General features: G+C 43.7%; 2 protein-coding genes across 2 annotated transcripts; both read right to left on the reverse strand.

The window, feature by feature from the left end:
- Positions 1-16,901: 16,901 nt before the first annotated feature.
- Positions 16,902-19,152, reverse strand: LOC141985739 (interleukin-8-like). Its single transcript, XM_074949928.1, has 4 exons — positions 19,089-19,152; positions 18,260-18,395; positions 17,457-17,540; positions 16,902-16,932 (listed from the first exon to the last, which is right to left on the reverse strand). Exons 1-4 carry the CDS (start codon positions 19,150-19,152, stop codon positions 16,902-16,904), a joined length of 315 nt encoding a protein of 104 aa, XP_074806029.1.
- Positions 19,153-28,757: 9,605 nt separating this feature from the next.
- On the reverse strand, positions 28,758-31,166 carry LOC141985740 (interleukin-8-like). The gene is made up of 4 exons (XM_074949929.1): positions 31,079-31,166; positions 30,139-30,274; positions 29,326-29,409; positions 28,758-28,798 (listed from the first exon to the last, which is right to left on the reverse strand). The coding sequence occupies exons 1-4, from the start codon at positions 31,140-31,142 to the stop codon at positions 28,768-28,770; spliced, it is 315 nt and encodes a 104-aa protein (XP_074806030.1). The 5' UTR covers positions 31,143-31,166; the 3' UTR covers positions 28,758-28,767.
- Between the last annotated feature and the right edge of the window lie 40,923 nt (positions 31,167-72,089).

The following is a 72,089-nucleotide window of genomic DNA, read 5'->3' on the forward strand; positions in this document are numbered from 1 at the left end:
GGGGAAACAACCTGACACCCAGACTCCAGAGTCTGGGATAAGATAGGCCTGCCTAAGTCCCCAGCTCAGATATGCATAAGGACTGTTCATTGTTTTAAAAATCCTTTTCTCTTGTTATGCTGTGTTCCTACTGTTAAGATTAAACAATACTTAAGAAGGCTGCTTGGAATCTTTCTATTCACCACTGGTCACAGCTCCTGCGGGGAAGCACCAGACAGCCAAACCCAGTAGGACTTTGTGATGTTTTGGGGGAATCTGTCTGTACAATTTATGAATTCAAGTATAAAGGTACACAGGACTATAAAGGTCTGGGATTCAGATCTTTAGCTGAAGCAAATTCTCATTGCTCCATTGATAATCCCTAGCTCTTATTAGCGCTTTTCATTGGTAGAGCTCAAAGCAGATAAACATCACTACTCTCGTTTTACATATGGGGAGCCTGAGTTACTGAGTGTGACACTGTGCCCCCATATTCTTCATAGAAATAGTGTTATGAAATGACAATGGCATAACTATGATATTTTTATACCAGATAGGTCATGTGAGGTGTCATTTAAAAGGTTATGATGTACTGAATATGATTATCCTATTTGCATGCATGTATCATTTTTGTATCTGAAGTTAGGAATATTGTCTATGGACCTATTACAAATGTGTTTACGTCTAGAGAACGCCCACTAGACAGAATGCAATCAGTCTGGAGGGCTGGTTGGGAAGGGTCATTAGGGAAAACAGTAGGTCTTTGAAGATGCTAATCACCCACTGAGAAGTCTTCCTGGGGAGGCTACAAACAGCCTCTGAGTTATGGCTGCAAGGTCAGGTGACCATGTCACCTGGTATTGGACTCCAGGATAATACTAGTATTTTTCCACTGACTGAGGGTGGGAATCACACTGGGAGACAAAGGATTCCCGCCATATGGAAAAACTATTTAAGGCAGGGGAGTGACATCATCGTGGTTCATTCTTCATTAACTCCCCACCCACGAAAGAAGGCTGCTGGAAACACCTGAGCAACAAAGAGATTGAGCTGGGGCAGGGGGAGGGGAAGGGCTGAACCCAGGCTAGAAGATTGGCTAGCCTGTGCATGGATTATCTGAAGTTTTAAACTGCAACCAAGTCTCTGCAGTCTGCCTAAAACACCATTTAGGGTGAGAATTTGCTACTTGGAACCAGTTTCTTTAGTATATTAAGCTTAGATTGTGTTTTGCTTTATTTGCTGGGTAATCTGCTTTGATCTGTTTGCTATACCTTATAATCACTTAACAGCTATTATTCTGTAGTTAATAAACTTGGTTTTATTTTGTCTAAAACCCAGTGTGTAGAATTCATAGCTGGGGTGGGGGTGGGCAAAAAGCTGTTGCATATCTCTCTCCAAATTGAGGAAGGGGACAAATTTCATGAGCTTACACTGTACAAGTCTCCGAGCAGTGCAAGACGGTACAATTTTGGGTTTGCACTCTAGAGGGGGGGTGGGCATTTGAGTACTGGGCAGTTCCTTAGCTGAGCCGATCTCAGCATCTGTGTGTAAAGCTGCAGCTGGGTGTGTCCCTACCTCTTTGTGTGCTGGTTAAGTCTGAAGCCTGCGGGAGGGCTTGGCTCAGCCATACAGTGTAAAGGGAGCCCAGGCTGGGGGTCAGGCGGGCTCAGTGGCATCCCAGTCAGCACCCCAAAGAAGTGGGGGGAAACTCATCACATTGAGAGGGAAGGTGACTTATTCAAAGCCACCCAGGAAGCCAAGCTGGAAATAGATCCCAAGTCTTTGGGGTCCCAGTCCAGTACACCTTCCATTAAGCTGCACTGCCTTCACTTTATGAATGTTTCTGAAAGTTTGTAATATCATTGGATTAAAGGTATCTGAACTAGAGCTAAATAAGTCTGGATACTCAACCCCAAAAGAAAGGTTTGATTTTTAATATGAACTAATATAACTGGAAGATTTACAATTCTCATGACTGTATTGTGAATCTCGAGATATTTGGTAGTTTTTCTTAAAGCCCCCAGTGTTGGGAGCAAAAGCATATTTAGGCCTGACAGAAGCCTACTGTAGATGTTAAGACTCTCTTCTGATAACCTTTAACAGTGTAAGCATAAGTAGAGCTGAGTATGTGTAAGAAATTGCAAAGTAATTATGTTTCCTGTTGTGTGTGGGTAAGAAACTGTAGAGTCATCATCGTTGTGAAAGCAAAATAAAGTAACTAAACAGCTAGAAAGGACTGGTTTGGACTAACACTAAACCTGTACTGTCTGGTGGAGGAAAGTTAACATAGCGATGAAAGACTAATAAATATGTATAAGAAAAGACAACAAAAAGTTATTAACAAGTTTGTGTAACAAAGGGAAGTTGAAGCTATATTGCCCGGTGGGGAGGCAACTGTGGTGAATTGTCCTGATGAGCTTTCCACTTGTGAGTAATTTAACAGTAGCCCTCCATATTAATATTTCTGGAACCTGAGGAAGAGGTATGGGCTCATTCTGTTTAAGTGCCATCTGTCCCTAGTAAGGCAGAATTCTTTCACCCATCTAGAGAAGGGGTTTACTTTTTTTTCCAAGATTTAAATTTTTTTCCAGCACCCTGTCCTAGCTTCCCTTATGGTTTCAAGGGCTTTAGGGAGTTTGAATCCATTCTAGAACCAAGTGAGACCTTTGCCCATCCCTTAATCTTTGTCATGCATCATTCCACATCTTGACAATGAAAAGACATAGGAAGTTCATCAGGGTCACGTCTGGAAGAGACCATTTTCAGTACAAGGTGCTGTCTTCTGGGTTGGTGAACTCCCCAGAGAGGTTCACCACATGTCTGCTAGTGCAGTCTGCACACCCTCTTTGTCAGACTTTACAGGTGTACCTCCTACCAAAACACTGGCCTAAAGAATATGATCTGATCAAATGGTGCCTCACACCGGGACACCAAAATGAGAGCCTCGCTGACAGTGGAGAAATGAGTGGTGATCACACTGTGGAAATTTGCAGCACCATATTGCTACCGGTCAGCTCGGAATCAATTTGGAGCCAGGAAACCGACCACAGAGGCTCTTGTCATGCATCTATGATGCTGGCAGACCAGGTGCCAGCTCATGTCAAGGTCCCAGGCTGCACTGAACTCTTACAAATGCATAGCTTGGAACAAGTTTTTTTTACCCGTGTGTTAGCATCATCAAGATAGATATTATAGATGAAGTTGATAAGAACATGTTTAATTTTAGACATTATAAAATGTCTATAGGATCCCGCAAGTATTGATCTCACTTATAATCTCTGTAGCCCAGATGGTATAAAGTTATACTGCGTGCTTGCATTGTAAACCTCTGTGACTGTGTAACTAGTGCAAACAGAAAAAGAAGTTCTGATTACAGGTAAAGTGCTTGCCCTGCATACAAGAATGGCCAGTTGAAGACAATTGACATATTGTGTAACATCAAAGGACAGAGATTTTGTTGATTGCATTCCTAACTCCCTCTAGGAAGGAGAGACCTACATAAGAATTCATCCCACCATTTTTGAACACTGCAAAGGAAGGGATAAAAATCCCTGACAAGGAGAAACTGAATCTCTTTTATGCTGTTTGGACTCTGATACAAGGATTCCTAAACATAAGCATAGAGATTCCCATGCTACTTGGCATGGGTTAGCCCTGAAGAAAGACATTTTGCAGTCACAGATCACAACTCTGTCACTCTTAGGATTTAGACTACAACTCATTTGTATTATATGCTTGCTTGCTTTAACGTGTAAATAACTCATTTATTTTTCTTAGTTAATACACCTCCAGTTAGTTATTATAGAATTGGCTACAAGCGTTGTCTCTGGTGTGAGATCTAAGATACCAACTGATGTGGGGTAAGTGACTGGTCTCTTGGGACTGGAAGCAACCTGAATTTTGGTGTAAGTGACCTTTTATCACTAAGTCCAGCTTGTCTGGGTGGCAAAGTAGACTGGAGACCCTAAGGGGTCTGTCTGTGATAAAACTGATATAGTGAACCAGGAGTTACTGGGTTGGTGAGGTCTAATGATAGAACATACCACCAGTTTGGGGTACATGTCGTACCCCTTCTCCTGCATCCCCCAAGCAATGTGCTCATAGATGGCGATGTTTCTACAGCTGGTTTAGGCAGTGTCTGCATAGCCTCCTCTCCCCACAGGCCCAGGAGATCCAATACCTCCTGTCTACTCCAGGCAGGAGTGCATCTGGAGCGTGTAACCGGCCTGGTCAGCTGGGCAGTGGCACTGAACAATGGAGAGCTGCTGGATGTGCTCAACAAGCCGGCAACCAGGAAAAGGAATTTCAAAAATTGGTGGGGCTTTAAAGGGCAGGGTGGGCTTCTGGTCTCTGTGACCCCTGGGCAGCAGAGTTCACAATGGTGACCAGAACGGTCAGTTTGGGGCATTGTGGGGCAGCTGCTGCAGGACAGTTAAGACTGACATAAGTTATGCAGTGTCTACATTCACACTGCATCAACTTAAGTACATTGACTGTGGCTATATGCTGCTCGGCATGGTGGTGTTATTAACTTGGCGTAACGGGACACTTATGTCAGCAGGAGCCAAATTTGAGTGTAGACACAAGCACAAGTAAGTCAGTGTAAGCTGCCTTGCCTGGGCCTGACTGTGTAGCAAAGACCAGGCCTAAGCAACTCGCAGGGAGAAGTTAAGCTCCCCAGGTCCTTGTGCAGTTGCTAGCATCTTGGTCTGAGGTGTGCGTGGCATCTTCAATCACCGGGAGAGGCTTGGGGCTGCTACAAGGGGAGGAGGGAGATTGCCTTTGACACTTTCCAAATGGCTTCTACAGGTTTCAGTCAAATACCAGGTTTGGAAGTGGAGGAAGCTCTTAGGTGGGGCTACTTGTTTCTGAGGCTGCAGAACACGCCAGCAAGAGGGAAAGAGGAATGTTAAACAGATGCAGGCCAATTATAGGAGCTAGTGGCACCAGCTTCAATTTACACTAAGGATGTGAAAGCTTGTGAAGTTTCATTCTCTCTCCTTGTGCAGCTGAGCGGCTGTGTGGGAGAATGCTCTAAAAGGTTTGTGATTCCCTCCGCTTTGTGGATGTCAGCACCGGTGCAGGAAGTGAATGGGGTAAGAAAGTGGCATGATCGGCCATTGTTTCTCAGTGGGTGGAAGGAAGAGAGACAAAGAATAACCAGGAGATATTAACAAGAAGAAGAAAAAATAAGGAAAGAGAAACTGATGATTACTGGAAAAAATAAGCATTTAAAAATACAAAATGATAGAGTATAAAAGACATAGTTACCATATGGAGCTTTTCAATAATCCCTCTCTTTTCTAGGAATCACTTTATCGAATGAGATGCAGCTTTCCTGTGCAGGTTGGTGCTGTATTACTGAAGCCTTTGCCAGAATATTTCTAATATTATTGAGGATATCCTTTTGGTTCTTTGGAGAGCGACCTTGGAGTCAGCTTAGGCCTTACACATGATGTCTCCGTGCATTTTGGGTGGAGTTTTGTCAGGGCGGTAATGAGGCCAGTATGACTATCCTGCAGGGGGAGATGTTCTGGCTCACCTGTAGCTCTTGAGGCTTGGGCTGGCTAGAAAGCGAGACTTGTTGCCATCGTCTCTCCGTGAACATAAAAGGAAAGAAAAAATTGTACAAGGAAAGGCACGAGGAACAGGTAGGAAAGAGAGCGAGAAAGAGAAACAGACAGTTAAAGAAAAAAAGACCGTTTTAGTTTATTTTAAAATAAATATTCTTCCCCGCATTTGGAAACTCCCGCATTAGCCTTCCTGCTTTTGAACTTTACTTTGTTTGAATCCCTTCACGCTGCCAGAGGAAAATCACACACACTGTCCAAGTCAGCCCACACGAATTGGTGTTGACAAGGGACTACCATTCTACTTCAACCTTATTTCCATCTTCAGAATAAAACCACAGAAAGTAAATATTGTCTGGGTTACTCACCCTTGTCAGCAGAACATGAAACTTGGCCAATGCAATTCTCAGAATGACATTCAGAGTTTAAAAAAACAAACAATGGCTGTATTCTGACTACCCATGACCTTGGATAAATCAATTAAAGCTCGTTGTGCCATTTAGCCACAGGCTGGAGCAGCTCCTAGGGGACAGTTCCTGGGGGATGGCGATTGTCCACAATCTCAGTGTCCCAGGCTGTACAGCGGGAGCATGCATGCTGCAGCAACACGCAGGATGGAGCAACCTGTTCCCCTCTCTGCTCCCAGCCAGCTCTGCAGGCTGTTATAGGGAAGGGACCGCTATGGTCCCACTTCTTCCCTGCCAGGGGCTTTGCATAGAAGAGGCAGGGGAGGGAAGTTCTTTGTACCTTCTCTCAAACTCTAGGGCAAGGGAGACGCTGGCCTTCAGCGACAGATAGAGCCAAAAAAGACCAGGCAGATGACGTCACCTGGTTGGTTGGTTAATTTTTAATTAACTCCCTTTTTACGGGCATCGTGTAAGAAGTGAATCTTTCAGAGGGACTTGACGAAGGATAGGATGATGGCTAGTGAAGCTGGATGGGGACGGCTTTCCAGACGTAAGGTGGTCACATGACTAATTTGCAACATCTCTATTGCAGAGGGGGGACGCTCTAGAAGACCCAGAAGAGACCAGTAATAAGTGTATCCCTGAGGAAAAGCCACACGATTAAGAGGCACCACTGCGTTGCATCTGCTTTCAGTTCTCTCCCTTCCCATATGGGACCAGGCCAATGAGCTTACTCTCTGGAGAAAGGTCCACCAGGTCAATTATTAAGGAGGCTTTGGCAAAATCACCTGGGCCATCGAAAACCCACACAGATCTCAGGAAGGACAAACATTAAATATCATTGATATACAATCCTTGAAGATGAATTCAGAGAGAGATTGTTCATGGTGATGAGACTGGGTACATAGCAGGGGAACAGAGTGCTTATTTTTGGACACACTGGATTTATCAAAGGTTTCATGCTCTGGGGGTGGAGCAGGCTCTGAAAATACCAGCTCTGTAAGTTACCCACCCTGGCTGGGGCTGTGTTTCTCAGTTTGCTCATGTTTCTTTCATGGTCTGGGCAATGGGAGGTTGTCACTAGGTGACTAGCCCCCTTTAAGGGAAGATGGGGGCAGCCCCACCTGTGTCATAATTAATTAGCTGCTTCACAGCCTGAGGGGTTGGCAGTAAGGAGAGACAGGTGGTAATGGATACCTGGGCCTCATAAAAGGTTTGAGAGGGGCTACAGAACCACAAGAAGTAGGCAGGCTCCTGTGGAAGGCCCTGAGCCAAATTTTGCAAGAGATGAGGTATTCCAGGGGAACCAACCTAGAAGCCAGAGCAAGGAAGGATACAAGTGACAGTGCCAAGCAAGGGGCCTGGGGGCCAAAGACACTGAGAATGGTACACCAGCCTGGGGGCCAACCGGGGGCCAAGTACTCTACAGAGCAACAGAGGAAAGAGTCAAAGGACGCCCAGAAAGGGGCTGAGAAGCCCATGAAGAGTGGGAGAAGCTTTTGTGTGTTGGGCCTTACTTTTGCTGTAAGTTTGTTTGTGCCTTAGGGCACGCCCTACACTTGCAGTGCTGCAGTGGCATAGCTGTACCAGTACCAGTACAGCCAGGCCGCTGCAGTGCGTGTGGTGACGACGCTCTATGCCGACGGGCGAGAGCTCCCCCGTCAGCATTTAAAAAAAAAACACACCCCGCAAGCGGCAGCAGCTATGTCAGCAGGAGAAGCTCTCCTGCCGGCATAGTGCTGTGCATGCTAGCACTTATGCTGGCGAAACTTATGTCGCCTGGGGGGGTGGAATATTCACACCCTTGAGTGACAGAAGTTTTGCCAACATAAGTGGTAGTGTAGACACAGCCTTAGCCAGAGGGTTAAGCCACATCTCCAGCACTGACCTGTATGTGGAACGCTGACGAGACCCATCCTGGGGAAGGAAAGTGAGGCAGGGAATGCTGGCAGTGCCACGCTTAAGCAGAAGGGGGAGCTATGGGATAGTCATGCCCTATGACAGAGTAATAAGCCAATATCTAAGACATGCATTGCAGAGGAGCTCTCCAACTGTTCCTGGGCAGTCCTGGCTGTAACCTTATGTATCTAAGCTACCAACAGATAGGATAAAGGGTTCGAGAATGTGGCTGGCATGGGTATGCAGCTCCTCTCAGTGATAGCTGCAGCACTGATTGTCCAGACAGGCTTTGCCCTGGATGCAATGGGAACTGTAAGGCGCTGAAGCCCATGGAGGAGGTTGCTAGGATGATGGGGGTGCTAGGATTTCAGCACCATTGGAAACACTCAGCATTACACAGTGATAGGGGAAAACTGTCCAAAGAGAAGAAGAAAATGACTGAGAAGCACATCCCTGTACATCCTCACCTACCTGAATCTCATTATCATATGCAAATCACTCATCACTCTATTCTAATGAGATCTGTGCACTCAGGGAAGTTCTTGGAAAAGGTGAGACACTTTTAGGAAGGCACTTAGCATCCCAAAATACATACACCGCATGGATGATGCATCAGGCGCAGGATGTTAAAGATGACTCTGCTCATGGCAATGGAGCTGACAACCACAAGAAGGCCAAAAGATGGTCAGTCTCAGTAAGTGTAAAGTCAGTCTTGACCCAGCCAGAATGCATACATGTTTTACACTGATATTTGTAATAAAACTGCTGCTTTCTATTAGCCATTTGCCCGGCATGGCTGCTTGGTGCTAAAGGAAAGGTTGAGCCAAGACACCATATGTCCTGCTTCCTGTACTTGTGCAGCAGTCCTGACAGAGGAGAGGGCCTGGTGGTTAACTATCACAAGGAATCATCTTGTGACTCCTCAGGTAGTTGTGCATTAGGTATAATTATCTCAAAGGGTCCTTGGAGTGCGTATGCGGGCCAATGGGCACTTAACCACACACTAGCCCTGCCCTCAGACAGAGTGCACAATACTCAGGGGCTTGACAAGGACTTACACACTGTTGAAAATGCCTTGAGCATCTAAAGGAGGTGAGAGTGGGGATGCTATAGGCCACCCAAACCACCAGTTTGGACAATGCAAGCTTCTGCAAATGTCAGCCAGCGCTTTAAGCACAAAACTGGCTGCTTGGCACTAACTTTTATGGCCTGGATGCCTCTACTGTGATTTCCTTCTCTGTGCCAATAAGTTTAAGTTCAAAGCTCAAACGAGACCATTGGCTTGCATGCGGTTATTGTGCTCTTGTCACTATTTCTGACATAAAAGATAGGTAGCTAACTGGAAATGGTTATTTGTTTGGCTGGTTACAATTGGGTGTTTCTCTGAACTCTGTTGGTCCCTGGCTTTCATTCAGCAAAAAAAAAAATTATCAGGCTTAGGTTATTTAACCTGAAACTTGGGTAGAGTCCAACTGTAAATTATAATAGAGCAGGAGGCCATTTCCTTTACATGCAAATTAGTTTCTTGTGGAGGGCATCATGATCAAATTTCCCTTGTTTCCAAAGCCAATTACAATAAGCTTGTAAGTGAAGGAAATTCTTTGCTCCGGAGGAAGCACATAATATACTATGTAAATAACCCTGCCCAAGGCAAGGCTCGTTCTTCTTTAGATCCAAATCGTGCCCTGGAAGATTTTTTTTAAAAAAAGAAATGAAGCTGTTTCCAAGGACTCCATGTCACCTGTCACCCTGACTAACAACGGTTGAAGCCCTCATAAGCTCAGCACCACTTCCCAAACTGAAGCAATTTAAAGTTTAGGGTCAAATCCTGTCTCCACTCCTTTGTGGTCATGGAGGTCCCTGGCTGCAGTAGAACTGGTGTGTTTCTGGTGTCTGAGGAAAGGAAGAAGGCAGTGATCCTGGTCAAAGGTCTGGAATGCCCCCATCTTGCTATGGAACTAGTCAGGAGCTTCCTGAACTCCAGCTTGCAAGAGGGTTGGGGCTGACCAAGTGGAGGATCAGGGACGAGGCTTGGGAGATCCACATAGCTTCAGATACACTAGTGTAAGTGCAATCCTGGGACTGGGGATGGTGGAGGAGCTGTGGCAGCTATGCCAGTCTTCAGGCTGATGTGACAGCAAAGCAGTTCTCTTGCTACTCTGAGGCCAGGAGGAGGATTCTTCCCTCCACCCCCATTCCTTGTAGCTCCTTCCCTGTGCTTTCTGCCTATTCTGCCAGGGAAGCAGTAACCTCCTCCAGGGAAGATCTCATTTATCCTCCTCAAAGACTCTCCTAAAAAGAGCCCTTTGAAGAGAGAGCATCCAGAAGGTGTTAATAGTAAGCAGGATGGATTTCATTGTGGGTTATGATGCAAACAAAGTGTTTGTGAGCAAAAGAATTCTTTAAAATGGGCAAATGTCTTTTGGTGTATTCAATGGGCCTTAATCCACATTACAACCTCATGCATTCTAAGTGGAGTCGGGCCCCCAGAATCATGAGATTGGCTTTAAAAAGCATGAGATTTAAAAGTAATAAATTCAGGGGGTTGTTATTTGCCTCAAGTGTTTCAGCCTTTAGGGGTCACATTTTCAAGTTTTTCCTCTGCAATCATGAGGGCAAGAAACTTTTTTTAAAATGAAAGTTGAAAGTTTCATGTCATCACATGACTCCAGGAGCTGGGGCTTTGAGGAAAACACCAAAATACTGGGAGACTTGTAATAAAATCATGAGAGTTGGTAACATTTCATTTCTCATGAAATTAGGGGCAAAATGACAACAGGTTTTGGATCAGAAACTTAATTTAATATATTGCAATTTAAAGATATTAACTGGTGGCTTTATGCCATCTCCGTCTGGCCAAGCTGGGGGACACTTAAGTGGCTTAAAACGATTTCCCTCCTTCTGGTTCTGTGCCAAGCACAGCTCAGCCGGAGCAGAGGAGATGGCCTCCTGTTTCCTGACCTGAAGGAGGGCAGAAACAGAAGAAAAATCACAGACCTATACTAGTACAAGTGGAATTCCTTACTACAGACATAGCTTAAGCTAATAGAAGGAGTTTTTCTGGTGGTATAATAACACCACCTTCCTAATGACATTAGCGATGCTGACAAAAGCACTCTTATAGCTGCATAGCTATCTACACTGAGGGTTTTGCTGGCATAGTTATATCAGTTTAGGGGGGCCGTTGGTTCCCCCCCACACACATATCTGACCAACATAGTTATTCTAGCAAAACTTTGTCGTGTACAGGCTACAGTCCAGACAATAAATCAAAGGCGTACGAACTGTATTACTGCCAGCAAAGGGTGCTACAGGGAAACTGATTGCCATCAGGGGAGAAGGGGGACAGTCTAGAAAACAAGAAGACTGCTCGAACGGGGGACATTATTTCCAAGAGGTTTTTGAGCAAGGGTGCATGCAAAATCAAGAGGGCAAAGAACGGAGAGTCAAGAAATGTGAGCTATTTTTCCACAGACTAATTGTGTAACCTAGGGCAAGTTATTTCACTTTCGTATGATTCCGTTTCCCCATGTGTAAAATGGAGATAGTTATGCTCGCCCTCTTTCATAAAGGGCTTTGAGACGTAAGTTTTAGGCTTTATAACTTATCGCTATTTTGGTTTGTATAATTGTAAATTAGAGCACAAATTGAACAATAGAACACTTGTTTCCTGCTTCAATATTTATTTATGCAACCAATCTCTTAATGTGTACTATGAACTAGCCTTGGAGACATGCCAGAGTCAACACTGCAATACTTTCTGTACTCCCTGCTTTGGGTATCTGGTGTTGGATTTTCCCATGCTGAGGATTTAACTGTGTCTCTTCCTTTATGGAGGTGGATGTTATTGTTTTTTGGAGAAAACCAAAAAGAATCCATTGTTTTGGAACCTCAGACCTGGCATAACGAGGGAACACATTCTTCTCTCAAAGAGGATTCCTTGTCCATGAGGTACAGCTCATCACAAGGGGCAAAAAACTTCCCAGAGCTTCCATCACTCAGAGGTTATGTATGCTTTATAAAACCCGTTCATAAGGTGCTGCTGTGGCCTACCAGTTCTGCAGGCTGCTGCATTGTGATGGGCTGGAGCCATAGCCTCCTGCCTGCCCCTTCTCACCCCCTTTGAGGTGCCATTCATCCTCAGGGAGGTGGGGAAGGAGCAGTCCCTGTAAAGCTCCTTATGGACCCACGTAAACACCAGGTGGAATCTGGCCTGCAGACTGTAATTCCCAAAGTAATTCCTTTTCTGGGTGTTCAAGTGACTTTTCGGATGGGGATGCTCCCAGGAGCTGTTGCTATGTAGTGTCCTCAATGTCTGTTGGATCTCCTCATGCATATTAAGGTACATTCCGGGTTTGGTCAAAAGCAAAACCCTATTACGTTTTTGTGTAAACTTTGTCTAAAAGTTACTGGTATGGTGGACGGTTATCAGATGCACAGACTTGTTCCCTGCCACCCTGGGGCCAAGTTCTGAGGAGTGTGAGGAGTAATGGAGAGAATGAGACAGCAGTGGTCAAGTGGAAAGCATCTGCCCGTGGATGACTCTGCATGGCCTGTGGCAAGGTGTTCTACAGGGACACGCCACCCCGGCTTCCCTCCATTTCTATCATCTCACTGCTAGTGCTCTGACAGGAGTATGCTCAGGCCTCCAAGCTTAGGCCTAGGCTGCCCGAGAAAAGATTTGTCAACAGAGCCGAACTGGCAGAGCTCCTCTGCCAAACAGTCCTAGGCCTTGTCTACACTACCAAGTTTTGTTGCCAAAAACTGCCTTTTGGTGACAAAACAGCAAGAGCGTACACACTACCATGGGACTTTTGTCACGAAAAACGCCCAGTTTTGGCGACCAAAAACTTCCACCCATAGGAGAGACTTTTGTCTTTTCCCTTCCCTTTATTGTCAGCAAAGAGCCAGTGTAGACACTGCTGATTGTTTTGTCAACAGAACTGGCTTCCGCCAGTATCCCACAATGCCTGCCCTGATTGCTCTGCTCCCTGTTGTGATCTCTGCTGCCCTGCAGGCACGCGCCCCTCCCCTTTCAAAGCTCAGGGAAGTATCTGTGTGCTGCTGTGGGGGAGGGGGACAGACTGCTGGGCTGCTTTGCCATTCCTCAGCAGGGAGAGCTCCCAGAGCTACTCCAGATGCTGCTCTCAGCAGCTGAGGGGGCTGTGGGAGAACTCGGGAGAGAATCCCAAGATGCGCAGCGATCAGCTCTTCCTTCCCACAACGCTGCACTGGGGGACACCTACCCACTGTGCATTGCTCACCCTGTCGATGATGGTGCCCCCAATGTGGACATGTTCTGTCGGCAGAGGGAGCAAGTGCGAACGCCCTTTGGCAATTTTTGTTTTGTCGAGTTTAGGGTGTCGACATAAGTTTTGTCAACAAAACTTGGAAGTGTAGACAAGCCCTACGTCATTCCATCACTGGGGAGTTGTTAAGTGGCCCATGTAAAGCCTCCTAGCAGCTCTAGGGGGGGTTTCTGCCACTGCCTTTGAATTTTAGGCTGCTTTTACTTGCGGTGGGACACCAGCTCAGTTCAGAGCTGCTTCCAGATTGGGAGGGGTGTGTGTGTGTGTGTCTGATGACATAAAAGTGAGTGAAGCCAACTTTTCAACTCTCCCTACACAGCAGCACTCAGGGCCAGCTTTTTAAAGGCATCTAAGCACCTAACGTGGCAGTTAGGTGCCTAATAGAATTTTCAAAAGCTCACCCAGATGCCTACATCCCCGGGGAGAGGCACAACACAAAGGTCTTTAGGGGCCTAAAGATGAAGATAGGTGCCTAGTTGGATTTTCTAAATGCCTAACTCTCATTGAAACCAACAGAATTAGGCACCTAATCTGCTTAGGTACATGTGAAAATCCCATTAGAAGCCTCAATACCCCTGTACATCTTGCCTTGAGTGTTCCTGATGCCAGTGGAGGTATGCTTCTGATTGATCTCAGTATAGTTGAGATCTGAATCAGTTTCCTCTTCTTGAGCTACTGAACTCTTTAAAAAGCAAACAAAAAATAACTGGAAAGAACATAACACTTTACAAGCATGGTCCACAGATAAGTGGCTGCAGATATCCACGGATATAAAATGAATATCCACATTTTTCAAGGTTCTACAGATGGGGAGTAGCTTCTCAAGTGGAGGTGGCAGAAGCTGGAGCAGGGACATATTGGGTTTGTGCACCATTAAGGCAGCACAGCTGTACAATTCTCCGTGGGGGTTGGGGGGGGTGGGAAGGGGGTAGAGTTTGATGGAACAGCGTCTGTGGGAGGGAAGGAGACAGAAGCAGAGGATCAGGCGTTACATGGATCTTCCAGTTTTCCCTCCACAGCAGCAGCAGCATACTAAAGCCAGGGAGGCTATTCCAGCTGTGGTTGTAGCAATCACATCTGGCTTTTTGAATTTTCTGAAGTTCAGAGGTGTTTGAGTCTGAGGTTTTGGTTTGTCTCACTTTAGAAGTAAGGTCAGCCACTAAATTTGGATCTACACCTAAGTTTGGATGCAAGGCATTTGTGTGAGCTGGCTCATTTCTGCACAGTTATTGTTGCAAAGCTTGGTCATATCACCAGCATGATGTTTAACTGAAACTCTTTCTGAGCATTGGTTGAAACTGCCTTGTAATTACTGTGACTAAATATTATTTGTTCACTCCTTTGTATCTCTTCCTACTTAATACTTCTTTGGGAGGGAAGTACAAAAATGATCATAGACCCTCTGAATACATTGAATTCGGTCAGTTGAGGAGGCACAGAGTCAGAAACAGTAGCGAGGTTGACCGTAAATGGAGTTTACCCACTTCTCTTTTGGAAAATATTGGGTTATTTTAGGTATTTAACCCCTTTCTTGCCACTACACCACTGATCAGAAATAATTCTAGTCATGTTCCCTCAAAAACCAGTATTAGAAAGCATCTGTTACTAATTCACGATAGTCCTTTTGTTCCTATGACTCCAGCAATGCTGAGCAAGTTTCTTGGATATGCGGACTACGGTTTTCTAAAGTCCAAAGCTAAAATATTTCCAACTACTAACAATATGCCTGTCTGAAAACAAATGCTCCATTGAACCACATCAGAACCATGATGCCAGGAATGCATCCTCTACTTACTGACTCATGGAGCTCATCTGTTCTCAGCAGGTTTGCCCATGAGTTCAGTAAGCAGAAATGATGCTATAAAGCAGTGGTTTTCAACCGGGGGTATGCATACCACTGGGGGTATGCAGAGGTCTTCCAGGGGGTACATTAACTCATCTGTATGTTTGCCTAGTTTTACAACAGGCTACATAAAAAGCACTAATGAAGTCAGTACAAACTAAAATTTCATACAGACAATGGCTTGTTTATTCTGCTCTGTATGCTATACTGAAATGTAAGTACAATATTTATATTCCAGTTGATCTATTTTATAATTATATGGTAAAATGAGAAAATAAGCAATGTGTCCGTAATAGTGTGCTGTGACACTCTGGGATTTTTATGTCTGATTTTGTAAACAAGTCGTTTTTAAGTGAGGGGAAACTTGGGGTACACAAGACAAATCGGACTCCTGAAAGGGGAGCAGTAGTCTGGCAAGGTTGAGATCCACTGCTATAAAGAGTAGCCGTCCCCACAGCCCCAACATGAATTCATCCCTTTCAGAACTGTGGAGACCAAACCCCATGGAGCACCCAGAGAAGAAGGTTAGGGGTGTGCATGGCACTGAGCCAACAGAGTACCCCATGTGCCTAAGACCAGACCCAGTGGGTTCTGCTGCCCTCTGCTCATTGAGCTTGCATTTGGCCATCATTTTGAGAAATGCCAACTTCACCCTAACTGGGTTACTTCCACCTGCTGCAGATCTGCAGTTGAGCTCTACTCGACTCCGGAAACTGGGTAGAGATACATAAGAGTGGCCATACTGGGTCAGAACAAAGGTCCATCTAGCCCAGTGTCCTGTCTTCCGACAGTGGCCAATGCCAGATGCCCCAGAGGGAATGAACACAACAGGTAATCGTCAAGTGATCCATCCCCTGTCGCCCATTCCCAGCTTCTGGCAAACAGAGGCGAGGGACACCAACCCTGCCCATCCTGGTTAATAGCCATTGATGGACCTATCCTCCATGAATTGATCTAGTTCTTTTTTTAAACCTTGATTTTTTTTAAACCCTGACTTTTTTTGTGACAAAGATTGTGCCAAGTGCCAACCAGTAAGAGAGAGAACACACCTATTTTTTTAAGCATATAGTTTAATGTAAAAATGATGGAATTCCAAAATGCACAGGAATAAGAAAACTGGAACATGAGCCTCAACATTTTCCCATTCATTGAACAAAACAATTAACAACCCACACAACAGCAGGAACATGAAATATTCTATTTTCATAAGGAATTAGCAGATTAGAAAAAAATCCAGATGAATCAAAATAACTTAAATAAATAAAGTTTGAGTTTTTTTTCTACTCAAAGATTAACTTGTTAAATTATACATATATATATAAACATTGATGTGCTATAGCACAATAAATAATGCCCCCCAAATAACAGCACTGTGGCTGCTTAATTTCTGAAAGCCACAAAATCCCAGCCAGTAGCTAGCCTCAGGCTGGCTAGGACTCACTGTGCTGTTGATACAACATACTCGTGCAAGGGAGGGGTAACTGTTACCAGTTTACTGCTCTACTAGAGAAAGAGCAAGGCTTAGACTAAATACAACTGTGCTGCGAGTGCATTGCACTCATACAACCCTGTTCAGCTTAAGGGGTTTCCAAAGGGTCTTCATTTCCCTCAGGAAATCCCTTTTCTCTACCCAGGGTTTTCAGCTTCAGAAAGTGGCATATCCCATAGACAACTGAGCCTTTTTTAAAAAAAAAAAAGTCTCTTAACATGATGCTCCTCAATAAATAAATAAATAAATACATAAATAGAAAATAGATACTGCTAGCTGGAATCTGCCTGAAAACATGTTAACAGAAGGAGGTGGGCTGCTTGCAGACTGACTGGCACTTTCACAGAGAGGTTTCCTTCAAGGGGAAACTGGAGAACATCAGGGATTTTTCTTCTTTGGCTTCTCTTAGCGTTTTGCCTCACCATTGGCTTCAGCTCTGGAAAGAAGGTGAGAAAAGGAATCGTTTAAAAACCTCTTTATGGAACAATTATCATTAGTTAGAACATGAGAACTCTTGGGGCTCTGAGCCTGCTCTCAACCATATCAACTGAAACTTCGTTAACTTTGACATAGTTCCTCTTGGTTCACACCAAAGGAAAGTCAGTTGGGGGGGTGTGATGGGGGGGGGGGTTTCAGAAGCACTGAGCACCTGTGAGTCCAATAGTCTCCAGAAGGACTTGCAGCTGCCCAGCATATGTGGCCATTATCAACGACTTGCCCAAGCTCACACAGGAAGTCTGGATCAGAGTAGGGAACAGGAAGAACCTAGTTCCATAATCTAACCACTAGGCCACCTTTAAGATAGGATTTGGTTATTTACTGGATTGAGAGAGACAAGTTTTGGGAGAGATTACTGTGCCCTGAGGAGAGGTAACTTTTAAGCAGTTTGTGCTAAGGAACCACCTAGTTCTGCCTTTAAAGTAACTTTTCAGAAAATCGTTCTGAGAATGAATGACTCACTTGTCCAAAATTGCTTTAATGATGATCTTCACCCACGGAGCAGTGGGTTCCAAACACACTTCTCTGCCGTCCTTAAGAGTAGCGCTGCAAAGAAGGAAAAACAAAGGTCAGGCATCTATCTACTTGGTGGACTCTCATCAGGGTATCTTTCAACCTTTTAAAATACAGGCAAGGCTGGGGTCAGTTGACAGTTCCATTGACTTCACTAGAGAGCCACACCAATTTACACTAGCTAAGGATCTGGCCCAACATCATTTGTTTGGTTAAAAATGTTCCAGGTGTGGGGAAAAAAAATCTCCTTCCTCTTATATGTCTGCTTTCCTGTTTTTTTACTATTACCTGGTATCTCTCTCTCTCTACATGTGTATATATAAAATGTCTTTATCTGCATTGGTATTGCTTCTTATGTAAAGGGCTGAATCCTGCATTCCTCTGGCAGGGAAACCACCTATGTACTCAGTCGGGAATTTACAGTGGGAGTTTTGCGTGCAGAAGGACTGGAGGAATTGGGTTGAAAGGTTGTATTGGGTATTAATAATTTCTCCTGCCCTTCTAATGCGGGTTCTAGCACTCGATAGATTATTCCCCATGGGGATTTGTATTTCCAACCCAGAGATGCTGGACACTAAGTGCATTACCTAAAATAATGTCTTCAGAAAGAATAAAAATCACTCTTAGGGAGTCTCCCTGAGTGGTGTGGGCCTGCAAGTGCTCCTCACCCCTTTGAAAACTCCTGGCCCACCACAATGCAAAGCAGTCTCCTCCTAGTTTAGCAGCAGGTAGAATTTTGCAAAACTACTTACATGATTTCAACGTTCTGGCAGTGAGGTCCGCTCGGGGTCAGCTTCACGTCCCGAAGGTACCTGGGAGGGATGAACTTGGAATGCGTGCTGATGCACTGGCATCGGAGCTCATTCCCCATTCTTGCCAGACTTATCCCTGGAAAAGAACAAGAGTTGTGTGGGGTTAGCTGGGTATCTCGCCATGTATATATGTGAAGCAGAGCATTTGGTTTTGCTTGTTGCTTGATCAGACATGCTTGGTCTCTGTTTCTTCACAAGGGTCCAGGTTTTTTGTTGGTTTTTTGTTTTAAACTTGGCCACATTCTTATCTAGTTACAATGATGATGAGTCCAGATTTAAAATCATGTCACTGAGATTAAGATCTGGCCCCTTGCTTTTCATCAGTTTTGAAGACTACCTCTGATCATGTTCTGTGCTCCTATTGCTTATTCCCCACTCCAGATTGCATCCTCCTGTGTTTGAGACAACGTGGTGTCACAAACAGGATGATGGACTCATGCAGGGAAGGAGCAAGAGGCACAGATGAACATTGTAATCAGACGAGCCTGCCTTCAGTCAAATGTCTTTAGAACCAGGGGAAAAGCAGATAGTGAAAATGATGCAGAAGCCTAACTTTCTAGAGCAAGGAGACTATTTCTCAAAACTTCCCACCCGGTGTCAGCAGCTCTTCAGAGCAGTGACTGATTTATAGCACTCTCCAAGGATGATCGTTTGAAAAAGTTTTAACAAGACATCAACTTTTTAAAAATCAGCCTAAAAGTGTCTCTCCAGGAATAATATGCACATAACTAAGCAAAGTCCTTTAAGCCCGAGGAAGGATTTTGCTTACCTTCTGACACCGTTGCGTAGATTAGGAAAAGAGCCAGGACAGCAACAACCAATTTACAGCTCATGATGAGAGGCGAGGCGAGGTTTCCTTCTTGATTCTTCAGTCTCTGCTTGCAAGGAAGGAGCAGTGAGCTTCTCTTGTTATCTCGGAAGGTTTCTGATGTCTGAGCTGTGTAACCCAACCCTCTTATATACTGTCTTGGGGTGCGCAAGATAGCGCTGTGTTTGGATTGTGTCAGAGGAAATTCCCAAAGTGTGCAAGCCGCTATTGCAAAATGAGTCACATGGCTGTGGGTAAACCCCCTTCCTAGATGACCGTGAAATTAGTTATCCTTCAAATATAGCTCCTTAAAATGAATTAAATATAAAAGCTGTACATCATCATTATGTCGTTAGGTCAGTGTAACTGGTGCGTTTCTATTACTTATTATTATTCTTTTATTATTAATTTGACTATCCCTTTATATTCTTTTGTCTTATTATGTGGCTGGTTAAGGAGACATTCAACTCTTGACTTTCCCTGAGCATTTCTTTGATTGGGTATGCTGGGCGGGGTTCGTAGAAATGAATTATTCTTTAAATCCAGTGGCCTACCTCACAAGCAGCTCTCTCTATATATATTTTCTCTTTCTGAAAGTGGAGTTAGCTCCTACTTTTCTATTTACGTTGATTTTAAATACCTGAAGTTGTGGCCCCACTAAAATCAAGGTCAAAACTCCACACCGACTTCAACGGGGTCGGGAGTTTTGACCCTCTGTTTGTAGGATATAGTCTTATTCTCCTACAACCGGCATTTTTTCCTCTCCGCCCTAACCAGGAGTCTTCCTCGAACACAATGGTTGCTATGTAGTGTCCTCAATGTCTGTTGGATCTCCTCATGCATACTAAGGTATGTCCAGTGCTTGGTCAAAAGCAAAATCCTATTACTCTTTTTTCTAAACATTGTCTAAAAGTTACTGGTACGGTGGATGGTTATCAGATGGACAGACTTGTTCCCGGCCACCGGGGGGCCAAGTTCTGAGGAGTGTAAGGAATAATAGAGAGAATGAGACAGTAGTGGGCAAGTGGAAAGCATTCTTGGAATGTGGCTGGTGAACCATATTAATGATCTGAACCCACAGTGCTTAATTAAATGAAGAAGGTGCATGATGGAAAGAATAGCGGGACTAAGGGCAAGCGCATCCCAGTGAATCTGATTCCTACACCAGTTTGTGGCCTTCATCTTCTCCTGTGCCGGGGCAGCTGTGTGCCACTCCAGTGGTGTGCACCTGCCCTAAAAGACTGACTTCCCAGCACGATCATTCCATCACTGGGGAGTTGTTAAGTGGCCAACGTAAGCCTCCTAGCAGCTCTAGGGAGGGTTTCTGCTACTGCCTGTGAATTTTAGGCTGCTTTTAGGGGCGACACTAGCTCAGTTCAGAGCTGTTTCTAGATTGGGGCTGAAGAGCTGAACTAATCCAATTTCAAATATCAGAGTCAGGGCCGGATTAAAGTTATGAGGGGCCTAAGGCTAATGGGAGGGTAGGGCCTAAGTATCAATGACATATTGCAAAAAAATTATGAAGTCATCAAACATTTCTCTATGTACATATTTACATATGACTTATTTATGTAAAATTAACAAGTTTATTCTACTCTCACGACACTCAGTTCTTCAAACAGATACTTCTGAGTAAGAGGTAGCCTGAGGAATGGTATGCTGTCCTTCTCTTAGGCCTCCTTCCTCCTAGATAGTGGAGTGCTCGTCTATATGAGGATGGACACTGCAACATTCCCCATCCTGTTCACCTCTTTCCACCCTCTGCTTCTACCCTCAGCTCTCCACATGGCACAGTGCAAAGCCAAGCCCTGCAGATGTTTTCCCCAAGCTACGGACTCTACACCACACACCCTATCTCACTCTGACTGCAGTCTGGGAGGCAGCCAGCTCTTATTATGGAAAAGAAAACCACTCAGGTGTAAAATCCACTGGAGTAAGGAAGTAGTAGTGGGGAAATTACATGGGGTGGCATTGTATTGTAGGCTGTCTTGTTCTGAAAGCTGCCTCCCAGTGTTGCACTGGCAGAGGACAATGAATTACTGTTTTCACATTGAACACAAATATTATTTGTGGGATGATACCCAGTTTGTGTAGTTAATCTCCAGTGATTCACCACATCAGGCCATTCTGTCACCAAGCTCTTCCACAATTAAAATCAGAGAATAGAATCATAGGACTGGAAGGGACCTCGAGAGGTCATCTAGTCTAGTCCCCTGCACTCATGGCAGGACTAAGTATTATCTATTCTAGAATGTGTGATCAGCAGCTCTGACAGGCGGATTTTTAAGCATGAGTTCTATGTGCACCAGCCCCTTACGGTTTGCATTTGTTTGTTTTAAGCTTTCTGTAAGAAAAAGATAACAGCTAGAAGGGACGCAGATCTTTAGATGGTTTCCCAGTCATAATATTTAGCACTTCTGTACTATATTAGCTCTTCAAAATCAGGGTACAAACATTTAAAAAACTTAATCTAAAGCCTGTCAGCTTTGAATGACTAGGAACTGACAAAACAGAGCTATTCCCTGTTGCGTTCTCTGCCCCCCTGAACAAAAAGACTTCATTGAAAATCACCATCTTAAAAGAACCATTAAGGATATTTCAAAAGAACAGTCTAACCAAGGCTGATGTAGTGACACCCTTGTTACATCAGGTCTGGGATTTCTTTAAAAGGCTGGTGTAGAATGAAGGGAGAGCTTCCTGTTTCCTTTGCATGTGTAAATCAAGCAGACCTTGCTTTTTTTTTTTTTTTCCTTAAAGTGCTCAGAGATTAGGGGAGGAAAGTGAATGAGATTCTTCTTAGACCAGGTATGAAAAAGCAGAAGGGACCAAAATCTATTCTTGTGCAAAAATCTGTTCTCCCTGAAGTCAATAAGACTACACAGGTGTAGCCGTCAGCAGGAATAGGCCTGTGATCTCATTCCCTTCTCGAATCACATACATTCCATGCTTGCTCAACATTTTCCACTTGGGGAAGAAGTTAGTTTGAGTTGGGGGCAAAAAAATGAGGACTAACTTCAGGTTTATTTAGCTTTACGTTTTTGGAATGAAACTCAAAAGAAATCAAATGTGAGGTACTTTTATGATGGATTGAATGGCTAGAGAACCAGCAGCACCGGCCTTTAGCCTATTCAGCCAGTCTTTCTATCCTAGCCTGCTAAGAAGGGGATTTAAAATCCTTGAGGGAGAAACCTACAACATTGTGTGTAGAGCTTCCTCCAGTGCAACCCCTTAGAAGTACAAAGATGCATTGGCCTGTGGAACTAGGCTGAGCACAAGGAAAGAACCTGGTGGCCTGTACATCCCAGTACAAAAAAATAAACCAAATCAAAAAATTGGATTTCTTTGATTTTTTTTTAGTACAGTTCAATACAGTATTGAACACAGTGCATCATAAATCTGAAGCACCTCGATGGAAAGTTCTCTAAAAGTTAAAGGACTGGTATCCAGAATGGGCTGTTTTGTTTTGTTTTTCCTACAAATGTGTGGGAATTCGTTCCTTATACATGGAAGGGGCAATTGTTCTGGCTGGAGCTGAACAGAGTGTGTGCAGGTTCTGTGCAAGTTTCCCACCCTACCGCTGTGGTACTGCCTCTTCCCCCACGACCCCCTTGCCCTGCCCCTCCACAGGCACTCACCAGTTGTCCAGAAACGGGACCCAGCACACATAGAAGATCACAGTGATGGGCTCTAGGACCCAGGAGGCAGCGCCCTGCCAGCATCAGCCCAGGAGAGGGACAGAGGGAGCTTCTTCCCTCCCTGACAGCTAAGCAGAGCTCTGGAGAAATCGGGGGTGGGAGGAGTAGAAAGGGGACAGTGCCTGCTCAAACTACACCCATGGCTGGCATAGGTTTCCGTGGTAACCGGATTTTTAGTGTCCGGTCACCAGTGTTAACCGGATCCCTGGCAGTGCAGTCCTGAAGCACGGGGAGATGCAGCAGGCTGCCGGCTGAGCTCCTTCCAAGCCACAGGGGGCTGCTTTGCCTTTCCTGCTGACAGGAGCGCTCCAGCAGGGCTGTGTGAGCAAGCTCACTTGCCCTCACGCAGCTCTGGCCGTGCCCCCTGCCTGACCAGTAGGGCCTAAAAAATAGGAGGGCCTAAGCTATGGCCTTATTAGCCTATGGGTTAATCCGGCCCTGAGCAGAGTTGGGGGCTGAACCAAAAATCCCAGATCTCAATATCCCCAAATGCACAGACGTTCAGATCCTAATTTTTCAATTCATACCTCTCTAGTAAAAGCCTCATTGTTATTGCTAATGGATGAAAATGTTATGTGATTCCATATTTAATAACTTGCATGCTACGCTGTCCAGGGCTTCCTTATATAGGAAAAGCAAGCAGAGCTTGTAGGCGGGAGGTGGGGGGCAAGAAATGGGAGATAAAACAGGAAGAGGAAGTAAAACCATAAAATACGAATATAATCTCTTATTTAATTTTAAAAATGGTTTTAAATCAACAAGTATTACAAATCAGGACATTCAAATCACTCTGTTAGGTTTACTAAAACAGCAGTCTAATCTGATTCCAGAGGGATCTATTCAGCAGCCCCCTCCTCAGCTCAGTCACCGGACTTTAAAACATAAGTGCCATGTAGAAAGTTTGTTGCAACAATGTATAATCGCTTCAACTAGTCCAGACCCTTTTAGCAGATAAAAGAACAGCGGCCTACCATGCCTCCAGTTTATTTATATGGCTGTACCTCAGAACTGATTAATACCTGAGATGCTGCATTAAAAACTGTGACAATTTACTTTGACCAAGAAATAAGCCAAGTTGCAAATATTTGAGTCACTCTAACATTGACACTATGTAAATCCCTTACTCTCAAGCAGTAGGACAAATGTATTACATGTATACATTTGTCAAAGTCATAAAATTAATATTTGCCAAAAGAAATGTAATGCAGGTGAGCATTTGGTTAAAGATTTAATGAATTAAGAACAAAACCCTGTCACCGCCTCCCAAGCATTGTGCAGGTGAAGACACACATTTCCTTTCATCTAACTCATGTGAATCAGGAGGCGTGTTCCTTTAGGGCCAGCTACTGTCACCATTACTCACATTGAATAGTATCTTACTCCACAGGTGGTTGCATTGATTTCAGTGGGATTATTTGCAGAGTGTGATACTACTCCAGAGGAGTAAACTTCAGATGAGGTGTATCCGTTGGGTAACAGAGCATTTTTTCACTAGCTTCAAATCCCCTTTTAATACATCGGAAAGGTTGATCGTATGTGACTTTTTCTGCAATGTATTGTGGAGGCGCTCGAAAAGAGAGAGACTGCTTGTGGTAATAGCTCTTGTGTTCCCAGATGGGCGAAACCTGTGGTTTACCAACCACAGTTACAGTGCCTGAAATAGTCAAGCGGTGGAACAACAATAGATTTCCCCATCAGTCACTCATATAGGGCACTTTTAATTTTTGTTAGTTGGCCACCCACAGACTTAAATCCAAATCATTACCAAAAAAGAATCATAAAGGACACACTTTCTAGTTAGATTTGATCAAGTCATGTCAGTTAAGGTCAACTCTGTTGAAGCCAGGCCCTCAGCTGGTGGGAATCCGTTTTCTCCATTGATTTGATTGGTGCTACACCAATTTACACCAGCTCAAGCTCTGTCGTATAGAGAAAAAAGGTAAAAATTACAAAGCTAATCTTTTTTCCTCTTCAAACGTATTTAGTATAAATGCAGTTTAAAAATACTGCATACTACACTATAGAACAATTCCTGCTCCCAAGGGCAACAGATCAGTAGAGCCCTGCGTGGATACAAAATTTGTATCTGCATCTGATCCGCAATGCACAAGCATGGTCCATGGATATGCAGATGCAGACATCCACGGATATAAAGTGATCCCTGGCAGTGCGGTCCTGCAGCGCGGGGAGACGCAGCAGGCTGCCGGCTGAGCTCCTTCCAAGCCACAGGGGGCTGCTTTACTTTTCCTGCTGGCAGGAGCGCTCCAGCAGGGCTGCGTGAGCAAGCTCACTTCCCCTCACCCAGCCCTGGCCATGCCCCGTGCCTGACCAGTAGGGCCTAAAAAGTAGGAGGGCCTAAGCTGTGGCTTTATTAGCCTAATGGTTAATCCAGCCCTGATCACACAGGGTTCTACAGATCAGGAGTGGCTTCTCAAGTGGGAGTGGCAGAAGTTGGAGAAGTTTTCAACCGGGGGTATGCAGAGGTCTTCCAGGGGGTACATCAACTCATCTGGATATTTGCCTAGTTTTACAACAGGCTACATAAAAAGCGCTAATGAAGTCAGTACAAACTAAAAGGTCATACAGACAATGGCTTGTCTATTCTGCTCTGTATGCTATACTGAAATGTAAGTACAATATTTATATTCCAGTTGATTTATTTTATAATTATATGGTAAAATGAGAAAATAAGCAATGTGTCCGTAATAGTGTGCTGTGACACTTTGGGATTTTTATGTCTGGTTTTGATAGCAAGATGTTTTTAAGTGAGGGGAAACTTGGGGTACACAAGACAAATCGGACTCCTGAAAGGGGAGCAGTAGTCTGGAAAGGTTGAGAGTCACTGCTATGAAGAGCAGCCGTCCGCACAGCCCCAACACGAATTCATCCCTTTCAGAACTGTGGAGACCAAACCCCATGGAGCACCCAGAGAAGAAGGTTAGGGGTGTGCATGGCATTGAGCCAACAGAGTCCCCCATGTGCCTAAGACCAGGCCCAGTGAGGACCAAGATCGCTCCAAGTGCCAACAACTAAGAGAGAGAACACATCTTGGTTTTTTTAAAGCATATAGTTTAATGTAAAAATGATGGAATTCCAAAGTGCGCAGGAATAAGAAAATTGGAACATGAGCCTCAACATTTTTCCATTCATTGAACCAAATAAAATAACTAACAACAACACACAACAGCAGGAACGTGAAATATTCTATTTTCATAAGGAATTAGCAGATTAGAAAAAAATCCAGATGAATCAAAATAACTTAAAATCATAAAGTTTGAGTTTTTTTTCTACTCAAAGATTAACTTGTTAAATTATATATATATATAAGCATTGATGTGCTCTAGCACAATAAATAATGCCCCCCAAAGAACAGCACAGTGTTAACCGGATCCCTGGCAGTGCGGTCCTGCAGCATGGGGAGATGGCCTTATTAGCCTAATGGTTAATCCGGCCCTGATCATGCAGAGTTGTACAGATAAGGAGTGGCTTCTCAAGCGGGAGTGGCAGAAGTTGGAGCAGGGACATGTTGGGTTTGTGCGCCATTAATGCAGTACCATTCCCCTTGTGTGTCGGTATGTAGGGGTAGGGTCGGGGGGCAGAGGCTAGAGTTTGATGGAACAGCATCTGTGGGAGGGAAGGAGGAAGAAGCAGAGGATCTGGCATTACATGGATCTTCCAGTTTTCCCTCCACAGCAGCAGCAGCATACTAAAGCCAGGGAGGCTATTCCAGCCATGGTTGTAGCAATCACATCTGGCTTTTTGAATTCTCCGAAGTTCAGAGGTGTCTGAGTCTGGGGTTTTGGTTTGTCTCACTGTGGAAGTAGGGCCAACCACTAAATTTGGATCTATATCTAAGCTTGGATACAAGTTATTAGTGTGGGCCAGTCATTTCTGCAGAGTTGTTGTTGCAAAGCTTGGTCATCTCACCCGTATGATGTTTAACCAAAAATCTTTTAGAGCATCTGTTGTAACTGCCTTGGAATTGCTGTGACTAAATATTATTTGTTCACTCCTTTGTATCTCTGAATTTTTTGCTACTTAATACTTCTTTGGGGCGGGGGAGAAGTACAAAAATGATTATAGAACCTCTGAATACATTGAGTTCGGTCAGTTGAGGAGGCACAGAGTCAGAAACAGTAGTGTAGTTGACTGTAAATGGAGTTTACCCCTTCTGTTTTGGAGAATATTGAGTTATTTTAGGTGTTTAGCCCCTTTTTTACCACTACACCACTGATCAGAAATAATTCTAGTATGTTCCCTCAAAAACCAGCATTAGAAAGCATCTGTTACTAATTCACGATAGTCCTTTTGTTCCTATGACTCCAACAATACTGGGCAAGTTTCTTGTATATGCAGACTGCAGTTTTCTGAAGTCCAAAGCTAAAATATTTCTGACTACTAACAATATGCCTGTCTGAAAAACAAATGCTCCACTGAACCACATCAGAACCATGATGCCAGGAATACATCCTCTACTCACTGGAGTCATGGTGCTCATCTGCACTCCACAGCTTTGGCCATGAGTTCAGTAGGAGAAATGATGCTATAAAGTAGTGGTTTTCAACCGGTGGTATGCAGAGGTTTTCAAGGCTGTACATCAACTCATCTGGATATTTGCCTAGTTTTACAACAGGCTACATAAAAAGCACTAATGAAGTCAGTACAAACTAAAATGTCATACAGACAATGGCTTGTTTATTCTGCTCTGTATGCTATACTGAAATGTAAGTACAATATTTATATTCCAGTTGATTTATTTTATAATTATATGGTAAAATGAGAAAATAAGCAATGTGTCCGTAATAGTGTGCTGTGACACTTTGGGATTTTTATGTCTGGTTTTGATAGCAAGATGTTTTTAAGTGAGGGGAAACTTGGGGTACACAAGACAAATCGGACTCCTGAAAGGGGAGCAGTAGTCTGGAAAGGTTGAGAACCACTGCTATAAAGAGCAGCCGTCCCCACAGCCCCAACACGAATTCATCCCTTTCAGAACCATGGAGACCAAACCCCATGGAGCACCCAGAGAAGAAGGTTAGGGCTGTGCATGGCACTGAGCCAGAGTCCCCCATGTGCCTCAGACCAGGCCCAGTGATGACAAGGATTGCGCCAAGAGAGAGAACACATCTTTCTTTTTTTTAAGCATATTGTTTAATGGAAAAAATGGAATTCCAAAGTGTACAGGAATAAGAAAATTGGAACATGAGCCTCAACATTTTCCCATTCATTGAACCAAATAAAACAATTAACAACCCACACAGCAGCAGGAACATGAAATATTCTATTTTCATAAGGAATTAGCAGATTAGAAAAAAATCCAGATGAATCAAAATAACTTAAATAAATAGATTACTCAAAGATTAACTTGTTAAATAGAGATGATATAAACATTGATGTGCTATAGCACAATAAATAATGCCCCCCAAATAACAGCACTTTGGCTGCTTAATTTCTGAAAGCCACAAAATCCCAGCCAGTAGCTAGCCTCAGGCTGGCTAGGACTCACTGTGCTGTTGATACAACATACTCGTGCAAGGGAGGGGTAACTGTTACCAGTTTACTGCTCTACTAGAGAAAGAGCAAGGCTTAGACTAAATACAACTGTGCTGCGAGTGCATTGCACTCATACAACCCTGTTCAGCTTAAGGGGTTTCCAAAGGGTCTTCATTTCCCTCAGCAAATCCCTTTTCTCTACCCAGGGTTTTCAACTTCAGAAAGTGGCATATCCCATAGACAACTGAGCCTTTTTAAAAAAAAAAAAGTCTCTTAACATGATGCTCCTCAATAAATAAATACATACATAAATAGACTGCTAGCTGGAATCTGCCTGAAAACATGTTAACAGAAGGAGATGGGCTGCTTGCAGACTGACTGGCACTTTCACAGAGAGGTTTCCTTCAAGGGGAAACTGGAGAACATCAGGGATTTTTCTTCTTTGGCTTCTCTTAGCGTTTTGCCTCACCATTGGCTTCAGCTCTGGAAAGAAGGGGAGAAAAGGAATAGTTTAAAAACCTGTTCATGGAACAATTATCATTAGTTAGAACATGAGAACTCCTGGGGCTCTGAGCCTGCTCTCAACCATATCAACTGAAACTTTGTTAACTTTGACATAGTTCCTCTTTGTTCACGCCAAAGGAAAGTCAGCTGGAGGGGGCGGGGACGGGGGAGGGGCAGTTCAGAAGCACTGAGCACCCGTGAGTCCAATAGTCTCCAGAAGGACTTGCAGCTGCCCAGCATATGTGGCCATTATCAACGACTTGCCCAAGCTCACACAGGAAGTCTGGAGCAGAGTAGGGAACAGGAAGAACCTAGTTCCATAATCTAACCACTAGGCCACCTTTAAGGTAGGATATGGTTATATATTGGATTGAGAGAGACAAGTTTTGGGAGAGATTACTGTGCCCTGAGGAGAGGTAACTTTTAAGCAGTTTGTGCTAAGGAACCACCTAGTTCTGCCTTTAAAGTAACTTTTCAGAAAATCGTTCTGAGAATGAATGACTCACTTGTCCAAAATTGCTTTAATGATGATCTTCACCCACGGAGCAGTGGGTTCCAAACACACTTCTCTGCCGTCCTTAAGAGTAGCGCTGCAAAGAAGGAAAAACAAAGGTCAGGCATCTATCTACTTGGTGGACTCTCATTAGGATATCTTTCAACCTTTTAAAATACAGGCAAGCCTGGGGTCAGTTGACAGTTCCATTGACTTCACTAGAGAGCCACACCAATTTACACTAGCTAAGGATCTGGCCCAACATCATTTGTTTGGTTAAAAATGTTCCAGGTGTGGAGGGGGGAAAAAAAAATCTCCCTATATATATATGCCTTCCTGTTTTTTTAATATTGCCTGGTATCTCTATCTGTGCGTGTGTAGATATAAAAGGTCTTTATCTCCATTGGTATTGCTTTTTATGTAGAGGGCTGAATCCTGCATTCCTCTGGCAGGGAAACCACCTATGTACTCAGTGGGGAATTTACAGTGGGAGTTTTGTCTGTAGGAGGACTGGAGGAATTGGGTTGAAAGGTTGTATTGGGTATTAATAATTTCTCCTGCCCTTCTTATGCTTGTTCTAGAACTTGATAGATTATTCCCCATGGGGATTTGTACTTCCACCCCAGAGATGCTGGACACTATGAAAAGCAAAGTGCATTACCTAATATTTTGTCTTTAGAAAGAATAAAAATCACTCTTAGGGAGTCTCCCTGAGTGGTGTGGGCCTGCTAGTGCTCCTCACCCCCTTGAAAACTCCTGGCCCAGCACAATGCAAAGCAGTCTCCTCCTAGTTTAGCAGCAGGTAGAATTTTGCAAAACTACTTACATGATCTCAACGTTCTGGCAGTGAGGTCCGCTCGGGGTCAGCTTCACGTCCCGAATGTTCCTGGGAGGGATGAACTTGGAATGCGTGCCGATGCACTGGCATCGGAGCTCATTCCCCATCCTTGCCAGACTCATCCCTGGAAAAGAACAAGAGTTGTGTGGGGTTAGCTGGGTATCTCGCCATCTATATATGTGAAGCAGAGCACCTGATTTTGCTTGTTGCTTGATCAGGCATGCTTGCTCTCTGTTTCTTCACAAGGGTCTTGGCTAAAAGGTTACTTTTGCCCTCACCTCTAAAACCTCTAATTATGAAAAAGTATGGAGAGCGGTTAATGCTGCTGCAAAATAATGTCTGGATTTTTTTTTTAAAGAAAATTCTAAGTTACCAGGTTTTTTGTTGTTTTGCTTTAAACTGGCCACATTCTTATCTAGTTACAATGATAATGAGTCTAGATTTAAAATCATGTCACTGAGGATAAGATCTGGCCCCTTGCTTTCATCAGTTTTGAGGACTATCTCTGATCATGTTCTGTGCTCCTGTTGCTTATTCCCCACTCCAGGTTGCATCCTCCTGTGTTTGAGACAACGTGGTGTCACAAACAGGATGATGGACTCATGCAGGGAAGGAGCAAGAGGCGCAGATGAACATTGTAATCAGACGAGCCCGCCTTCGGTCAAATGTCTTTAGAACCGGGGGAAAAGCAGATAGTGAAAATGATGCAGAAGCCTAACTTTCTAGAGAAAGTAGACTATTTCTCAACATTTCCCACCAGCTCTTCAGAGCAGTGACTGACTTATAGCTCTCTCCAAGGATGATCGTTTGAAAAAAAAGTTTTAACAAGACATGAACTTTTTAAAAATCAGCCTAAAAGTGTCTCTCCAGGCATAATATGCGCATAACTGAGCAAAGTCCTTTGAGCCCGAGGAGGGATTTTGCTTACCTTCTGACACCGTTGCGTAGATTAGGAAAACAGCCAGGACAGCAACAACCAGTTTACAGCTCATGATGAGAGGCGAGGCGAGCTTTCCTCCTTGATTCGTCGGGCTCTGCTTGCCAGGAAGGAGCAGTGAGCTTCTCTTGTTATCTCGGAAGGTTTCTGATGTCTGAGGTGTGTAACCCAACCCTCTTATATACTGTCTTGGGCTGCGCAAGATAGCGCTGTGTTTGGATTGTGTCAGAGGAAATTCCCAAAGTGTGCAAGCCGCTATCGCAAAATGAGTCACGTGGCCGTGGGGTAAACCCCCTTCCTAGATGACCCTGTAATTACTTATCCTTCAAATCAAGCTCCTTATTACTGATTTAAATATAAACGCTGCACAGCATCGCTGTAACTGGTGGGTTTCTATAACTTCTTATTATTCTTTTATGATTAATTTGACTCTCCCTTTATATTCTCTTGTCTTATCATGTGGCTGGTTAAGGAGACGTTCAACTTGCGGCTTTCCCTGAGCATTTCTTTGATTAGCTATGTTGGGCAGGGCTAGCAGAAATAAGCTATGCTTTAAACCCAGTGGCCTGCCTCACACGCAGCTATATATATATATATATATATATATATATTTCCCTTTCTGAAAGTGGAGTTAGTCCCTACCTTTCTACTTGGATTGATTTTTAAACATCTGACATCCTGGCCCCACTGAAATCAAAGTCAAAACTCCACACTGACTTCAATGGGGCCAGGAGTTTTGACCCTCTGTTTGTAGGATATCGTCTTATTCTCCTACAACCATTCTCCGCCCCACCCTAACCAGGAGTTTTCCTCGAACACAATAGTCTCTTATGAGGATGAAACATCCAAAGTGTTCTGTGAAAGGAGTTGCACTGTAATTTCCCAAGCTGCCTGGCAGGATTTAGACCCTCAATTCCAGGCCACTTTGAAAATCTCAACCTTAGCACTGTGTCAGTATGGTTATTATTTTTCATGTTGCCACTGGGGCTTGAAGCTGGGGTTCGCAAGCCCACCCCGCTCCCATGCTTGGAGCCAGGCTGCAGCCTGTCACAAAAGTCAAAGCAACATTAGCACTACAAAAGTGACCCTTTTTTCCTCCCTTCTTGTCAACTGTTGAGAATAGCCCAATTCCACATAATTGAATTGGCTCGTTAGCACTGACCCCCCACTTGGTAAGGCAACTCCCGTCTTTTCATATGCTGTGTATTTATACCTCCCTACTGTATTTTCCACTCCATGCATTCGATGAAGTGGGTTTTAGCCCACGAAAGCTTATGCCCAAATAAATTTGTTAGTCTCTAATATGCCACAAAGACTCCTCTTTGTTACAGCCATTTTTAGTGCGAGAGTGAGCACAAGGCTGTGGTTGGGTTGGGAGCGTCACTCCAAGATGCAGCACCTCAATACCCTGAGGTACTTCTGTTGGGGTCACATTTCCAGACTATACAGAGAAAAGAATGGAACTGACTGTAACAAAGTGTTGACAGAGTAAACACACACACAACCCCCAGAGGAATAATTTTCTCTCTCTCTCTCTCTCATTTCTTTCAGTTGCAATCATCTTAGGTGTGAACAGATGATAAGCAACATAGATATCATGGGGCTGCCTGCATTATGTTTATCCCCTTTAAGGAATTCAGTTGCAGGGACGCTTATTGTTTGTGATTTAAAGAAATTAGTATGGCTTTTGTGGAGTGTGTTCGAAAAGGAAAACACACTGGACTGAACAATGATCTGTCGCGTGATCCACCATGGAGGGTTGGCAGAGCATTCTGGGCTACGTGCCATTAGCAGAAATGGATCGATTTCAATGAAGGTAGGGGTACCATCAGGCTGGTAGGGGTACTATCAGGATAACTGAAGCCTTGATGCTTCTGCCTTCCCCAGACTGGCCCCACAATGATTTTCTTCTTCCCAGACACGTCGCTTCCAGGTTCTCCAGTGTGTAGCGAAGCCCAGTCTGCAAAGCATGTCAAGTGTAGGGTTTATTATGTTCTTAAACACATGCCACTGTTTCAGCAGCATCATTCAACACATGGTGCTAAAATCCCTCTCTGGGTAGTACTTCCTGTTTGCTGCTGCTTCAGATTTCTGCGTGGAAATCAATTAAATCCCGGGAAACACAGGTCATTCTGTCAATGCAGTAGAGAGGCAGGTATTCCAAGAGGCTGAAGGTTGTTATGCTCGGGAGGTTTATTATATATTTATATATATATATAATTTGATTAAATTAACACTGGCTTGACCACCTGCCCTGAGCATGCTTTCTGGTGTGAGCTGTATTTCCTGAGATGTGACATGTATATCCTACCGACTTTATTGGGCTAGATCTTCAGTTAGCGAATATCCGCATAATATTGTGTGCCTATATTTTAGTGTACATAAACCTCTTTGTCAGCCAGCTACTTCTGTGTGATACAGGGCAACCAATAGAGTGGATTTCTATCACACCCACCTCATTTTCCTTTAAGATCTGGGAGTCACAGCCACTCCTTTGCTCTAACCCCGGGAGTACCGTCCCCTGCCCTCTCTCCCCAGCACCCTCACACAGCTGTGCTGCTGGCAGTGGGCGCGCCTCCAAACTCTGGCGTCACCTGCTTCCCTCACCCCAGCAAAGGGGATTGGCACCAGCAGAGTCTCCATTCCCTGTTGCTGAAGTCAGGAAGGGCGGCTGTGCCAGCACTTCCAGTGGGGGGAACTGTCAGCGCTCGCCCTCACTGCCTGCACCCACCTGCTCCCACTTTCCCAGGAAAGCCAATTTGCCCAGGGGAAAGGAGCAGTAGTGCTGAAAGCCGTCTTTGTTCTTTGGGGCAAGAGGAGGGAGGGGCTACTGAGAAGACTGCAGCAAATGGAGATCCACCCTCCCCCACTCCTATTCCCCCTCCCCAGCCTTTTGTCCCGTTTGAGGGCGGGGGAGAGGAAGGGTTCTCCCTGCCCCTTGGTCAAAGGCCTCAGGCTTCCCCCTCCTCCCAGCCTCAGCCTTGTCTAAGAAAAAGCAAGAACTGAGGGAAATGTTGGCCAAGAGTCTGGTTCCGCGGCGGGAGATGCAGTGTTTCCAGCTCTTGCCACTCCCTCCCAAGTGTTGGTTTGGTTGGGGCCAGAATTTAACCTTTGGTGTTTTTCTTCAGTCTCCAGCTCTTGGAGTCAGGATGATACAATGATCCCATTTTTCATTTCATTTCACAGCAATCCCAACCGTAACCCAGAATCCTTCTAACCTCCTTAGGTAGTGAGTCCCAACAACATAATGTCCCTCTCTAGTAATCTGCGTACTTAGTCTGATAGCTGGTAGTTAATTTGTTTATATTTAGTAGTTGTTACTGTTTCAAGTAGCTTGTTAGTTAAGGGCCCTGGGGTGAGATTAGCTTGCAAAGCTTTTCTTCCCATCATAAAAGATTCTTCAATCCAAGTTCTCAGGGACAATTGCACAGACACACATTACATAAATAGACATGGAGATTAGGCCTTCTTTGCCAAGAAGCCAGGCAACTTTTGGGCGTGGTGCATTCAGAATCACATGAATGTCACAGCTCTTCTCCTTGCAGGAGAGAAAAACAGTCTAGCGGACTCAATGAGCAGGAAACTGTACTCATTCCACCAATGGGAATTGAAAAATTCAATACTAAGTTTTCCAAGAACGTGGACTTCCCCAGACAGACTTATTTGTGACAGTTAAAAACAGGAAATGTCTGATATTTTGCGTTCAAGCAGGAAAGTGACCTGGATCTCTAGCAGACACATTCCTGAGTTGGAACACACACACCATTTACACTGATTCAAAGGATGTTACAGAAAACAAGGCAAGAAAAGGCTCGAGTTATACAGGTGGGTCCCCCTGGGCCTTACCAGTTTTGATTCTCAGATCTACTTTTACTGTCAAATCACCAATTTATCACACTCCCAGTTTAGGAAGATGGTATCACAGAGTCCTGGTGGCCTGACTCTCCACCCAAACCCAGCTGCTCTGTATCTCCGGGCCTGGATAGTAGCTCAATAGATAGTGCTCTTCAGAGGTGCAGAGCATTCTTCTCCAGAGTAGAAAACTATCCACTGGGACTAGGTGCACTGTCAAATGGAAACATTTTCCTTATGATCTAAAGGTTACCTCCAGGTCAGTGTTCTATTGCAGTAGCATTAATTGCCTCTTATCTTTAAGGCACGCAAGACTTCCTGTCTCTTCGGTCTAAGTCCATTTGGCCGCAATATCTGCATTTCTTCCTCCAGTAGAGGGAGGTAGATTTTTCTCTTATCAATCAGTGAACAGGTTTACGAAAGGGCTTGCCACGTTCTTCTTCCCGTGAGAAAGATCACTCCAGTATAGGACTTAAATATAGTGCTTTCGTCACACATTTTTTTTTTTCACATGGATAGAGTAACTACAAGACCACATCCATAATTTAATCTTAAAAGTACTGTCAGATTTTCATATCAATCAATTCATTCATTTACCAGTTTTCCCCCCAAAAAACCTCATTCTTCACCTTCTGACTCTAAATTACATACTTTCAAAGTGAGGTCATTGTTTTTATTAGGTAGAACTAATCTTTTCCTAAAACATCCAGACTTTTCATTGTTCATGGTAATGTTTTTGTCATCACTAAGCCTTTCAAAATGGGTAGGGGGATTGGATTGGAACTGCTTATGATATTAATAAGAATAATCCTCTGTCAAACATCTGAACTCACTCCACCAGAAATCAAGCTGTGTGGATAGCATGCTTACATTGGCCTTCCAGTACTGGAAGTATGTGGAGCAGCTGCCAGGTCTTCAGCTCGAAGGTTTCCAAACATTATTGGTCACCTCTTGGAGATCTAGATAATATTTAGTCCTGCCATGAGTGCAGGGGACTGAACTAGATGACCTCTGGAGGTCCCTTCCAGTCCTACAGTTATGATCTGACCCTTTGTTCAGAAGAGCTGTTTTCCAGTATCTTCTCAGATAACTCCTAGCTCCCAGGAACTTAAAGATGACTCCTGAGTAATCATTCTGCATGGGTTCCACATGTGCTGTAACTAGAAAAAGAAAGAACTGGCTCTTGAAGATGCTCTGCACATGTGGCTGTCACAACCCACCCTCCATCCAGGCAGCTCAGAGTCTTATCCATGAGGATTCTGGGTAGTGAAGGAACTGACTAGTGATTGGGGTCGCTGTGCCTTCATGCTGGGGGTGGGGGTGAGGGCATGCAGAGTGCATGTGTGATCGCCGCTGGCCACTGCTAGTGAAAATGTTCTAAACTCCTGTGCTGGGGCACATGAACACTGTAAGTGAGATCAACGTGCAGTAATTTCAATGAACCGCTGCCAGTTACCTAACCATTCTTTACATTTATTTAAAGGCTGGAAGGTCAAGGGGAGTTACTCTAACCTTGGAAAGCCCAGTCTGTTATAGAACTCAATATCTTTCTGACAGTGCTGGAATTATCTAACCCTGCATAAAAGTTCATTTGAAATTGTCATAATTATATAACACAGTATTTGCGTAAACAAAGATATCACATACAGCTCAGGAAATAAACATGAAGGATGTATTTTTAATGATTAGCCAATATAGTCTATAGATACAGCACTAAGCAACTGTCACTTGTAAATTGTCAACTTTTGAGCAATGTAGCTGTTATCTGGGCAAACAAGCATCCTCTAAGGAGAGGGACAGCTATGATGATAGAGAGAGAGAAGCAAAAGGTGCAGAAATAATGGGATAGACAAGAAGGTTCCCCAGAAACTATTTTTCAATGGAAAATTAGGTATTTTTTAAAAAAATCATGAAAAGTGCCTGGTTTATGTGAAAATTTTCAGCTTTTTGTGGAAAAAACAGTTTTGGGCTAAAAACCAAATGTTTTGATTAGAAAATGCCACTGCAGTGCCTCATGGGAGCTGTAGTTTTAGGTGCCTTGTGCCTAGGGTGACCAGCTGTCCCAATATTTTATAGGGACAGTCATGATTTTTGGGTCTTTTTCTTATATAGGCTCCTATTTTCCCCCCACCCCTTGTCCCAATTTTTCACATTTGCTGTCTGGTCACCCTACTCATGCCCCTCTATGGGCAGAGCGCCCCCCTCTCCCCACCAGCTGGATTTTCCCTCTCATGATGCACCAAGTCCAGGCGATTCCTGCAGATGCACCATCCAGCTTGCCAAAAGGGGAGACCATGGTACATCATTGGGGATGTGGTCTGGCCAGGTCTCTACTGAGGAAAACGGCAGCTTGAGGCACCCAAACCACAACTCCCAATAGCTAGTGCCTACACAGACATTTCTTAATCAAAGTATTTTTGTTTTCAGATACAATATTTTGGCTTTTGATTTTATTTAACCAAAAACTTGAGATTTTCCTCCAGGCAGCAAAACCCCTATTTTCCAACCAGCTCTAAGAAATAACCTTTTCATTCCTGTATTTACTCTTCTATCAAATCTAAGATTTTCACTAATTTGCTGTAGATGTATTTCATGTCTGGCAGTTAACATATAACAACTGTTCTATATGAAACACAGAGGATGTCAAAAAGACTGTTGAAGGGAAAGTACTGCCTGGTGCTCTTGAAAGAAACATTTATGTCCTGTTGGTTAAGGCAGGTGACATGTGGGGTGAGTGTTTATCTTGTTATGTTTCAGAGTAACAGCCGTGTTAGTCTGTATTCGCAAAAAGAAAAGGAGTACTAGTGGCACCTTAGAGACTAACCAATTTATTTGAGCATAAGCTTTCGTGAGCTACAGCTCACTTCATCAGATGCATACTATCTTGTTGTGGCTCATGGGCTGAGAGACGGTAACTGCAGGATCTCCTGTGACCACAAGGTGGGTAGAAAGAAGGCAAGACAACTGAAAGTAACAAGTCCAGTCACAACTATAAGTGGAGAGATTGATTTGAGCACTGTAATTAGTGTACAGATAGTATTGTCTTGTTGGGACTGGTGTTGCATACTTTTGCAATCTTTGTTGTTTAAGAAAGAAACCATCTCCTGGAGTTATGGAGCTTTCATTTAAAAATGAAGTAAGTTTCTAGCACTCATGGTTGCAGAGAAAAGCTTGTGAACGTGACCCCCAAAGGCTCAAGAGCCAGAAGGTAAATAAAGAGTCCCAAAATTATTATTTTTTAAATCTCATGATTTGGGGGGCCTGACTCATGATTTTTGAATGCTTGAGACTGGTAATACCATGGACCAGAAGCTCCTGAACATTTTAATGCATATGGTGTCTGAATCAAATGCCTTTTGGTACAACTTTCAAAGATGACGATTTGTTTCAGCTGTAGTATGCAGTGATGCTGTCTCTTTAAAATTTGTCATGGGCAATCCAGAATCAGAGAAAATTCCTTTCCAGCTCCATAATATTTTTTTTTTTGTCAAGTGACTGCCACTCCTTGATGAAAAATAAGTCTCCATGCCAAAATACTCCACACTTTCATCAGAGCTGCAACAATAGCACCTTGATACTTATCAAATCCGATTGCTCATTAGGAACAACAGAAGCAATTAAGCAACAGTGGAATTGTAATTGTGTGAGACACAGGGATTTTAGAAAGAGAGAGTGAACTTTATTTCCCAGCCATAGTCAAGTGACTTGGCTCAATGTTACAAAATTTCTACTGTAGGCCAGTTCTAGGGATGGGCAAGCAGGATAGTTGCCCTTCGTGCCACCTTCTAGGGGGTTTTCCTTCCCCTCCCCCCCACCCCGCAAAAAAAAAATACACTTTCTGCCCTGGCTGGCAAAATGGCTAGGGCTGCTTCTATTACTATCTCAGTCATATGACAGGTCAGCATGCATTCATCTGTGGGGACGGTTGCTCCAATAAAACTGTAGAATGCCACTGATCTAAGCTCCTCCTTTCTGAGTTTTCAGATCTGACTCATTTTGGTTTGGAAATTCTGGAATGTTACAGTAGTTGAGTCAGTGAATGAGATTAATTCCTTTTTTTTTAATCTTCAAAAATAGCAGCAGAGTCCATAAACAAAGGATAATCTCACTTAATCAACAGGTTTATTTCAAGCAAATTATTTCTCTCTCTGGTACTTCCAGGAATTTTTAATGTAGAAACCTATGCATAATAATGACCTGCCAAGGAGAAAAATACTGGATTTGTGTCTGTTTTTGCTGCTTAGCCTGTCATTCTGCCTCTATCAAAGTCCGTATTTTCTTGCGGCAGTAAAGCAATTTCTTAGCCACCCCAAGGTAACTTGAGTGAGTTGAGTGGGATTTGCACAGATGTAACTAAATGAAGAATTCAGTGCAAAGGTCTAGGTGTTTTAATTGCTAAGCCTTTAACCCCCCCACCCCCTCAAAATTGACAACAGAAAAATTCCAGACTGAGGAAGTGTGCCAAGCTTCAGGTTGAAAAATTTTGGTGCCAAAGTTACAGTGTATGCTGCTAAAAATAGAGATGCAGCTATAGAAGATATATAACTTGGCTATCCATTGGTCTTCAATAGTCTTTGAATCTGGCCCCATACATATCTGCCTACCCCCTCTACAATGCTTGTTTACTTTTATTTACATAGGCTGCTTACTCACTTTGAATAGTGCCTTACTCCCCAAGAAAGTCCTATAGCAATCCATGGGGCCATTTGTACACTAAGGTGCTACTAAATTTGCCAATATTCAAAGTAATTTTCAATAATAGCCACAACATCAAACTTATCTTGACTATGAACAAAGTCTTTACATTTTAGCCAATTGCCAAAAGCGGAGACTGAGTCAAAACATTTATTTGCTGACTAAGAAGTTTGTTGGGAATTTTTCCAGATGTATTCAAAAACACAGTGCCCACTTCCTGGTGAGTCAGTCCTCACATTGAGGACAAATGTCCTATTAGAGACACAGTTAGACTTAGTTTCTGGATCACTTCTGACAGAAAAAGGTGAAAACAGAACAATGTCCGACTTGGTTTATGTCTCAATTCAGAGCAAGTATTTCCCGGGAATCACTCTTCTTTGTTTGTCTAGTATATGGTTTCGGAGTCCTTTGAAATGCATAACACCTCCTAGAATTGACATTAGCCAAAGCTTCTCCTTAAAGAAATTACATCAACTCCCATCATGATGGGTAAACACTGGCATTTTTGGTACAATGAACTCCTAAAACACTTAAACTTCATTCAATGAGATTTAGCTAAGATATTGCAGGATGTGTCATATCTGTCAGTGTATTCCTGGGCTTTTCCCTATGTTGTGTGATCGCACCATAGGCAATGAAGTCACCTCAAAAAGAGGAAGCAGCACATACAAAAAAACTATGCAAAATGCTGGGCTTGCTTGATACATGACTAGGATGCATGTGTTGGTTGGCATGCAACCACGTCTGCAACAAGAAAAAAGGGAATTGAGCAAATAGTTCTTTGACCTGATTACATGGGGTGTTTTGCATTATTTTTAAGAAAAAAGCTTATCACTGAATTTTTCCTGGTCTTTCCAGTAGTTCTTTTTCAGTGACTTTCCCTCCCCCAACCCCCATGACTCTTGCAATACATATAGGTATGTTTTTATTATTTTATTTATTGAGCATCCTAGGTATTTAGGTACTTGATAGAACAAATACCATAGTCCCTGCCCCCAAAGAGCTTACAATATCAGTATAAACCTAGCATGACAAAGGATAACAACAAACAGTACAGTGGGGGTTAAGGAGAAGGGAACCTAAATAAGACGAGGTGGTTGTTTAGGTTTGTTTTGGTCATATTTCCCCTTCAACTGAGTTGAAGGGAATAAAGGAGGTGGGAGGGTATGTGAAAGTGCAGAAGGAGGGTACAGTCCGAGAAATGCAGGGTTGGAAGGGACTTGAGAAGTCATCAAGGCCAGGCCCCTGCACAGCGGCAAGACTGGTAAAACTAGACCATCCCTGATGGGTGTCTGTCCAACCTAGTCTTAAAAACCTTTAGTGGTAGGGATTCCACAACTTCCATTGGAAGCCTGTTCCAGTACATAACAACCCTTAAAGTCAGAAAGTTTTTCCTAATATCTAACCTACATCTTCCTTGCTGCAGATTAAGTCCATTACTTTTTGTCCTACCTTCAGTGGACATGGAGAATAATTGATAACAATCCTCTTTATAACAGCCCCTAACATATTTGAAGACTATTATGAGGTCCTCTTCAGACTAATAAAGTGCAGGATTTTTAACGTTTTCTCATCACTTAAGTTTTCTAAACTTTTTATCATTTTTGTTACTCTCCCCTGGACTCTGTCCAGTTTGTCCACATCTTTCCTAAAGTGTGTGACCCAGAACTGAACACACTACTCCGTTGCTGAATGGAGTGCGACAAAACTCCGTCCCATGTCTTACATATGACTCCTGTTAATGCACCCCACAATAGTAGCCTTTTTAGCAGCTGCATCACATTGTTGGTTCCTGTTCAATTTGTGATCCACTGTAACCCCCAGATCCTTTTCAGCAGTACTAGCCAATTATTCCCCATTTCGTAGTGCAGTTGATTTTTTTTTTCTTTCCTTAGTGAAGTATTTTGTGCTTGTCTATACTGAGTTTCATCCTGTTTAATTCTGGCCAATTCTCCAGTTTGCCAAAGTCATTTTGAATTCGAATCCTGTTCTCCAGAGTGCAAGCAAGCCATCCCAACTTGGTGTCCTCTGCAAATTTTATAAGCAGACTTTCCACTCTTGGGTCCTCTTTGTTCCCCTTTTTAAAGATGGGTACTATGTTTGCTCTTCTCCAGTCTTCTGGGACTTCGCTTGTCCTCCAGGAATTCTCAAAGATAATTTAACAGTTCTAAGATTGCTTCCGCTAGTTCCTGAAGTACGCTCGGATGAATTTCCTCAGACCCTGCAGACTTGAATATACCTACCTTATCTAAATATGCTTTAACCTGTTCTTCCCCTATATTGGCTCGCATTCCTTCCCCCTTGTTGTTTATATTATTGTGTTGAGTATCTGGTCACCATTAGCCTTTTAATGAAGACTGGCAAAATAGGCATTAAACATCTCTGTTTTCTTGATGTCATCAGTTATTAGCTCGCCTTCCCCATTAAGTATGGGACCTACATTTTCCTTATCTTTCTCTTGCTTCTAATATATTTAATCTCTTCTTGTTGCCTTTTATGTCCCTTGCTAGGTATAACTTATATTGTGCCTTAGCCTTTCTGATTTTCTTCCTACATGCTTGTGCTATTCTTTTGTACTCTTCCTTAGGAAATGTTTCCACTTTTTGTAAAGGATTCCTTTTTTCTTTTCAGGTCATTAAAGAGGTCCTGATGGAGTCATACTGGCCTCTTACTACTCTTCTTCCTAGCTTTCCTTCTCATTGGGATAGTTTGCAGTTATGCCTTTAATACTGACTGTGAGAAGATGCCAGCTCTCCTGAACTCCTTTTCCCCTTAGATTTTCTTCCCATGGGACCTTACCTACCAGTTCTCTGAGTTTCTTAAAGACTGCTTTTTTTTTAAGTCCATTATCCTTATTTTGCTGCTCTCGGTCCTTCCTTTTTTTTAGAATGGTGAGATGGTGAAGGGAAAGAGGTACGGGCAGGGGAACCATAAAGGACACATGATTAGACTGGCTTGTCAGTAGGGAGGTATGGCTTGTCTACATGGTGGAGTAATGTGCTCTATGGAGGTGTGATTTCTAAAGCACACTAACGTACATAACTTGATCCTTGTAGACCATGCTGGTGCACACTAAAGGCTCCCTAGTGTGCTTTAACATAGTATTGTTTCAACAGCACTATATTAAAGCACATCAGCAGGGTCTACACAGAGTAAGTAATGCTCAACACATTACTGCACTTGAGAAATCACAACCCCATTGAACGCCTTACCCCACCGCATAGACCAGCCCTTAGTGAGATGAGCCAAATGTTGCTGCAGATGTCTGCACTAATGTGGAATGGTCATTTGTTGACAGCACTAACAGAATTTAGCTCTGAGACAGAGTGGTTCAATACAAGGACAGTGAGAGGATGATGTCAGGAAGACAGAATTCTGAAGATGGAACTTTATGAGAATAAGGAAAAGAATATTAAAAATCCTCAGACATCCCAGCCCAACTGAAGTCGGCTGGAGTTTTGCTTCATTATAGTACTTTCACATAGAAATTTCCCCAGCACATGCCTGGCTTCCTGTAGACTAAACACGGCAAATGATATCAAGGGGGCTACATCCCTACTTTTCTCTGGATGCCTGAATATGGGATTTTGCTATGAAATCAATATCTGCTTAATGAGCCATAATCCTGGAAATAAAAGTGTTGCAGAAACAGTAATTGAAGTCTCACTCTTCCTGTACACATACTGCACTATCCAAACCCATATCAACAGTAGGGGCTGGGATACTGGCAAACCAGGTGACCGCTCTTGCTAAGGCTTTAGGCCTCTGTCAAACACTGACCAATTCCTTGCTGGAAACCAGTCCAGGTCACCTGTGGGTAAGATGGCTATAGGACTTATAACAATGTGTTTAGGCTTTATGAAATGCTTGCAAGTTGCTACATGTATTAATCCTACTTCTGTCTGTATCCCGTGCTATAAGGTAAAACCTAAGTGTTTGCTAAGTAGCTGTAAAATGTTTGTTCTGAACTATGTAGTTCACCAAACAAGGAAAAACTGTACCTAGTACAAAATGCTAAATCCCTATAAGCGGTATTACCTCTTACTCATCAGGAAGGACTATCAAACTGAATGGGCCATTGTAGGACATCACTATACAAAAACTTTGCTAATTGCCCCTGCACATCCATAAAGAGGCTACATGCAAAAGGGCTCGCCCCATCAGCTTGAATTCTGGAAGAAGGAAATAAAGGTAGTGGACAAGAAAATTTCTCTCTCCTCGCTGTTTAGACTCTCATAGAGCTATAAAACACAAGCAGAGATTCTCCAGGGTCAACATGGGTTAGCCCTGAAAGACATTCAGTGCTGACAGATTGCTACAACTCTGTCACTTTTTGGAACCATACGCTGTAACTCATTTGTGTATATGTTTGTCTGCTTTAACCTGTAAATAACTAGGAAAAAGAAATGAGAGTAAATAATTTCTTATTTAGTTTTACTGTAGATTGGCTGCAAGCATTGTCTCTGGTGTGAGAGCTGACGTACAAATTGACTTGGGTAAGTGGCTGGTCTCTTGAACCTGGAAGCAACCTGAATCTTTTGTGATAGTTGGTTGCTATACATCAAAGATGACAATATCCAGCTTGTCTGGGTGGCAAGATAGATGGGAGACCCCAAGGGGGCTGTCTGTGACTCCATGGTAAGACTGTCACAGTGATCCAGGAGTTCACATTTGCTACTGGGCTGGTGAAATCTAATTATAGAACATTCCACCAGTTTGAGGTGTCTGCCCTGCTTTTTCACAGTCTGCCTGAGGTTGGCATTCCCGGTCATGAACCACTCCAGACAGTATGATACAGGCTTCTTTGACATGATCACGATAAACACATGAGCAAAGTGTCTTATTGTAAAGTTTTCAAAAATTCATTGTTAAACTTTCTGGGGAAGGGACCATCTTTTTGTTCTGTGTTTGTACAGCACCTAGCCCTGTGTGGCCCAGGTCAAGGATTGGGGCTCCTGTGTACTACTGACATACAAATAATTATTCATAATAAGGGCACAAAAGGGACACAATCCTGATTAGGGCTTCTCGGCAGTACTGCGATACAATAATAATAGTAGTAACTTTAAAAAATATGGCATCTAATGGAAGTCTTAAACTGATAATGGTTTACCAGAGGAGGAATAACTGAGCATAAGTTCTTTATTAATAGTCTCCCTTGTCTAACAGGAATATCAGCAATTATTTTCTATTGGCTTTTTGCTCCCTGTTTCACTGGTTGTTTTTTCTAGTGGTTCAAAGCAGCATCAGTTACAATAGCTCTCTAAGCCTTGGTTTTTGTAAATGATTAGCTAAGAATAGAAGCATTCATGTACAAATGTGTGATGGCTTTTTCCCCCTCATTTGTAATTTCCTCTTTTATTTGTCTGGGAGGAAGCCTTTTCCCCCAACGCAGTGGCCTGTGGCTATGAGATATGGACTATAACAGCAGGAAAAACAATGATGATGGTCTATTTAGATGAAGTGAAAGTCAGTTCCATGCCAACTAGTGTAATAACTTACATCATCATCTGTTTATCTTAGGGTTTTATACTGGTACTCATCGGTGCATTGATGCCATACGCTGTGTTACATGTGTCTTTGTCTGGCTTTTTCTCTTAGATATTTACTAGCATGGGAGACCTGAGAACAGACCCAACTTGTGCAGAAATCTTAGGGAATGAATATCAGCAATCGGAGCTTCTGGGTGACTGAACTGTAACCTAAATACTGGGATGGCTCATGGAAGTTGATTTTTCAAAAGTGCCTAAGTTACTTAGGCCCCGATCCTCAAAGGCATTTAGTTCCCTTACTCGCAATTGAAATCAATGGGTCTGAGGGGCCTAAATGCCTTTGAGAATGTGGGCCTCAGTCAGTGGAATCTGTGCTCCTAAGAATCCTAGGTGCTCTTTGAAAATCCCACCTGCCATCAGTACACACTGTGAGCATAGGCAGGGGAGATATGATGTACTCTGCTGGGAGCACGCCTCCATAAGCGCTGACGCCGTGGGTGAACCAGGGCTGGAGCACCCACGTGGAAAAAATAATGAGTGCTTAGCACCCACCGGCAGCCAATTCTCCTCTCCCGGCCCCACTCCCCGCGCCTCCTGCCCACCATGGGTCAGCTGTTCCATGGTGTGCAGGAGGGAGGGGGAGGAGCAGGGCCGGGACATGCTCAGGGTGGGGGCAGGGGCAGGAAGAGGCAGAACAGGGGTGGGGGCTTGGAGGAAGGGGTGGAGTTGGGGCAGGGCCTGGGGCAGAGGGGGGAGTCAAGCACCCCCCCAAGTAGAGAGGAAGTTGGTGCCTGCGCACATATTGTTCCTTTAGTAGAGACTCCTGCCAGGGAGTCTTGGGTGTCAAAAGAAAGGCCATATAGGAGAATAGTGCAGGTGTCGTGTTTCTTTAATAGTATTCCAACAGACTCTCGTTTGCCATGTAAGTCAGTGGAGTTACACCAGTATAAAACTGCAGTGATGCTGGGGTGAGGCAGGCCAGGAACTTTATTTGTATTGAGGGCAGATCCTGCCATCCTTACTGAAGCAAATCTATTGACGTCAGTGGGGTTTACATCAGTATAAGTGAGAAGAAAATTCCCTAACATTTTTAGGGATAAATAAATGGGAGTGGTCATTTTGTCATTCTTACTCTAATTTAGTTTGAATCAACAAACCAGAGTGCACGTTAAATACAACTTTAATAATTAAACAGAGAACAGGCTTACCAGGGTGCTCAGAGCTCTATAACCGCACCGATTAATGATGATATGATCAAATAATTGAGGCCTGGTCTACACTTTCAACTTAAAAAGAACAAGAAGACTTGTGGCACCTTAGAGACTAACAAATTTATTTGAGCATAAGCTTTCGTGAGCTGCAGCTGTAGCTCACGAAAGCATGTGCTCAAATAAATGTGTTAGTCTCTAAGGTGCCACAAGTCCTCCTTTTCTTTTTGTGGAAACAGACTAACTTTCGACTTATCTAGCTATGCAATTGAGGCTGTGTGAAAAATTCACACCCTGAGACATGTAGTTAAGCAGTCTAAGCCCCGCTATATACACCACTAGGTCAGTGGAAGAATTCTTCTGTCAACCTAGTTACCACTCTTGAGGAGTTGGATTTACTAAAGTGATGGAAAAACTCCCTCCATTTCTGTAGCAAATGTCTACCCTGCAGCTATGCTGCTGTTGTGTAGATATTCCCTCAGTCACTCTGGGCTCCACACCCCTGGTTTCCAACAGCACTTCCTTTCCACCTATAGCCCCAATACTTTAGAGCAGTGGTTCCCAAACTGGGGTTTGCAAAATGTTATAGGGTGTTCTTGGGAAAAATTCCCTAATGGCGGACAGAGCTGTCCCTAGGGACCCTGGGCAGCGTGGGGCCAGCAGCCAGGAGCCCCTGGACTTCCAAGAGCTAAGCAGATCAAAGCAAGTATATCTAGCACGCTGAGGAGATTTAAAGTTCAAGACTCATTATAAGAAATAGAAAGGGAGGTGGATAGTTTTTGATGTTTTTAAAATTAAATAGGCAGCTGCCTAGTGGGAATCACTGCACTAGGGTTAAAACTGGTCTAAGTGAGAGGTGACTCAAATGCATGGCCTTTCTCTTTTACTTTTAAAAAAGTACTACTCTCTAATGTATTTATTTGGGAAATTATCTGCCTAAATGACTTTTAAATAAAGTCAAATTGTGCAGAGGACCAGGTGAAGGTAACACCAAAATATGGGGACTGTTTGTAGGATAATAAACTTATGTACCATATGGGTCAGATTTTTCAGAAGAGCTCAGCACATTGGGAGCTTGTTGGGTGCTGAGCACTTTCAAAAAAATAGGTCCTTAGTTAGGGGTCTACGTGGGAACTGAGCTCTTTTGAAAATCCCACCCTAGCTGTAGATGTTGAGCCCTTGAAAATCTCCTCTCACCTTACATTTCTGTTCTTTTACATCAACTACTGCCACAAGATCCATTTTATTTCTTTAACAATTTCATTCGAAAAAAGTGAATCCAGCTCTTAAAAGAGCATTTTGTCTGCAAACAAATTACATAATTTTAACCACAGACTTTACTAACATCAATTATTTTTTCCTAGTGAAAATCCAGGAAAAATAGAAGGATTTGGCAAAACAGAAGGTAGCTGACAGAAGCATGTTAGGAGGTCTATAGTCATAAGAGAATCCTGATACAAATTTAGTCAGCCAGTGACTTGTTGAGCAATAAGAGTTAAGTTTTTGTATTTTTATTTTATTTTATTTATTTGTGTGGGACTTTTAGAATTGATCTCATTGGTCTTACCCTGTTCCCAGTTAAGTCAGGGTTAAAACTGCACTTGCCTTCAATAGGACCACAATTAGGACTACACTGTGTTGCTTTGGAAAATCTGTCCCTTACACTCCTTCCTGTACTTATCCAAGTTTAAAGAAAACAGGGTAAGAAATAACTATAGAGGGAGCCAGGGGGAAAAAACAAACAAACAAACCCCCTGAAACGTAAAGTGATTGCCTACAATTTAAAACGTTCTCAATACATCACAGAAATCGCTGATCTTTCCGGACCAGAGGGCTGCGATTAGTGTGTAAGTCAGCTGCTCAGTTACTGTACCTTCTCTCACTGCTTTTCTGTGACTATCTTCCAATAAAGAATTATTTTAAAATAAATTCTCCGTTTTGAATCCATGTGATTCAGATGAATGCCTGTCTGTAATCCACTTCTCAATGGAGGTAGCATGGGGATGAGCGAACTATTTCCTTTGAGGAACTGTCTTTGGCTTCAGTGGGGCTTCCACATGGGGGAATAGTTACGACTCTGGACTCTTTTTGTGTAAACAACACAGTCCATCATCTCCTCTATTTAAAAAGCTTTTGCACTGGAAGGAACTGGTGTTTTGTAACATGTTCTATGGGACTGAGGCGGATGGACTGGCTTTGCGTGACAGTGTAGAAGATGGACTGGGGTCTTTGACAAGAATACATTGTGTGTTTGTTTTGTATAAGAACTGTTATGTGCAAACTGGGTTTAGGCAGTGGGCCTTTCATGTCACTGACGGTAGTGACCCAATGGATCAATTCTTACTGTCGGAGATCAACCAAACCACTGAGCATAGATCCAGATTCAAATCTGAACTTGCCCCAGATTTAGAGGAGTCATTGGATTTGGTGTTCAGGTCTAGGTCAGGCCCTGCCAAAAGCTAGATAATTTTGGCATGCATGAATTTACCAGTTCAGAAAGAATGACCCACCTTTTTGAGCATGATGTGTCTGCAGTTAAAGATTTTTATCAGCTTGTGGGAGTGCCACTTAGGATCATGATATCAACTGGTGTGGTAACAAAATGGGCCCAATCAATTTAAAATGCCCTGAGGAACATAATTCATCTTGGCAGGGAGAAACTTTTGCTCATGTGCAGGTACCTCATTTGGTCACATTTTGATAACTCTTTATGTAGTGATCAATTACAGTGGTAATGATCAAACAAGAGAGAGGACACCCAGATTAACCCTTAGAACAGAACTACTCTCAAAAATCCAAGCTGTTAAAATCTACAAATCTAACAAGCTTGCTCAGATGCCAACAAACTGAAGGCTGGTTTGTGTAATTTTCACTGAGTCCTCTGTAAGGGGCAATACGGAGCTCTGCAGCCCTTTGGGCTGGATGGGAGAGATTGTGCCTTTTTCATTTTAACAGTTTATTTTGGTGCTGTTATGGGCCAAACATCTAAATATGTGATCTTCTCACCTTACTTTCTTGTGGCTCTTATGCTGTGAAACCCAAAGTCCCTATTAACTTCTCCTGTATTCACACCCCAACCTAGTCCCAAAGGGCACTAAGTACCTATAATGTGACACAATTTCTGGCAATTCCAATGCTACTTGCCTTTCCAGGTGTGTACTGAGTTTCTGCTGAGCAGGCTCATGCGTGTTCATAAGGCACTGTGGAATTCCCCAAAGGCTCTGGAAGTTCACTTCCCTTTAGAACTCTTTCCCCATCCCATCTCCACCTCCTTTCAAGTGGTATTTCCAACCGCAGCTCTCTAGCTCTGATAACAACACTGCTCAACCAATGTATTCTGCAGATTTCACTGCAGATCAGTTGGCAGCTGGACTTCCGGCACTGTAGTCTCTTTGCAAAAGAGGAAGTTATGCTAGCACAGGAGGTTGATAGTCTTATTGCACAAGTCCATGTAGGTCAAGGGTAACAATTTTGTATTTAATGAGGTCATTGTTAATGTGAGAGGTGACAGCATGGAAATATGTGCTACCCCTTCATGCTTCTATCGCCCTCCCATTGCATGTGGGTGCTCCCTAAAATGCTAGGAAATATGATGCTAATCTATCACTCCCAGAATTCTGGATGGAAGGAAAAGAGGACTGATATGAAATGGTAGCACATGCCATGTTATACCAATAAAATAAAAACCAGCAGGATCTTATTAAAGGGAAAAGGCAAAATACCACATTTATTGTGAATACAGAAAGAATCATAGTAAGCAGTTAGTTATAGCTATAACATTCCATTCAATCTCATATTTATTCACACATTCATTCCTACACACACACACACAGGTTCTGCACAGTTGTTATCATAGTTACCAGCCTTAGAGTTGCTCGTGCCAAGCCACTGGCCAGGTGGCCTGGACATGAGGAGGGAGCAGGTCAGATGCTCATCTGATGCTCCTGGAAGTTGGTTTGCAGAATCAGACCCCAAAGTTCTCACTTTCTAGAGTCCATTTTTATAGGAATTTCTTCCTATGCCAGTCTATGGGAATTGCTTCATCATGCTGTTGCTGAATCAATCAGCAGATGGCACATTCCTGACGGCTCCGTGCTGCCAGATGTTATCTTGTTCTTTGGTTCTCCCATTCTTGAGGCTGTTGGGTGGATTCCAGACTGCCCCCCGGGGGTCCTCTGGTTATTTTCACTTGACGCCTTCTTCAGCCGATGGACACTGGATCCTTAGGCTGGCACCTCCCTGATCATTCAGTTATTATCCACACCAAGCATCCATCCACATACATCCTCTATCTCTATTTTAATCACAATTGTTAATAGAACAAAAGGGCGGGGAGTCTCTGGGTGTTGTTTCTGTTGTTACAGAGTATTGCTTTGAGTCTCTGTGTGAATTGCTTTGAGAACAGACTCTGTCTTAGAATGTACTAACGCAATTAGCAGCTTGCAAGTTTCACACACAGAGGGAGAGAAACAGTACCAAAAACCAAGAGACCTCTTATTTAGTAATACCCTGGAATTTAAACTATGGGGAATCAAACTCATTTGTGATTTTAATACAGAACTTCTTTAATATGATCCAACAGCCATAGGTCGAAGGTAACCTGCTCTGCCCAGAGCTACTGCCAGGACATTTTTGCCACTGCCACTGAAATGGGCTCAGACACTGAAGACGCAACATTCCTCACCTAAGTAGAAATCACAAGCTCAGGCCAAGACTGGGGCTCCCACTCTTTGTCCTTGTAGGGGTGGGTCACTGCAAAGGAATAGGCTGGGTGTGTAGAGAAGAAATGCCACAGGCCTATTATATATTGGACTGGGCGTATAATGTATCAAAATGGCAATTCGTGGGCAAGTTAATGGTGGAAAGGTAAGGGAGGTGCCATTTGGGTCGTAAAAATCTACAGAATCCTAATTTCAGTGGTGTCAGGGGGACTCACTTGCCCCTCAGCTCCAGGTCCTCCGTCACTTGGAAATTTTGATAATACAGCGTTGTCAGAAATGGATTGAGTCGGATGTCATTCAAAAGCCCTTTCTCCCACAAATACAATGGTACCAAATGTGACAAAGCTAGAACAATTATAAAGATACATATTGGAGAAAAAGTTTAAAAAACAACTGTTGAAATCCTACTTTAACACAGGGATGCATTTATTACATGGAAAGATGTTGATCTTTGGCAGTCCCAGGGAAGTTAGCCTTGACATGTCGGACCGAAAACTTTATTTATCGAAGTCCTCATCAGTGTCGTCTCCGTCTAGGGCACCGCTGCTAGATATCTCATACTGAGCATTGTCCACTCACCCATCTCCATGCAAGGCAGGCTGCTGACCAAACAGGGTGGTGAGTATCTGGTCTTTGTCCATGAGCATAAGACTAGCTGAAGGATTGATTCAGGAGACCCACCCATGTCCGAGACGGGAGGGCAGTTTTGGATGCATTTGATCATCCCAGAGCCATTCCGTTGCTTGATAATTTGCCTTCTTGATAGCAGGTATCAATGCAGCCCTTGTTTGGTGGTAATTTTTCTGAGCAAACTGAGTGATCCCTGGGGATAGCAGATATGATTAGCAGGATGCATAATACATGGATCATTTGCTCTGGCACCTTCAGTAATGCTGAGTTAAAGGCTGACCACTTGGAATGTACCCATCTCCTGAAATGGTGTGGTACAGTGTGTCTGGATCATTTCAGGGTACATCTTCTATCTTGTCAGCTGAAGACATAATCAATTATTTTCCCCCTCTGGAGTCTATCATCTGCTATGCAAAACATAAACCTACCCTTGAGGAGGCCTGGGGGAATGTACAACCCTTCATTCAGTTGCAAGTGCAGTCTCTAGGCTACGTAGCTGGTTGTAGTCAATGGAGGAGCCAATGCTGTGTATAAGCTGCACGAGGAATTTGCTTCTGTTTTTTAAATGAATTGTTAAGCCAACAGACACATGTAGTGGTAGATTTACACATATGCGGCACAATTCTGTATGTGTTGGAAATCTTCCTTTTCTCTCAAGCACTTGTACATGAGGCTTTGTGATCAAAACAGTAGCCTCATACTCGACTTGCTGGTGCTGAAGTCATTGTGACTGCCCATGCACCATTTGAAGAAGTAATACAGGTCACGCATTATTATGTTTTCAGGTTTGGATCCCTGAAACTTCCACATACTGCAGGACAAAATGGTTTTCTGTAGAATATAATTAAATAAATTTAGCAGCAGCAAACAGAATATTCATATCACGGTTGACGTCAACTCTTTCTTCTGCCTTTTGAGAGGGCCATGTCTTTTGCAGTTTTTAAGGGTATGGGCTGTGAATCATTTCATGATGGGACTGCTCAAAACTACATCCATATCCCACAGCTCATCTTCAGTAAGTGCTGTAAGAGCGTTTCTGCTCAGCATTTGTTCCCCTTCAACCCGTTCAAAGCACTTTTCTGTACTTAGCCTCTGCATTGGCCATCACCTCCACGTTCCCATCCATTAGATTATGAACTCCTGCAGAGGTGCACAGTTTGAAGTAGTAAAATCAGTCTTTGTTTCTGTTGCTTTTGGTGCAACATGTTACATACATTCTTGGTGTAACATTCAGTGTGATAGACGTCCTATGCAAAAAGAAAAGGAGTACTTGTGGCACCTTAGACTAACAAATTTATTTGAGCATAAGCTTTCATGAGCTGCAGCTCACTTCATCAGATGCATGCAGTGGAAAATACAGTGGGGAGATTTTATATACACAGAGAACATGAAACAATGGGTGTTACCATACACACTGTAACAAGAGTGATCAGGTAAGGTGAGCTATTACCAGCAGGAGAGGAAAAAAAACTTTTTGTAGTGATAATCAAGGTGGGACATTTCCAGCAGTTGACAAGAACATGTGAGGAACAGTATGGGGGGAAAATAAACATGGGGAAATTATTTGGGCCTAATGACATCAGCCACACTATCAGAGGCTCGTTCACCTGCACATCTACCAATGTGATATATGCCATCATGTGCCAGCAATGCCCCTCTGCCATGTACATTGGCCAAACCGGACAGTCTCTACTTAAAAGAATAAATGGACACAAATCAGACATCAGGAATTATAACATTCAAAAACCAGTCAGAGAACACTTCAATCTCCCTTGTCACTCGATTACAGACCTAAAAGTTGCAATTCTTCAACAAAAAAACTTCAAAAACAGACTCCAACAAGAGATTGCTGAATTGGAATTAATTTGCAAACTGGACACCATTACATTAGGCTTGAATAAAGACTGGGAGTGGATGTGTCATTACGCAAAGTAAAACTATTTCCCCATGTTTATTTCCCCCCCCCCCCCGCCCCCACTGTTCCTCACATGTTCTTGTCAATTGCTGGAAATAGCCCACCTTGATTATCACTACAAAAGGGTTTTTTTCCTCTCCTGCTGGTAATAGCTCACCTTACCTGATCACTCTCGTTACAGTGTGTATGGTAACACCCATTGTTTCATGTTCTCTGTGTATATAAAATCTTCCCCCTATATTTTCCACTGCATGCATCCAATGAAGTGAGCTGTAGCTCACGAAAGCTTATGCTCAAATAAATTTGTTAGTCTCTAAGGTGCCACAAGTACTCCTTTTCTTCTTGCGGATACAGACTAACACTGCTGCTACTCTGAAAAATGTCATATGCATGGACGCATTTTGGGTCAATGCACCCACTTAACTTTACATTCCATGCAAGGCTCTCACTAAGAGTGACTGATCTATAGTTTTTCACTTATCATATGGGTAAGGTTGCCATCCCTCCAGGCTTGTCCTGTAATCTCCAGAAATTAAAGATGAATCTTTAATTAAAGATTGTCATGTGATGTAATCTCCAGGAATATGTCCAACCAGAATTAGCAACCCTACTTAGGTGTTAAAACAGTGCTTAAGGGATGCCCTTGGGCTTACCACAGAAGAAGCAGGTGTTCGTCTCGAAACTCATGCCATGAAACCTAGTCTAGGGTGAGTCTCATCCCCGTCTGGCACTTGTCCCGGCATCTTCAAACTTCTTCCTGATGCTCAATGTACTCCCCCTCCAACCTCCCAAATTCAGTTTGTGGGTGCACTTCTTATAATATGTAAAGTGCCACCAAGCATTGTGTTTAACCAGGTCTTCCTAGGTGGTATTCTCCAAAAATTCAGCTAATAGGCAGTACTCTTTATCCCCCTCTTTGATGCCTAAAAATGATCAAGACCAAAGTATAGACAAGGATTTTGCAATAAATTATTTTGGGATCGTAATTAATTACGATGTGTAATGTATGTTATGTAACTACGTGCGTGCCATTTGTATACCAGTAATTTCTGGCTGGATGCTGAGAACTTAACCAATGCCTCATTACAACTCCTTCAGCATCATAAACAAAGCTGCTAACTAATACCACTGAATCCCTTCTTTTTTGTTGATGATGGGAAGCCAAATTGAAGAACTTCTTCCATTCAGAGTAATCTGTAACATTAAAAAAATTAATCAGGTATCATGTTCTGAGCATTAACTGATAACACAGTAGTGTCAGTCAAGAGACACAATTTAACTTGGAGGGCTGCATGTTTGACATGCCTTTATTAAAAGATAATTTTATAAAACTGACTTTTAAATATTTTCTCCTATATGTTCTAAGTTTGTCATGTTTTGGTACCATTGCGTTTGTGGAAGAAACGATTTTCAGATTACGGTAGAATCTCAGAATTACAAACACCATGGGAATGGAGGTTGTTCGTAACTCTGAACAAAATGTTATGGTTGTTCTTTCAAAAGTTTATAACTGAACATTGACTTAATACAGCTTTGAAACTTTACTATGCAGCAGAAAAATGCTGCTTTTAACCATCTTAATTTAAATGAAACTAGCACAGAAACAATTTCCTTACCTTGTCAACTTTTTTTAAACTTTCCACTTATTTTTGTAATCATTTGTTTTTACATCATTCTATACAGTATTTGGGTTTTCTGGGTCTCTGCTGCCTGATTGTGTACTTCCAGTTCCAAATGCGGGGTGTGGTTGACTGGTCAGCTCATAACTCTGAGTTTCTACTGTATACCCAACTAGAACCATTTCCGGTGACACTGTATTATCAAAGTTTCCACCAACTGGAGGACCTGGAGCTGAGGGGGCAGCAAGTCCCCCTTGCCGTGCCACAGAGCTTGATACCACTGAAGTTACAATTCTCCAACTTTTTATGAAACAAACGACACCTCTCTTTTATCATTAATGTGCCCATGAAATTACACATGCTCCCAGACTCATAGGCTGACTTCTGCTCTGGTATAAATTGACTAACTGCAACTAGGATTGCATTGGGCAATGTTTCAAACGTATGTCTTGTGGATGTATCATTACACAAAGTAAAACTATTTCCCCTTGTTTATTTCCCCCCGCTACTGTTCCACACACATTCTTGTCAACTGCTGGAAATGGCCCACCTTGATTATCACGACAAAAGTTTTCTCCCCCCGCCCCCACTCTCCTGCTGGTAATAGCTCACCTTACCTGATCACTCTTGTTACAGTGTGTATGGTAACACCCATTGTTTCATGTTCTCTGTGTATATAAAATCTCCCCACTGAATTTTCCACTGCATGCATCCGATGAAGTGAGCTGTAGCTGACGAAAGCTTATGCTCAAATAAATTTATTAGTCTCTAAGGTGCCACAAGAACTCCTTTTCTTTTTGCGGATACAGTCTAACACAGCTATTACTCTGAGACCTGTCTTGTTCTACTGTCACCTAGTGGTGAAAGTATATAAGAAGTAGGTAAATCAAGATGGCTGACTGACCCAGAAGTTTGTTCATATAAAATATTTTGCTCATGCATTTTACCCTATAATTAGTTACGCGTTGAAGAGAAGTGTTGTGAAAACAGGAAAAAGTGAATACCACACAGTTGTGAATATTTCTGTAGAGTATAAATGTAGCAAAATGTATCTAGTCGAAGGAGTTGCAGAGCTACTGCATTCATGCTCAGGAGCACTGCAGTAAATGTGTGTAGTGGAAAAAACCATTTGGCTCACAGTGGCTGAGGATTAAGAAACATCACCTGAGTGCATGCAGAATGGGAGTGCAATGTTTAGCCAGTTCTAACCAACCTCTGAGTAACTACCAAAACCAGAGAGTACAACCTGTTGGACTGAGAGAGACTCATCTGCTGAGTCAGTGAAACGCAACGGTTCTCAAACTTCATTGCGCCATGACCCACAGGTGCCGACATTTCAAAGTGCTACGGGCGGGAGGTGCTGGGGGTTGGGGGGGGAGGTGCTGATGGGGGGCTGCCAGTGGGTGCTGAGGTCCCACCATATTTTCCCCCGTGGGTGCTCCAGCCCCAGAGCACCCACTGAGTTGGTGCCTATGCCATGACCCCCTTCTGACAACTAAAATTACTACATGACCCCAGGGGATGGGGTGAAGCCTGAGCCCACCCAAACCCTGCCCCTCTAGCCAGGGGGCCAAAGCCCAAGGCAACGGGCCTGTATCCTGAGCCCCACCACCAAGGGCTAAAGCCGAAGCCTGAGCAATGCCGCTCAGGGCTTTAGCCCTCAGGCTTCAGCTTTGACCCTGGGCAGTGGGGCTCAGGCTTCGGCCCCAGGCCCCAGCAAGTCTAGCACCAGCCCTGGCGACCACACTAACATGGGGTCGTGACCCACTTTGGGGTCCCGGCTCAGAGTTTGAGAACCCCTGGCTAACAAATTAAGGCAAAACACTCAGAAGTAGTGATCAGTTGCTTACAAGGGGGAAGCTCATCAGGACAATTTCATTATAGTTGCTTCCAGAAATACAGTTTCCACCTCCCTTTATTACACAGATTTATTTATAACTTTTTGGTTTTGTTTCTTATACATATGTTTTAGTCTCTTATTTCCATGTTAACTCTCTTCCCTGTTCAGTATAGATTTAGTGTTTGTTCAAACTAGTCTTTTCTAGCTTTTTAGTTACTTCCCTTTATTTTCCTCACAAACATGTTTACTCTGCAGTTTCTTACACGCATGCAGTTCTGCTTATGCACATGCTGTTAAATGTTCTCAGAACAGATTCTTAAAATTCACAGCAGGCTTCTGTCAGGCCTAAATATTCATCCACTTCCCACACAAACCCCATATAAGGTCCTAGACTCAGAGTTTTCTAATCTGATCAGAAGTTATGATTGAGGGCATGGTTTTGCCATAGGGATCCTTAAACAGGGATACTTGAGGAATCTGGGGCAGCCGTGGGAGGAATTCTGGTGTTAACATCACCCTGGTAAGCAGGTTTGAACAAGGTCTGAGGTGGGATACAGAGACCTCAGCCTGCTCAGTACCATGAAAAACACACCATTAAAAATCCTTTTAACACTTTTTGTTAAAGATGCGGGGGGTGGAGAGTTAGAGCATTTGAAATGTAAAGGGCTAAATAAGACTTTAATTTTTAACAACATCCCACATTCCCATTCCTTTTGCTGGAGGGAGTTTTTCAGAAAAATCCATTTCCCCACCCCCATGGCCTGATAGTCTTCTGGGGATGGTTGTCAAGGATGATAATAATAATTGTCCTTTTGGGGAAAAGAGAAGTGGGCTGGAGCTGCTGTTGTTTAAATCCAATCCTGTTTCCCAGAAGACAAAACAAGACAAACAAACACAACAGGGGAAAGAAAAGACCAGCAAGATAGAAAATGCAGCTTCTGTCTCTGGTGCTGACTCTCTCTCATTTTCAGCCTTCCTACGGGAAAAACATCGGCACAGCACATGGTCTTATCAGCCCCCCTGGGAACTGGCAAACTCAGCCTAGCATTGGGCTGTCAAGAGCATTGCTTTTAGCTGCCTTTCTGGTTGCAGGCTTACAGCAGCGTTGCAAGCAATGCAGTCTTGGCTGGCTAAGCCAGGCTCTCTTGAGATAGGAAAGAGAAGAAATCAGGTAAGGAAGGCAAAGGACACAATGGGGGAGAAAGGGCAGTAACATAGAGATCAAAGACAGTCGCATATCCCAGATCATAGAATATCAGGGTTGGAAGGGACCTCAGGAGATCATCTAGTCCAACCCCCTGCTCAAAGCAGGACCAATCCCCAATGGTTGGGATTCAACCGGGAGCGGTGATATCTTGGTTAGTCTATCTGGCCTGATCTCATCAGGACATCTCTCAGGATCAGGACAATGAAGGCACAGTGGTATGATGGTGGATCCCATGGTCCCAGGAGACAGTGGGGGTGGCAACCATGATGTGAAGCTTGCTCCCTCTCCTTTTTCCCAGTAAGCCAGTGATGCGTCACCCATCCAGTGCCCCTCCCACCCACTGTCTCTCTTTGAGGACCCCAAAAAGGGGGCGATGGGTGGAATAGCCCATCCCCTCAATATTTTGTTCACCAAATAGGCCTAATTTCTGACACTCCAATTTTGGTCCATTGATGTCCCAGACCCATGCTTCTGTTATTTGAGATGTTATCTTAATACAGTCCTGGACTTATAGGCCTCTTTGAACTAATTCAGTCTCTCTGTCTCCCTTTCGCACCTTTTCCTCTCAACATTTATCATTGTGTGACTAGAACATTTTGTAATGTCTTCTACGCTTTCCTGCAGCTCAGCTCCCAATTTAGGCTAAACATGTAGACCCAATCATTACAACAGTGGGCCTTCAAAAGGCAGTCACGGGTAGATGGGGCCCTGACTTCCCTTAAACAAGCAAGTCACCCCGTGACAGGCACCAAAAACATCTTGGAGGAAATGTATTCTTGCCATTGCTCTTGTCTTCTCTTTTTCTCTTCTTCATTCCTTGGCCGTTTCTGCTGCTCTAGCAGATTTCAAACCCCCGGGAACTGTTCACACCCTTCTGACCTCTTGAGAACTAACCCTTTAACCCTGCCAGCTTTTATTACTGTTCATAATTCAACCCCCATTTCCTGCACGTTGTAAACAAGCTATTGCCCACAGATCCACACTGGGAGGGAAACAGTTCACTGGTTCCTAATGGCCTGGCAAAGGGTGTCATATGACAAAAAGAGAATACATTGATCAGTAAATGATAATGCAACCTGCCACAACTTTCTCTCATTTTTAGTTACTTAAGGTTTGTTCACTCTCACTGAGGGCCACCGCTCATGCACACCTGGGTCAGAACATCTTGATCGAAGTCCACGACTTCACATGGAACTGTAAGGAGCACTTGGCAGATGTCTGAAGGGATCTGTGGATAACAGTCTTGTGGATTTGCACCCAACGTTTACGGTGCGCCCAAGCAGTCAGTGAACTGATTTTGCAAGCCCAAATGTGTGTTGTAACCGTGGCGTTCACACGCTTAAACCTCTTAGTATTTTCTAAAGGATTAAGAAAAAGGCGTTATTGGAAAGGAATTCTGTGTGTGGAATTGTCTCAGATTTCAAGAACCTGCAATTAACCCATCAAGACTTGTTAGTAGGGTAAATATCTGTCATTTTTACAAGCATGACCGCCCTGATCTAAGTAAAGCACTCATAGTCCTGCGTTGTCATGGCCTGAGGTTCTTGTCCTTGAATTTAGACACATGCACTGGAAGGTGTTCTTTAAGACAACTGAAGTGGAAGCAATTCTCAAATTCCTGGTTAGGAATACAGGCAGGGCGGTGGAGGAGGGCAGGAGATCATTTATACCTGACATACAGTAGCGCTGTCTCTCTGCGTAGTAACCATGTCTGAATCCAGATGAATTTTATCACAGACTGTCTAGATGTTCACAAAACACATAACAATTGCTCTTTCTAGGACCTTGCCCAAATTAAACCAAGCTAAAACTGGCCTATAAGTGTCACAATTTCTTCAGTGCCCCAACCTGATCTCCATTTATGCACATGCAACTTTGTGTGCACAATCATTTACATGTGCAGTTTTTCCGTGTACTATCACACACACAACACGCTGATAGAATTTCCATGCAGAAAACCCATTTGCTCTGTTTGTGTGAGCAATCAGCTCTATCACTTGTGTTTTGTAACAATGTGCCAAAAACACAACATGCAGATCATGTGCACAAACAGAATTCCCATTTAGAAAAATTGGGCCTGGATGCTAAACATAAAATAGCTGGGTCTAGCAATGTTCTCTTGAACAGAAGCATCATCAGCATTTCTTTTAAACCATAAAAACATGGTCCATTAATGATGACAGCTGTGGTTAAGCAAGCAGGTGTTAACACTTCCCAACATTTCAAAGAGAATTGTTTGCGGCAAGGATCAGAGATGTTCAAAACTTTTAGAACAAAGCCCAAAAACAGAACACAGGAGTTGCCATATTGGATCGGATCTGGGGCCCATCTAGTCCAGTGTTCTGTCAGACAATGGCCAGCTGCCAGAAGCTTCAGAAGATGGTGTAAGAACCCCACAATTGGACAGATGGGGAACTTATTATCCCACATGTGAGGTCTTGTTCTGATCTCCAGTAGCTAGAGATTGGCTTGAGTGTTGAAGCATGAGACTTAATAACGCTTCCAAAATTTGTGTTAATTATTGTAACCTCTGATTATTTTTGTTATCCATATACATTTCCAATCCTTTTTGAATTTTGCTAAATTCTTGGCCTTGACAATTTCCAGTGGCAATGACTTCTGCAGTCTGCTTATCCCCAGTAATAACAAACTCAAATGGAATACAAGGTTCATGAGCTCAACAAGCTCTTCGAGGAGTTCCCCTTGCTGTGCACGATGGACGGCATACCAGGAGAATCCTAATTCTGGGGTATGCTTTGCATATGAATGCCAAATGTACCTGGTCTTGTTCAAAGGCCACAATGCTCGATCTAGAAACACAGGGCTACTCCACTGCCTTTACAGTTCCCACTTCATCGCTGAGTGATCCTAAAAATAAAAATGGAAAAAGAGGGACTTTGCCATCCAAATTGGGATTTTAGTTATTTTCCAGACTGATCTTGGCACCACATGGCAGATCTAGCTCCACAAACTTGAGAGATGCACACTGATTTGTTTATAATACGACTGCATGGATCTCATGTTTACCAGCCTAGTCTCAGCCAAGGCCTTACCTCAGTCAGAGCATCAGCTGTTTTGACTACAAATAAATTTGCATCTAAAGGAATCAAAACCAAATATCTTCTTGGTTCCGCAGGGGTTTTTCTGGAGATTCTGTCACTCTGCTATTCCCTCCCTTTCGGCTGCTCAGTTTCACCTCCCACATTTCTACTCCTATGGTGTCAGATTCTCAAGGAGATATTACTCTGCTGCAGGTTGATAATATGGCTCTAAAGTGCTGTGCACCTCCCTCACAAAGAGACCGCAGAGTTCACCAGCACAATAAGACTCTGAACTAGCACCTATACCACAAGCACTTCCTTGAATGATTGTACCTTTTTGTTTTCTTTACCTCATTGTAGAATCAGCATTTGAGGAGACAACCCCACGTGATGTGGTTGCAGCTGCTCTTGCCGCTCATTTGAGTCCTGCTTCCAACTTTGGCGATAATTTATGGGTATTCTTTGTATCTCTCAGCTTTCCATCCCTAACTGCAGAAAGGAATCTGGCCTCCGCTTTCAAGGAAACAACTGTCACAGTTTTAGGGTCGTTGACCTTGTTCATGGTCTGCTCAAGGAATGCCTTCTCAGAACTCAGGCTTCCAGCTGTCGCCTCTCTCTGTGGGCAAGGACCCATGTCCCTTCTCTCTCAAGACCAGGGATTTAGGCTTGCAGTCCGCTTGATTGCATTGTGATTCTCCCCAGCAAGTCTGACTAACATTCACTCCTGCACTTTGCTTTCACTCCAAAGGCTATGACCAGGGATTGCCAGAGGTTACCAGTGACCACACAGCTCTTCCAAAGCAGAGTACATTTATTTAAGGACCAAAGCATAGATGGACAACATATAAAACAATAGAAATGTCTAAATCCATGCTAATTATATGAGAAGTCACCCATCATTCACATTGGGGAATCTGGCAGGTCAAAGTCCTTCCAATCCTCCAACAGGGTTGGGTCCATCCTCAGACAAAAGGTCACATTTATTTTTTGAATCATGAAGGAAGGCTCTTGAGACCATTTAAACTCCGTCTTTTATACCCGGAAATCTTTTGTCTCCAAGCCTCCTAAAAACAGGTAAAACCTTTCCCCCAAGGGGCCCAAATCTCAAAGCGGCTGGGTATCTGCATAGGCAGCTTTGGGATTTTGCTTTAATCACTCCCTAGTGATTTGAGATTCCACAGGGGGCCCCACCCAGAGAGCCAGGAACACATATACATGTTGCCTGGCCCATCTCAGTATAATGGTTTTTGAAGTTTTCATGCTTTCAAGGGCTGGCTCAAACCTATAGATAACCTTGCGTTAAATGCAGTGACATTGACTGCAATAGTTTCAAGATAGGCCTGTGTCCTGTCTATCACAGCGCAAGGTTTCAGCTCCGTTGCCATCCATGAGAGACCAGCCCACAGGAGGCCAGTTTCCAACCCTGGGTTTTGTCGTAGGCATCCTTTGAATGAAAGACGCCTTCAGTTGTTTGTTTTAAATAAATCATTTGTTTTGGATTTAATCCAAGGCCGAAACAACACCACAGCCATAAACTGTGTTTCTTTCACCTCCACCCTGGAGTTTGATCACTTACGTACAGGTAGAGTTACTGTAATCTGTGTGCATCAATTGACTTCTTATCAGCTTACCAGAAACTGTTGGCTAATGTTAGAGGTCTGCAATAAACCAAAACAAAGAGCAATCAAAGTTCTTGTTATATCTATTAATCTGAATGAAAACTGAATCCTTTGCTCCCTTTCAAACAGATACACCCAGTACAGCGCTGCTGTGAGTTAAACTGCAAAGCAAACTCCTAACCTAGCCTCTGAATTTTCTTGCTTCGTGGGTATTAAATGTTGGCTGTTGCCAGCTATTGCTGTTCTCAAGTCTGGGAAGATTTTCCAGCCTTCACATTCAATATTGTTCTTGGCTCCTGCAATCCTCAGGGTTATGGCCCTGATTCAGGACTCCATCCCTTTTCAGGGCAGTCTTTAAGCACATTCTTAAGTCCCATGGGACAACATTGAAGTGGATGGGACTTAAGAACATGATTAAAGCACATGTGTTAGTGCTGTCTTGAGTCAGGGTCTTTAGCCTTATGACTGTCTGAGACTGTTCTGTCTTGCATATTACAGTTTTTGGGGGATTTTTTGTTTTTGTTTTTGTTTTTTTTTGGTTTTTTGGGGAATTTAAAACCAACATGCCAATGGATCACCATCTAGATCTAACATAATCATCTTCCCTTCAAATTCAGCAGGATCCAGACCTTCCCAGCTGACTTGGATTCTCCAGAATCCCAGGTGTGCTGACTTGATTCTCCAGTATTCTCCTGTTTTGTTCAAGGGGTGCTAAAAACAACTTGCAGGCTCATTAAAAGAGCAGCACACAAAACTGTTGGCTTCAGTTGATCTTTCGTAGATGTTGTGTTCTGTGCACTGCTGTTCATAGTTCATGTAGATCATTCAGTTCCACTGGCCTTTTCTATCATTGCCTCAATTTTTTTCCCCCCATGGAGGTCAAGGCGTGTTGCATTTCACCAGTGCCTTCAGGCATATAGTCCAATAGTTCTCTCCATGTTCAGGTCACCTGTATCTCATTAAGATGCTCTCAGCAGACCAGGTATAGGCTTATCAGAAATTTGTGGGTGACCTTGGGCACATCACTTCAAAGCCCCATGCCTAGTTTCCCCATCTGCAAAATGTAAGGTGCTATATAAGATCTAGGTATTTTTTATTACTAGTATTTGGTCTGCATTTGAAAACTGACTTTTTCATTTCTTTCCCTCCCCTGTTTCTTTGGATTCTCTCTCTCTGCTTGCTTCCCAAGACTTGAGACAAAGGATGACACGGGGAGGAAAAAAGCTGTAAGGTGTTTGATTTCTGTGGATTTCCTCCAAATTCACACTTGTATAACTAACAGCAGAATTGGCCATAAACAACACCACCAAAATTGGTGATTTTAAAAAACATCTCTTTTTCCTTCCATCAGTGTTTCTCTGAGACCTGCAATGAAGGTGAACAGCAATGCTTAAATTGTATGTAAATGTGGATCCAACCCAATTAAGTAATCCTTAGTGGAACCATGGGAATCAGCCACTTCTCTGATATATTATGAAAAAACATGGGAGAGGAAGTAAGATCTTTCCTCAGGGTATGTCTACACTACGAAATTAGGTCGAATTTATAGAAGTCAGTTTTGTAGAAAGCGTTTTTATACAGTTGATTGTGTGTGTCCCCACACAAATGCTCTAAGTGCATGTAGTCGGCGGAGTGTGTCCACAGTACCGAGGCAACCGTCGACTTCCGGAGCGTTGCACTGTGGGTAGCGATCCCACAGTTCCTGCAGTCTCCACCGCCCATTTGAATTCTGGGTAAAAATCCCAGTGCCTGATGGGGCTAAAACATTGTCGCGTGTGGTTCTGGGTACATATTGTCAGGCCCCCGTTCCCTCCCTCCCTCCGTGAAAGCAAGGGCAGACAACCGTTTTGCGCCTTTTTTCTTGAGTTACCTGTGCAGACGCCATACCACGGGAAGCATGGAGCCCACTCAGCTAACCGTCACTGTATGTCTCCTGGGTGCTGGCAGACATGGTACTGCATTGCTACACAGCAGCAGTTTATTGCCTTTTGACAACAGACAGGGCAGTATGACTGGTAGCCGTCGTCAACGTAGTCCTGGGTGCTCTTTTAACCGGGTGCCTGGGCAAACATGGGAGTGATTCAGCCAGGTCATTTCCCTTTTAAGTTTCATCTCGTGGCGATTGAGTCCTACCAGCAGTGCACTGTCTTTTAACCTCCAGCTAGCAGAAGATGATGGCTAGTCGTCATACTGCACCGTCTTCTGCCGAGCACCCAGGAGATGACGATGGCTAGCGGTCGTACTGCACAGTCTGCTGCCAGCAAGATGTATAAAGATAGATGAAGCGGATCAAAACAAGAAATAGACCAGATTTGTTTTGTATTCATTTTCTCCTTCCTCCCTCCCTCCCTCTCTGAAATCAACGACCTGCTAAACCCAGTTTTGAGTTCTATCCTTGAGGTTTTGAGTTCTATCCTTGAGGGGGCCATTCAGTTTCTCGCAAAGCCACCCCTTTGTTGATTTTAATTCCCTGTAAGCCAACCCTGCAAGCCATGTCATCAGTCACCCTTCCCTCCGTCAGGGCAACAGCAGACAATCATTCGCGCCTTTTTTCTGTGCAGACGCCATACCACGGCAAGCATGGAGCCCGCTCAGATCACTTTGGCAATTAGGAGCACATTAAACACCACGCGCATTATCCAGCAGTATATGCAGCACCAGAACCTGGCAAAGCGATACCGGGCGAGTAGGCGACGTTAGCGCAGTGACGTGAGTGATGAGGACATGGACACAGACTTCTCTCAAAGCATGGGCCCTGGCAATGTGGGCATCATGGTGCTAATGGGGCAGGTTCATGCTGTGGAACGCCGATTCTGGGCTCGGGAAACAAGCACAGAGTGGTGGGACCGCATAGTGTTGCAGGTCTGGGACGATTCCCAATGGCTGCGAAAATTTCGTATGCGTAAGGGCACTTTCATGGAACTTTGTGACTTGCTTTCCCCTGCCGTGAGGCGCAAGAATACCAAGATGAGAGCAGCCCTCACAGTTGAGAAGTGAGTGGCAATAGCCCTGTGGAAGCTTGCAATGCCAGACAGCTACCGGTCAGTCGGGAATCAATTTGGAGTGGGCAAATCTACTGTGGGGGCTGCTGTGATGCAAGTAGCCAACGCAATCAAAGATCTGCTGATATCAAGGGTAGTGACCCTGGGAAATGCGCAGGACATAGTGGATGGCTTTGCTGCAATGGGATTCTCTAACTGTGGTGGGGCCATAGACGGAACCCATATCCCTATCTTGGCACCGGAGCACCAAGCCGGCGAGTACATAAACCGCAAGGGGTACTTTTCAATAGTGCTGGAAGCACTGGTGGATCACAAGGGACGTTTCACCAACATCAACGTGGGATGGCCGGGAAAGGTACATGACGCTCGCATCTTCAGGAACTCTGGTCTGTTTCAAAAGCTGCAGGAAGGGACTTTATTCCCAGACCAGAAAATAACCGTTGGGTGTAGGATTCATAAAGGTTTATGCGCTTGGCAACATTCAGGGCACACCCGGAGTGTTGTGTAGGAGCAGTGCACACACTGCTCCATCCAAGGGCATCAACCTTGGAATCTCGCCAAGATGACATGAACCATGGGAAGCCTCTCAGGACTGGGCTCAAGGCCCGAGAGCAAGGAATGCAGTAGATAGAAAATGGTAAATAAGAATGTTAAACAAAGCCAGTGTATTCCTTTTATCTGTTGGAGAATGTAATGCGCGGGGGGAGAGAGAGAGAATAAAGGGGAAGGTGGAAAGCTGACAGGCGGAAGCCCATTAGCAGAGACCAGCCTGCTTGCTTGCTCAAAGCTGTGTTCTGTCTTGTCATTGAACCGCCACAGTTGGGGATGTTGAAATGCCTATAGTTATCCTTGGGGACCCAGCCTACCCCTTAATGCCATGGCTTATGAAGCCATACACAGGCAGCCTGGACAGTAGTCAGGAGCCGTTCAACTACAAGCTGAGCAAGTGCAGAATGGTGGTAGAATGTGCATTTGGACGTTTAAAAGCGCGCTGGCGCAGCTTACTGACTCGGTTAGACCTCAACAAAACCAATATTCCCACTGTTATTACTGCTTGCTGTGCACTCCACAATATCTGTGAGAGTAAGGGGGAGACGTTTATGGTGGGGTGGGAGGTTGAGGCAAATTGCCTGGCTGCTGGTTTCACACAGCCAGACACCAGGGCGGTTAGAAGAGCACAGGAGGGCGCGGTCCGCATCAGAGAAGCTTTGAAAACCAGTTTCATGACTGGCCAGGCTACGGTGTGAAAGTTCTGTTTGTTTCTCCTTGATGAAACCGCCCGCCCCTTGGTTCACTCTACTTCTCTGTAAGCTAACCACCCTCCCCTCCTCCCTTCGATCACCGCTTGCAGAGGCAATAAAGTCATTGTTGCTTCACATTCATGCATTCTTTATTAATTCATCACAGAAATAGGTGGATAACTACCAAGGTAGCCCAGGAGGGGTGGTGGAGGAGGGAAGGACAAGGCCACACAGCACTTTAAAACTTTAAAACTTATTGAATGCCAGCCTTCTGTTGCTTGGGCAATCCTCTGGGGTGGAGTGGCCAGGTGGCCGGAAGCCCCCCCACCACATTCTTGGGAGTCTGGGTGAGGAGGCTATGGAACTTGGGGAGGAGGGCGGTTGGTTACACAGGGGCTGTAGCGGCGGTCTGTGCTCCTGCTGCCTTTCCTGCAGCTCAACCATACGCTGGAGCATATTGGTTTGATCCTCCAGCAGCCTCAGCATTGAATCCTGCCTCCTCTCATCACGCTGCCGCCACCTTTCAGCTTCAGCCCTCTCTTCAGCCCGCCACCTCTCCTCCCGGTCATTTTGTGCTTTCCTGCACTCTGACATTGTCTGCCTCCACGCATTCGTCTGTGCTCTGTCAGTGTGGGAGGACAGCATGAGCTCAGAGAACATTTCATCACGGGTGTGTTTTTTTTGCCTTCTAATCTTCAGTAGCTTCTGGGAAGGAGAAGATCCTGTGATCCTTGAAACACATGCAGCTGGTGGAGAAAAAAAAAAGAGACAGTGGTATTTAAAACGACACTTTTTCTAGAACAATGGCTACACTCTTTCAGGGTAAACCTTGCTGTTAACATTACATACATAGCACATGTGCTTTCGTTCCAAGGTCGCATTTTGCCTCCCCCCCACCACGTGGCTAGCCCCTCACCCCTCCCCATGGCTAACAGCGGGGAACATTTCTGTTCAGCCATAGGCAAACAGCCCAGCAGAAACAGGCACCTCTGAATGTCCCCTTAAGAAAAGCAATCTGTTTCAACCAGGTGACCATGAATGATATCACTCTCCTGAGGATAACACAGAGAGATAAAGAACGGGTGTTGTTTGAATGCCAGCAAACATACACTGCAATGCTTTGTTCTACAATGATTCCCAAGTACGTGCTACTGTCCCGGAGTGGTAAAGTGTCCTACCATGGTGGACGGAATAAGGCTGCCTTCCCCAGAAACCTTTTGCAAAGGCTTTGGGAGTACATCCAGGAGAGCCGCAAATGTCAGGGCAAATTAATCATTAAACATGCTTGTTTTTAAACCATGTATAGTATTTTAAAAGGTACACTCACCAGAGATCCCTTCTCCGCCTGGCGGGTCCGGGAGGCAGCCTTGGGTGGGTTCGGGGGCGACTGGCTCCAGGTCCAGAGTGAGAAACAGTTCCTGGCTGTCAGGAAAACCGGTTTCTCCGATTGCTTGCTGTGAGCTATCTACAACCTCATCATCATCATCTTCCTTATCCCCAAAAGCTGCTTCTGTGTTGCCTCCATCTCCATTGAAGGAGTCAAACAACACAGCTGGGGTAGTGGTGGCTGAACCTCCTAAAATGGCATGCAGCTCATCACAGAAGCGGCATGTTTGGGGCTCTGACCCGGAGTGGCCATTTGCCTTTCTGGTAGGCTTGCCTCAGCTCCTTAAGTTTCACGCGGCATTGCTTCGGGTCCCTGTTATGGCCTCTGTCCTTCATGCCCTGGGAGATTTTGACAAATGTTTTGGCATTTGGAAAACTGGAACGGAGTTCTGATAGCACGGATTCCTCTCCCCATACAGCGATCAGATCCCGTACCTCCCATTCGGTCCATGCTGGAGCTCTTTTGCAATTCTGGGACTCCATCATGGTCACCTCTGCTGATGAGCTCTGCATGGTCACCTCTGCTGATGAGCTCTGGCCAGCGTTGCAAGCTGCAGGTGACCATGCATACAGGAAATTGAAATTCAAAAGTTTGCGGGCCTTTTCCTGTCTACCTGGCCAGTGCATCTGAGTTGAGAGTGCTGTCCAGAGCGGTCAGAATAGAGGACTCTGGGATAGTTCCCGGAGGCCAATACTGTCTAATTGCGTCCACAGTACCTCAAATTCGACCCGGCAAGGCCGATTTAAGCGGTAATCCCCTTGTCGGGGGTGGATTAAGGAAATCGATTTTAAGAGCCCTTTAAGTCGAAAAAAAGGGCTTCGTCATGTGAACAGGTGCAGGGTTAAATCGATTTAACGCTGCTAAATTCGACCTCAACTTCTAGTGTAGACCAGGGCTCAGTGTTTGAAAGCCTTCTTGAGAGTACTGCATTTTGTGAGAGAATATTCCAGAACATTGTTAACTCTTGATAAACAGGAGGAAGTAGTGTCCCGTTGGATTTAAAGAACAGAGCTGTAAGACGGGGTCATTTGACGAAAGTGTCATCTCAGAACAAACAAGTGTTTGTAACAGGGGAGGGGAAGCTTCCATAATAAACAGAAGGAATTTTAAGGATCCAGGACTGCAGATTTGAAAATGACAAATGGGGTTTAAAACCAAAAATAAATCATAAATGAATGAAAATAATATTCTATTTTATTTTCCTGCCTGTAACTGAAGATCCATTGTGTCTGGGAAGCAATAAATGGATCACACTAGCTTTAGCAGTGTCAAGTATTTAGGCCTTGATCCAGAATCAGAACCTTATAGTACCCTAAAGATCCTGGCCCTGCTACAACTTCTATTGTACCGTGGTACTCCCCGGGTATAACTACTTTTCTGTTGTGCCTCCTAAAGTTCCATTGGCAAATTGAAGCTGACTTTGGAAGAGCAGGATGTATTTCAGGGATTTCAAATGGTATGTTCTCTCTTAAGAATGAAGGTCCCTTTGGAAAGCTTTACAAACAATGAATTGCCTCATTCTGGATCAACTACAGAGTTCAAGCTCTTTATTTTCAACCATGTTCCAGACAAACTTGTAATGATCCCTGCAGCTGGACACAGTCATTACTCCCCCAGAAGTTATTTGTTCATTCCCCCAGTGAGGGTGGGTTAACGTTTTCTCTGGATTCTTGGTTAGTGAATGGTTGACAAACCTGGGTCAGTAACTCTGAAAACATTTCCTTCCAGTTTGTGTTACAAAATGAGTAGGACATGCCTTGTGCATTCAGGCCCCATGTCATTCTTTCACCTTTTGCTTTAATTCTCAAAGCTCTCATCATCAGCGTAAGATGTGACATAGTTGCTAACAAATAGCTACCATACGTGGCCTCATGTATATTACTAAAATACAGTATAAATAACAGAATTGGTCCACAAGGTATGCTGTTAGAAACTTAGGGGGCCAAATTTGACCCTAAATTACACCTATGCAACCACACTGAAATGAATGGGGTGTCTGTGTGTAAAGAGGTTGGTTCTATATGCCCAGGTCAGCGCAGAGGGGATATTTGACATTCAGCACCAACTTCTGAAAATATATATTCACAATGGAAATGCAGGCAGACACTTTCATTCCATGGCATGAACACCACTGCTATGACTAAATGAGAACGTCCTGTCCAGCGCTGTGTGTCACTCTAGCTGCTGTCATTTCTGCAGTAGTTTATTAGAACAGAATCAGGAGTAATTTGTTAGTACCTGAGTGTGTCACAGCTTACATGAGTGCAGAGTGTGGGGAAATGAAAGCAAAAAATGAAACGTGACCTACCGCAGGCTCCACTCACTCTGGAAAGAGCGCAAACTGGAAGGAAATGTTTCCCTAGTTACTGAGTAGCAACTGGCATCCATTCACAGACCAAAACTCCAGAGGCTGTTTGTGAAGAGATTATTGTCACAAAAGGGAAAATGAACAAATATGTTTTCAGGGAATAATAATTGTTGGCTTCCTTTTAAGTCTTTATGAAATTTGACAGATGGTAAAGAGTTGGAACCAGGTGACACAAGTCCAGGAAATTAGTGAATTTATTACTTCTAATGGTCTTCCAAAATGACCTTTTGGTGTTAGATACAGTGTTAAGGAAAGAAGCACTGTTACATGGTGTAATCTTTTAAGCTTATACCCTGGCCCTCACTAATTTTCCTCTCTGGAGCAAATGCAGTCCTCAAACAATCAACAGTTATTGTACGATTGATACAACCTCCACGGGATAGTAATCTAAATGGGAATATTACACACCACTGGAAAATCTTCCATGAGAAAATGTTTTTTTTCTAAGCTATGAGGATGGTTGGAGGTTTCTGACGTGCTAAGTAACTCTGAGTTACAATGAGGCAGCCTAAGGCAGTACATACTAAAATCTATAATCTAGAGCATCAAACAAGTTTATTGTGATAATCATTTTACAGAAAATAGCTGAGGGATTAACAGTGGTTGCTCCACACCTGGTCAAGAACCAATCCCTTAGGGTAATTTGATTTAAAAGAAAAAATGTTTATTGTATGAAAAATCCCTTCATGAGGTGTTACTAATAAATGGCTCACTTTGTATGAAGCCCAGATCTGTTTATTCTTCCTGTTCCCAACAAAGGACATGAATGTTCGAAGTGTTGAGTGTCTCCTGTAATATGCTGAAATTCCTCAACTTCTGTGGAAATCAACTCTGTATCTCCCAGGAAGCACTCAAACCATGTCCGGGTCAGACCCAATGTTATTACCATAACTGCAGATATTGGTCAATACGAGTACAGTCACAGCTCTAACAATCAATGTCTTCCTTGTGTGCCATGGTACTGTCTCACTGAGCACGAGTTAAAGTAACCTATTACTATATTGCAGAAACCATGGTTGTATGTTCCCTTGGCAGGGTGAGATGTTATCCTGACTATGTTGTATATATCCAAAGCAGGGCAGATATTGTAAAGAGACCAGTTTTTGTAAGTTTCAATATCTGTCACTTCAGTGTGGTGATCCTTATGACAGATAAGGATGTGTGT

The sequence above is a fragment of the Natator depressus genome, chromosome 4, assembly GCF_965152275.1.
Source record: "Natator depressus isolate rNatDep1 chromosome 4, rNatDep2.hap1, whole genome shotgun sequence".
NCBI lineage: Eukaryota > Metazoa > Chordata > Testudines > Cheloniidae > Natator > Natator depressus.

Bases quoted from the DNA above. Each gene is read 5' to 3' on its own strand.
- LOC141985739 (XM_074949928.1), bottom strand. From the start codon at position 19,152: ATGAGCTGTAAATTGGTTGTTGCTGTCCTGGCTCTTTTCCTAATCTAC. The intron at 18,396-19,088 runs GTAAGCAAAATC...GTTCTTTTCCAG, and splicing joins CTACGCAACGGTGTCAGAAG to GGATAAGTCTGGCAAGAATG. The intron at 16,933-17,456 runs GTGAGTCATTCA...CCTTCTTTCCAG, and splicing joins ATTAAAGCAATTTTGGACAA to AGCTGAAGCCAATGGTGAGG.
- LOC141985740 (XM_074949929.1), bottom strand. From the start codon at position 31,142: ATGAGCTGTAAACTGGTTGTTGCTGTCCTGGCTGTTTTCCTAATCTAC. The intron at 29,410-30,138 runs GTAAGTAGTTTT...CCTTCTTTGCAG, and splicing joins TGCCAGAACGTTGAGATCAT to CGCTACTCTTAAGGACGGCA. The intron at 28,799-29,325 runs GTGAGTCATTCA...CCTTCTTTCCAG, and splicing joins ATTAAAGCAATTTTGGACAA to AGCTGAAGCCAATGGTGAGG.